Source organism: Heloderma suspectum, chromosome 5, assembly GCF_057233095.1.
Source record: "Heloderma suspectum isolate Gila_16-S chromosome 5, 16-S_ref, whole genome shotgun sequence".
Lineage (NCBI taxonomy): Eukaryota > Metazoa > Chordata > Lepidosauria > Squamata > Helodermatidae > Heloderma > Heloderma suspectum.
The window spans coordinates 35,541,183-35,613,271 of NC_139462.1; the positions used below are offsets into that span (position 1 = coordinate 35,541,183).

Genomic DNA, 72,089 nt, shown 5'->3' on the forward strand with positions numbered 1-72,089 from the left:
GTTCCAAATTTGTTGGCATATTGAGTGCAGCACTTTAACAGCATCATCTTTTAGGATTTTAAATAGCTCATCTGGAATACTGTCATCTCCGCTAGCTTTGTTGTTACTAATGCTTCCTAAGGCCCACTTGACTTCACTCTCGAGGATGTCCAGCTCAAGTTCAGTAACTGCACTATCATGGCTATCAGGGATATTAAGATCTTTCCTGTATAGTTCTTCTGTGTATTCTTTTCACCTCTTCTTAATCTCATCTGCTTCTGTTAGGTCCCTGCCTTCTTTGTCCTTTATCATGCCCATCTTTGCACAAAATGTTCCCTTGAGATCTCTGATTTTCTTAAAAAGATGTCTAGTCTTTCCCATTCTATTGTTTTCCTCAATTTCTTTGCATTGTTCATTTAAGAAGGCCTTCTTGTCTCTCCTTGCTATCCTCTGGAACTCTGCGTTCAGTTGGATATATCTTCCCCTTTCTCCCTTGCTTTTCGCTTCCCTTCTTTCCTCAACTACAGCCTCATCAGACAGTCACTTTGCTTTCTTGCATTTCTTTTTCTTTGGGATGCATTGAGTTGCTGCCTCCTGAACAATGTTACGGATCTCTGTCCATAGTTCCTCAGGCACTCTATCAGGTCTAATCCCTTAAATCTATTCCTCACCTCCAGTGAATATTCATAAGGGATATGATTGAGGTCATACCTGAATGGTTTAGTGGTTTTCCCTACGTTCTTCAATTTAAGCTGAATTTTTGCAACAAGAAGCTCATGATCTGAGCCACAGTCAGCTCCAGGTCTTGTTTTTACTGACTATATAGAGCGTCTCCATCTTTGGCTGCAAAGTACATAATCAATCTGATTTCGATATTGACCATCTGGTGATGTCCATGTGTAGAGTAAGGGGCAATTCATCTTCAGTATTAAATCCTGAGAATGCACCCTAAATTCTAACCCATGATGAGCAGGCCATTTTGACCTGTGATAGTAATTGTGGGTATACACCTAGAGCTATTTCTTTTCAGTTAATTAATCCACTGTACCATCTTCTGGATTTCTCCAAAGTATGGGAAGATGTATCAATTACTGATCCAATTTAGGACCCTGATAATTTCAACATCCCCCTTTTTAATTCCCCCCCCCCAATTTTCTAGTCCTTATGGTTACAAAAATAGGCTTCAAAGTCTGTGGGCAATGCCAAGTGGCCTCCACAAAGTGAGACACATGAGGATTTCTAGTAATCAGGCTTTAGTGCTCTGTACAGTGCTTTGACCCTCATCATAACTAGCAGAAGAATAGATTATGCAAAACAAGCAAATATGTACAAACTAATTTGGTTTGCATAACTTCTACAGATGACAACACCCAGCTGTTTGTGGTACAAAATTAGGGCTCCATTGGTATAGAAATAGTAGAGCACACACAGCCCTCACTGGGCACTTCTCATGAATGCTTCAACCAAAGTGGCACTCTACTGCTTTGTGTTTCCTGACAGGGCTCTCTCTAATTGGCTTTCAATGTCCTGTGGGCTTATATTTCACACCCCCTCAACACCTCAACCTTCAGGGCACATCTGCATTGCAAGTATGAATGTTCTTCTTCTGCTTGGTGCAGTGTTGGCATGCCATATTGAGTTCAATGGTGATACGTCATGAATCTGTATTACCCCTCAATGTGGGATGACATCTTGGTCTTCATTCAGCTGAGTTACTCAGGAACAAATGAATGGTCTCTAGGGGATACTTCACTTCCAGTTTTCACTCGTCCAACCTTGCTTTATTTATGTTTAACTCTCCAATGAGAATTGCACAATTGTTCATTCCTCCTGCTTCTCAGTATTTACCATGGCTTAATTTGTATAACTGCCCAAAACTGGGGGGGTGGTGAGGGAAGGGAGGGAGGGACCCAGCCATGTATTAGGAACTTCAATTCTGCTTACTTCCTTTCTATATTTTTTACTTTCTAGTTACGTTGAATATGCAGGACAAATTTTGGCAGTTCCACAAAATCTAATCAAGGGGAAGGAGGCGGGGGTGGGTGGGACAAACCTCCACTTTTTCAGAAGGAGTAGAAGACCACAATGATAGCCATGATATCTGAGTCCTAGGATTTCCATCCAAACATCTTTTTGAGATGGTGTAAATGGATGTGGGCAATGTTGTTCTTCAACTCAGCACCATCCACAGTGCCAATACATGAATCCCTTACCAATTCCTCTGTTTTGTCCCTGTGAATGATACCATGCAGGTGGAGGGTGGATTCAAGGTTATCCTACAGACCCATCAGTACAGATGAGTGTAACAGATGACTACACTTGGCTGAGACCTGTGGCACACATCCAGCAGAACCTCCTGGAGATCAAGCAGGGCTATATTTGCTAGGGCTGTGCACTGCTTTGGCCCAAAGCCCACATTCTGAGCTGAAGTGGAGTGCTTTGGGGTGCTTCCAAGGCAAGGTGAAGGGGGCGTGAAGTGGCATGAGGCAGGTTGGGTTGCTCTGAAATGCTTCAGTGGCACTTTGGAGTGATCCAGAAGCCTAGCTGCACTGCCACTACTGCCCAGCCTCCCTCCAGCTCCTTACCTGGGTCCTCAGGCCATGTGCCAGCAGCCCTTTTCCTGTTCCAGGGAGTCACCATTTTAACAATGGCGGCTCCCTGGAACAGAAAGAGGAATGCTGGCATGCATTCTATAGTCCCAGGAGCTCACAGCAGTGGAGGCAACATCTCCCTGGAGCAGAAAGATGTCTGCCAGCATACATCCCGAGGGCCCAGATAAGGAGCTGGGGGCTCATGCAGCATGGGTGGGGAGCTGAAGCACGTTGGGTGGCCCCAAAGCAGCCCAAAGCAAAGCAGGCCTGCTTTGGAAGCCCCAAAGTGGCCTCCGAGGTGGATCAGGGGGTCCCTGCACAGTCCTAGTATTTGCCATGCCTAATACAACTCTGTACAAGACACCTGAGAGGCATACATCGAGGGTAGGGCATTATGCTGTCATCAATGTGTCTTAGGGCATTCATGGGTCAAAGGTGAAATAACATTTTTCAGTAAGGGATGGATGAAAGGAGAAGGAAGTATACAAATATCAGTGAGGTCCCCTTAGTTAACATTTCTGAACCTGCTATTCTAAGATGCTTTGGGGTCCTCTAGAGTCAAGGACTTGTTGGAACAAGGGATGGTTCATAGAGAGTTGAATAATCCCTTCTCACTGAAACCAAACCAGGTAGATTAGGAAGGAATAGGGACAGGCATACCTGTCAGTTTTGCCTTCCCCTGCACTCAGATTTTCAACATCTCGAGTTCTTTGTCTTCCATATATGAAGTAATTTGTGAATTTTGGTAAATCCTTATAACAAATGACATTCTCATCCACCTGCACCAGCCAAATTCAATAGATACAGCTATTCCTAGTATGGAGAGGACCATATTATACCTGTCTGCCATCTAGCTATTAAAGATGAGGAGCCTGTCAGAATAAAGAGGTGGCAACCCTAATTCAGGACTAACATAGATGAATATACAGGAATTCAAACCCAGACATTTAAGAACAAAACACTCAAAGCCCCAAGCCTGAGTGGACGAATCTGTCAGTTTTGATTTCTCCCACATTTTAATTTTTTTAATCTCAATTTTTTTTTTTTGTCCTGAATATGGAGAACTTTAGGAATTTTGGTAATTTTTTATATGAACCAAACTGAAACAAACTGTTTGTCCATCCCAGGAAGGTACAGAGCATTGTTAATGCATTAGAGGACATTCTTCTCTCTCCCAAACAGAGCCAGAATCCAGATCTGACCTATTCCTTTCTTTCCGCCCCTTCCAGTGTGGACAATATTCAGTTCCCTTTGGGAGTCCAGCTTAACTCTGCAGGGAAAGAGCATACGAAACTCACACCTGCACCTCCTCTGCATAAAGTAATATCCCACATGGCAGACATACTGCTGTTCTGCTTAACTGGGACAATACTTAGCTTGTGGGAGAGCAAAAAGTGAATCAACAACTGTCAGATCAACATTTTAACAATCATGTGCACAGCAAAGCTGCAATGAATGTTCTACACAATGCCCTGTGGAGCTGTGACATTCTGAAATATGGGACACACATTATGATCTGTAGTGCTGTGATATTATGAAAGGAAGGGCAGTTCTGTGAAATCTGTATGTTTTAGAATCTATGCTGGGAAGCAGAACAAAATTCTGCCTAAATCGTTCCACCTGGCTGTATGAATAAACCAATCCCTATCAGTGCACTGACAGGACAGTGTATTTTCCCTCTGAACATCTGCAACTATACAGAAAGTGTAAAAGAATTCTGTCTATTTTGTTCTAGAAATCAGTATTACAAGGAAGCCACTAGACATGCTGCAGATGTGATTAGAATCCCCTTTGTTTTGCTCCCGTTATATTAATAGCAGCCACTGCGGGGTGGGAGGTGATCAAATTGGGGCCATAACATTGTGGGAGAGAGTTTAACCCCTTTCCTGGCACCATTTTCCCAATTAAAATAATTTCCTGCAGTTGCTATTTTCCTTGCAAGAGAAAGCTTAGAGGTACCTCTAGCAAACCTGTAAAATTTTAGAGCAAATAGTAGGTTCAGAAACAGGTATTTTAATTGGGAAAACAGCATGGGAGGGTTATTAAACTCCCCCTTCGCCCAGTGCTGTTGTTCCAATCTGATTCTGAGCCCCACTGCAACTGTTATTGGGGAGGAGGGTGAACTGCAGGAGTTCCTCATCATGGTCTAATCTCCCACCATACTATCTAATTTGTCCCCCAGAAAACTATATTGCTACTTGTTGCCCCGAGTAAACTACATCAAACTTGTCTCCAAGTAAATTACAGGTCCTGTGTGCTCATGTTTTACCTCTGCTTCCCCATCACCTTCTTTCAGAAAACAGGTTAGAACATAAAAAACCTGCAAAAATCACCTTGCTGGATCAAACCAAACATCTGTCTAGTCCAACACACTGCCTCCAAAAGTGGCCAATCAGCTACCCTAGGAGAAGCAGGGCATGATAGACATGGTCTTCTGTTTCTTTGATAATCAGCTATATACTGCCTTTGAATGTGGAAGGTAACTAATATCCTCTATGAATGTGTATATGAATTTATCTTTTCTAAAGCCATCTAAGCAAGAAGCCTGGAGCATATCACCACACCTTGGGTCACCTAATTTCATTTACTATGAAAGCATGCCATGAAGAGCTGCTAAATATGCAATGCCCCCAATCCAAACAAAGGTAATCATGCTCAAAACCAATGGGGCAGATTAGCTGTGTGAGTGTGATTAACAGAAGCCACATTGATCTGAATGTTACCTAAGTGCAACTAACTTTCTTTGCCTAGAGGCCTAGGGATTTAACTGCTTCTGTTTAACCTATTACTAAATCCTAAAACAAGTAGGCTCTACTCCCTTAATAATACCAGTCTTTCCCAGCCTGGTGCCCTCCAGTTGAGTAAGGCTCTCTAACACATCAGGAGGGCATCAGGCTTGGAATGATGGAAGCTGTAGTCTAACACAGCTGGAGAGGATCAGGTTGGGGAAGGCTGCTTTATAGTAATAGTGAAGACAAATGTTATACAGCTTTAGCAGCAAACCTGATGTGGAAGCATAGTTGTTGCCATTTGACATACATACAGCCTTCTCACCTGGATTATGTTAAGGGGGGATCTCTTCTTCAGGTTTCTGGCAGTAGTTGAATTTGCACAGTACTGATTGGTCAGTCCTTGCATCAATCGCAAAGCCAACTCCCACTCTCTCAAAAAAAAATTTAAGGTGCATAAAAACAGTACGAAACCCCTTTACAAAATTAAAGTGCCTAATAAAACCTTTGATCAGATAAGACAGCCACCTGGAGAAAAATGACAACAACAAATGCAGACAGAACCATCTGAAGCATGTGGAGAGGGATGAACAACAAGAGACAATCAGGAATCAATCTCCAGGCTACATATGTATCAAAGGTGAAGGCAAGAGAGAGCATAGCTAGGGATGGCAGAGAATTCCGCCACGGATTTCAGTGAGGCCGAATGCACTGGCATTTGGCCCCCCAAAATCCGTGGCGGAATGGATTGTGGTGGGACAAGACTTACCTGGGGCGGATGTTCCGGATGGTGGCGGCTCCAGCAGCGGCTTCGGCGGCAGCAGCGGCTGGTCTTTCGACCGGCTGCCACGGCCGCCATTTGCAGTCTGGTCTTTGCCATGATAGGCTACGTAAGTCTTTATGTAGCCTATCACGTCTGGGTAAAAAAAAAAGGCGTACGCAAATGGCGGTGGCTACGGCGGCCACCATTTATGTTCCTTATTTTTTGCCGTAATAGTCTACGTAAATATTTATGTAGACTAAAATGGTGAAAAATAAGGAACGCAAATGGCGGCCACCATAGCCGCTTCCATTTGCATACACGGTTGTTGTTGTTTTTCCCCAGATGTGATAGGCTACGTAAAGACTTACGTAGACTATCACGGCTCCCTGGCTGGACGCAAATGGTGGCCGCTATGGAGGCTGCCATTTGCGTCCGTACCAGCCAGTCCGCGGCTGGAAATCCGGCTGCGGACAGCCCTGGCCTGGCCAGCTGATCCGCAGAGCCGCCGCAGAGCAGAGCCGGCCATTGAGGATTCCAGGGGGGAGGACCGGATCGCCTCCCCCCCCATCGAGGATTCCGGGGGGAGGCACGGAGTGCCTCCCCCCCCACGAACAGAATCCATGAAAAGGTAAGTGACTTTCGTATATCCCTACCCTAAGCATAGCCCATTTTGCAGTCAGAAAACCTTGCACCCACTCCTGTTCACAGGTGCAATTATCTTAAACCTTACTTAAATTACATGTTCCAAGATCTGGCTTAATATGGAACCAGTCAAAATAGAACCAGGTCAGAAACTTGGGGCAATCACTTACACAGAAATTGCATATTTTTGTCCAGTTTCTACCTGACATAGAAGTACTGGGACATCTGTTTATAAAAACTTTATGTGGTGCATTGCTACAGTCGCTTCAGTGGATACCTGCAGAAATGCTCCTGACTCCTGGACAATTCTCACTTTTAGTACTCAGATATGCATCCCTGAGCACAAAATACGTATGTGCCTGCTACATCAAATGTGAAACAGGTGTGTGTGTGTGTGTTTGTCTCTTTAAAGTACACATGAGCAAAAAAGAAATGCATGTATGTGCACTGCACACTGGTTGCAGCATGCATTTATTTTATAATGTCTCATATATAGTACATATACATACACACACACATGTACGTATGTTCATAAAGGCAAATGAACATAGGAAGCTGCCTTTTACTAAGTCATATTATTACTCCATCAAGTATTGTTGACACTGACTGGCAGCGGCTCTCCAGCTGTTTTTCCTACCTTACCTGGACATGCCAGGTATTGAACCTGGGACTTTGTGCATACAAAGCAGGTCCTCTACCACTGAGCTATGGCCCCTCCCTGAATTGGCCTTCAAGCACCAATCTTAGTACACTTTCTCCAAGTCAGATCAAAAGCATGTTAGGAATCAATCACCACTAACATTAGCAGATGAACTCCCCAGGAATAGAGGTGGGGAACCTAGGGCCCACCAGATGTTGTTGGACTCCAACTCCCAACAGCCCAAGTCAACACAGCCGATGGCCACAAATGGTGGGAGTTGTAGTCCATCAACATCTAGAGAGCCACAGATTCCCTACCCCCAGGGGAGGCCCAAAACATGTTGCTGCCTGAGGTGAAGGCCAAGATGATGTCCCCTCCCATTCCATGTTCAAATTTCTTTGAGAAATCATGGAGGACGGGGGAAGTGCCAGATGACTGGAGGAGGGCTAATGTTGTCCCTATCTTCAAAAAGGGTAAAAAGGAGGAACCTGGGAACTACAGACCAGTCAGTCTGACATCAATCCCAGGGAAAATTCTGGAGCAGATGATAAAGCAATCCATCTGGAAGCACCTTGAAAACAATGCCATGATTACTTGAAGCCAACATGGATTTGTCAAAAACAAGTCCTGCCAGACAAATGTGATCTCATTTTTTGATCAAGTAACCTCCCTTGTAGACCATGGGAATGCTGTAGACATCATATACCTCGACTTCAGCAAAGCTTTTGACAAAGTGCCCCATAATATCCTGATGAGCAAACTAGCTCAAAGTGGGCTAGATGAAACAACAATCCGGTGGATCCCCAGTTGGCTACAGAATTGGACTCAAAGACTGCTTATCAATGGGACCTTCTCAAACTGGGGAGAGGTAATGAGTGGGGTACCGCAGGGCTCAGTCCTGGGCCCAGTGTGCTCTAAACATTTTTATTAATGACTTGGAGGTGCAGGGAATGCTGATCAAATTTGCAGATGACACAAAATTGGGCGGGATAGCTAATACTTTGGAAGGCAGAAACAAAATTCAAAGTGATCTGGATAGACTGGAGCGCTGGGCAGAAAACAACAGAATGACATTTAATAGGGATAAATGCCAAGTTCTGCACCTAGGAAAAAGAAACCAAATGCCCAGTTACAAGATGGGGGATACGTGGATCAACAACACTACAAGCGAGAAAGATCTTGGAATTGTTGTCGATCACAAGCTGAATATGAGCCAACAATGTGATGTGGCTGCAAAAAAGGCCAATGCTCTTTTGGGCTGCATTCATAGAAGCATAGCTTCCAAATCCCCGGAAGTACTAGTTCCCCTCTACTCAGCACTGGTTAGGCCTCATCTGGAGTACTGTGTCCAGTTCTGGGCATCACACATTAAGAAGGATGCAGACAAACTGGAGAGGGTTCAGAGGAGGGCAACAAAGATGATCAGAGGACTGGAAACAAATCCCTATGAAGAGAGACTGAAAGAAATGGGCATGTTTAGCCTTGAGAAGAGAAGACTGAGGGGAGATATGATAGCACTCTTCAAGTACTTGAAAGGTTGTCACAGAGAAGAAGGCCAGGATCTCTTCTTGATCATCCCTGAGTGCAGGACACAGAATAATGGGCTCAAGTTACAGGAAGCCAGATTCCGGCTGAGCATCAGGAAAAACTTCCTGACTGTTAGAGCAATACGACAATGGAACCCATTACCTAGGGAGGTGGTGGGCTCTCCCACACCGGAGGCATTCAAGATGAGGCTGGACAGCCATCTGTCAGGGATGCTCTGACTTGGATTCCTGCATTGAGCAGGGGGTTGGACTCGATGGCCTTGTAGGCCCCTTCCAACCCTAGTATTCTATGATTCTATGATTCTAAGTACAAGAGTTGGCTGGACTCTTCAGCACTCATGGTGGGACAGCATTCTCCACTGCACCTGAAGGCAGCAGCTGTAGGTACAGAGCAGGCTGCATGACACACAGGTCTCTCTTCCAACACCTTGCTGCCGCCTTTCAGAATCTGCCACCTGAGGGAACTGATTCAGTCTACCTAATGGTAATGCTGGCCAGCCCTGACTGAGAAATTCAGACAACACCAACACTCATAGCACCAATACTCACCTTCCTCCCACCACCATTACAGGTGGGTTTGAATTATCACAGCTAGAAGATGAGGCATGGGTTTTTTTAGTTGAAGTGACTAAGGGTAAAATCCTATGCATGTTTAGACAGAAAAAAGTCCTACAACTCCAGTGCTGGAAGTTGTAGGACGTTTTACTGTCTAAGCATGCATTGGATTGCACCTCCAGATGGGACTGGGGGCTGGGGCAGAGGTTCAGGCAGCAAAATCCCCTTTCAATTGACCCCTTTCAATTGACTTGTTCAGAGATCACTAAAGCAAAAAACACCTGAATATTTCCCTCTCCATTGTTTATTTATTATTTATTTAATCTATTTTCCACCTTTCTGCCAAAAATGGCATTCAATATGGCTAATAAAATACAGATTAAAAACAAAATATTAATTAAAACAGAGCATAAAATCAAACACATTAAAAACAATAGAAACACAGCAATAAAAAATAAACAGCAGCCAAGCAATTAAAAACCCCTTCAGCAACAGACCAGTTTATATGCCAAAACACTGAATAAAATAAAAATGTTTTTGAGTGCTGGACAACACTCCTATTTCTCAACTTCTATCAACACGGGGCCTAACTAAACATCACATGCAAAGGTGTTTGATGAAAACCCCTTTTTTATTATGTCATCTAATTTTTACAAGCTTGCAAATGGAACGGTATCTATCAAAAGGCTATTGCCTTGTATTCTGCACTTTAGAGGAGTTAGCAAACAATGGCATTTAAGCTGCAATCTTATACACACTTTGTTGTTGTTGTTCAGTCGTTCAGTCATGTCCGACTCTTCGTGACCCCATGGACCATAGCACACCAGGCCTTCCTGTCCTGCGCTCTCTCCCAGACCGTGCTCAAGTGGGAGTAAGTCCCACTGACTCATTGGGGCTTATTTCTGAATAGATATGTAAAGCACAGCTTAGATGTCAAGCAAAAAAAATCTAGCACATCCTCTCAGTCTACCACTTCATTCTGTCCAACAGCTCCACACAGTAGGGAGATTTTGTTGTTGCTGTTGTTGTTATTTCAGGCAGTGCTGTGCTGCCCGTACAAAAAGGGCTGTACCATACGCTCCACCCCATCCCCCATCCTTCTCCCCAAAACAGTATATAAAATTTACTAGTCTGTATAAACCAGACAGTGGGAAGAATGGATATGTGTAGCTATAGCTAAAACAGTCAGGAGTAGTTTAAAGGGAGGAAACAGATATTATGTGGGGATATTGTATCCAAAGGGTTTAATTAAATACAGTACTCTTCTAGAAGTAGGTTCCTAGCTCACTTTTACTTCACCTTCTCCTCCTCCTCCTCCTGCACCCACCATGAGTGGTTTCTCCCCAGCTAGGCTGTAGCCACTAGCCATAAAACTCTCCTGTCTCCCTCAGAAGCTGGCTCTGGAGGCCACCATCTTCATTCGGGCAGGAAAGGGGTGCACGACACACTTGCACAGCTGCAGCTGCCACTGCCCAGTGTGTTGCGGGACGAGCTCAGCTGAGTTGATCAGCAACTGGGCAGGCAGGAGCAAGCAGCCGAGTGGATCAGCAACTGGGCAGGCAGGAGCAAGCAGCCGGCTGGGGAGGGCAACTGAGGGAGCCTCTGGCTAAGCAGGTAGGATGGGCAGGTGGGCGGTGGCTCCAACCTCAGCTTCAGTCAGAGCCGCCTGTGGCCACCTGTGGCAGGAAGAAGCAGCAGGGGGGAGAGCAGCGCAATTCGCTGCTCTTTCCTGCTCCCACACCTGATGTGGGCACCTGACTCACATAATGGTGGGGGCAGCTCTGCCCACCTCTGCACTAGAGGAAGCTGTATGCAGTTGAGAACATCTTCTTGTGTATTTTTCAGATTGGTTGCAGAGAAAGCCATTAGATGCGTTTTAGAAGGGAAGACTGTGAAAATATTTTGTTACTGTTAAGGGCATTTAACAGTACAACTCTGTGATACTCTTCCCCTTCCTTATTTGAGATTTGCCACTAATTTTTTTTAAAGTGAATTTTGTTTGCATTGAAAAGACATGGATCTGCTCTTTGGCAGCTATTTTTCTTCTTCTGTTATGTATCTCCTATGTTTTATTTGACAGAAACCAAATATGGAAACTTACCTAAATTTCAGCTGCATCAATTCCTATGCAGAGAAGAAACCATAGCTTTTACTTCTGCATGAAACAATATTGCAGTAATTTCTGCATAAAAACAATAATGCAGTAATTCCTGCATAAAAGCAATAATGCAATAATTTACTTTTAGGGTCTCAGCCTGAACAGTACTTTGCCCATAAACTAATTTCTGTGATTGTAATGCAATGATTTCAGAAATGAGATACATTCTTCCAGCATGATCCTAAACACAGTGAAACCTTCTTCCAAGAAAATGTACTTAAAATTAGGGTGGAGCTGAAAAAGGAGTGGAAGAGCTAAGTGAACATTTTCAGCAACATTTTCAACAGCAAAAATCCTGTCTCGGATTGGTGATATTTCAGTAATCACTTTGAAAGGAGATAAAATGCTTTACCTATTCAGAACACACTCTCAATGGTTTGTTTGCTCTCACTGATGTGAACACATAACCAAATCCTATTGTCTCTGTGATATCATGATGTCATCCCATTCATTATGCAATCCCTAATTAGCTAGGATCATTTCTATGAGTAATCCAGGAAGCATTGCTCAGACTGTGAAAGGGCCTCATTTGCCTTTGAAACATCAATACAGCCAAATTTGATTGGCTATTCAGTGTCACAATGTTGTCAACTTTTCTATATGATCACTGATTGGCTAGGATCACATAGGAAGTCCTAATGAGGATGAAAGAGCGTTGAAACAGCAGTAGATAAGAGAAATAAATGGCAGTTAAGAGGGTTGGAAAAAAACATATTAAGGGGTTGGAGATATAAATATTTTTTGTGGGGCGGAGGCAAAGCAGGACTTCAACCCAAAAATACAACAGGAGAACATTGGCATAGCTCTGCTTAGGATCACAGCAAAGGTTTCTTAATCTGAAATCAGAGCACTAAAAAACTATTTAAAATTACTATGTCAAATTCCAGCACATGAATTGAACTCATGGAGTTCAATTCAGTGCTATCAGCATGACAAAATTAACCTTTTATTTTATGTTCAAAATGTGCATTGTATAATCCCACAGCTTCATTTTCTTTCACACAAAAACGTAACTTTTAAAATATTCAAGTACATGGGATTAAGTTAAATTGGTAAGAAGCATTAAACCTCTTTGATACAAAATATTTCTGAAGCAAAACAAGGGAATCCTGGGTCCTAAAAAATGTACTGTCTAGGATTGTAACTCAATGCACAAACTGTAAAGCAAAATTCCATGAGGAATTTTTCAAACAGACCTTGGGAGAACTTAGTCAATGTGCCTATGCTTCCAAAGTTGCATAGCCTCATTGCATCACGCACATCAGTCTTCTGCCAGGCTATGCTGCAGATGCAGGGAAAAGCCACACAGTACAGATGTGAAGAATGGTCGTAGCATGCCAAAGCACCATACCATACTATGTTGTTTCTTCTCATGCCCAACTGGAAGCCAGCACAATGGGTTGTAGTATGCAGTGTAAGTCTAACTTAAGTCTCATTCATTTTACTGGTTCTACCGTAAGTGGGACTAACATTGAATACAACCCAATTGTTCCCACTGAGTCCAACAGTATTTGGTTCAGAATTTCTATGGAAATACCAGTGGCATAGTCACAGCTAAATCTCATCAAAATTAGTGGAACTGAAGTGCATAGTTAAAAGTATGTGTCCCATTGGATTCAATGGAATATAGTCACACCTACAGGCTTACAGATGCATGTTCATCACTTGATGACTGTGTGCATGAATGAGCCATCACAGATTAAGTGTCATCGATAATATTTCCTTATCACCTCAAACACAAGGCATTTCCATGGAGGCACTTCACATGGCTATGAGTTATCAACTATTCTGTAACCAAGCAATGATAAATTAAGTAATGGCCATGCATGTATAGGCCATGCCCAAGTGGCTCCAAAACAACATAGGGAAAAGCATAACAGAAAACTGGGCTGTTGGGAAGAGCCAGTGAACGATACTGTGTTACCCAGCAAAGTCCCAGCTGGAGCCTGGAACAAGAGACCTTCCTGGTCAAGAGAAGCAGCCAGGAAAGACTGAGTAATTCCAGGGCCCAGGAACCTCATACTGCCCAAGGAACAGTCTGTTCTGTGGCTTTGGTAGTTCACCGTATAAGACAGCATTGCACAAATATGCAGGTTTGTGGTTCTAGCTCCAGCAGCTCCTGACAAGGGGGCGATTATGAACAGTGAGGTAACAAGCTGCCACTCAATGTCCCAGTTCAGATGTAACATGATGAAACCACATTTCCCACTATGTAAATAAGCCATGGGGAGCCAGAGGCTCCCCAGCTCCCATGTCTCCTCTCTTGGTCTTTCATAGTGATGAAGGAAAGACTGGAAACACCCGCTTCTGCTTTTAAACAAACAACCATCCCCCATTATATCTAAACACCTACGAACATAAGAAGATTCCTGCTGAATGACATGAAAGGCCTATCTACTGCAGCATTCTGTTCACACAGTGGCCAACCAGCTGCCCACAAGTAAGACATGAGTGCAATCGCACCCTCCCAGGAGCTGTGGTTTGTTTAAACTCTAGTTAAAACTCTGAAACCATAGTTTGATTCTGGTTCCTTCTCACTACATAGAGTTTAAACAAACCACAGCTCTCTGAGTTCAGACTATAGTTTGTTAAAAGTGGGTGCAAATGCTCCCAGTCTTCTCCTTATAGATCACTAATAGCAGGAAACCATGGCTTTCCCTTCAGTTTCAACTGTGTCTATGCCTTCCTGCCTTTCTTTATGAGAGTAGTTTCCTGGAACTATTTCCCACGTGAACTCACCTTTTGCGGAGGGATAAAATCAGAACTCAGGTATCACCTCACCCATCTGCTTCTGAGGCAACATAGAGTCCTGTGGCATCTTAAAGATTTAAGACACATTTATTATGGCAAAAGCTTTTCGAAGGTGCCCAGAGCTCACAGAACTTCAACAGATGCATGCTACAGGTTTTCTTTATCTCTTTTAACACAAAGAAAAGAAAAAAGAAAACCAAAGAAGGCTGCACTGGGGGACAGGCAGACAGTACACTGATGTTCTTACTTCCTGTTATGGTCTTCCCCTGTACCAAAGATATGCCAATAATAACATTTTCCCACTAAGAAAAAAATCACCAGAAATTAGAATTACTGTTTTTTAAAGCTCTATGTAGGCTGGATTTATTTTCCTCCATCATCTACTTCCTAACTAAATTTTCTGATATCCTTCCAATATCAATGTTTTTAATTCCAGCTGATTTGATCCCTTGCAACACCGAGCGCAAACACTAATCAAATTTCCAGTGGCAGCTACCACACAGCAGCTCACTCAGAACCTGCTAAATAATGATCATAATAAACAACATCAACATTAACAGCATCTCAAAGCAGCTCATCTTCATGACTGGGGACTGGGTGGGATTTTGTTAATTATTACTCTGTCCATCTGTGAGATCCTGATCAGCTGGCAGTTGTTCCTCCTCCCTAGATAACTTTGAACTCACTGCAAAAAGCCAGGCATGCAGACTTTACAGCCACACCGATCCCTAAACCAGACTGAGAGGTTACAGCGGTCTTCCCCAATCTGGTGCCCTCCAGATGTTTTGGCCTTCAACTCCCATCAGCCCTAGCTAGCACGGCCAATAGTCATGCTGGGAGGTGTAGTCCAACACACCTGGGCACCAGGTTGGCGAAGGCTGGATTACAGAAACACATGATCCTTTAATTGAAGATGTTCAGGCAGGCTTTGCAATTCTGTCTCTTCATTACAGCCAGATCCTGTGAAATGTTTTCTTCTCCAGGGAGAATGCCTGAATATATAATACACAAGTGGTGCAACAAATGTGAATGCACTTGTGCATGTACTGATTTTTATACTGCCTTTCCACCAAACATGGTGTTCAAGGCAGCCAACAACAATGAAACAAGAATTAAAACAAAAACTTAGTTAAAACCATCATCTTAATTTGGCCCCTCTGCACACTGTGCTTTAAGGAGAAATTGGGATAATAATTCACAGTTCACTGCTGCAGTTCACATGCGAGGTTTCACTTGGCATTTTGTACTTGGGTACTCAAACTCAAGTACAGAACATCTCAGAGCAACTGGCCCTGTAAAGGTTAAAAAAAAAAAGGAGCCTCAATTTGCATAGCACACAACACTGCTACTTAGCAGCACAACAGATGTCTTAATCTGACTGGAAAATATATGACCTAGCATTTGCTGGTGATCCTGGTCAAATTTTGCAACAACATTACTAGGTTTTAGCAGCTAGTGATGACTTCTTCAAAAAAGAAGAAGTAAAAGATAGTGGCCTGGCTTGTCTGGAAGCCCAGTGAATGAATGCTATGCATTCAAAGTTATCGTACATGAAAAGTTTAGAGGCAAACCTCTGAGGAGAATTTCCCCACCCAGTTCTAGAAACGAAAGGGCCAAAGTAGACTCTCTCTCTCTCTCTCTCTATATATATATATATATATATATATATATATATATATTTGCAACACAACAGTAACAGCCAAAGTAGACATGGCACTAAACATGTTTTGAGAAAGCACATTAAAAAATTAATAGCATTGAGACTGCAGCACATGGGGGAGTGGAGGTTTAACCTTTCCCTTCCCAGCTGCTATCTCAACAATCCATGTTGCTATTGTCCTTAGAAAAACTCCCACTGGCACCAATGGGAGCTTTTTTCCGTAAGGTTAGCAGCAGTGGGGGGGTGGAGGTGATGGTTTTCATAAGGACCATGTCTAACAAGGGGATAGTTAAACCTCCCCTGCCCACATACTGCAACACCAATGAAAAATGCACACTCTGACACCTGCTATTAAATCTAAAACTACCATCATGTCTAGATTGGCCCAAAGTTGAATCAACATCCTAGCCCATTCCATGCTTAGCACACTTCTGATGCTAATGATCCCAGAAATCTCTGTGATGTGGCCATTTAAGTACTTATGCCTCTGCTTCATGTGTAGTATAGTCATCATTTACCACCTCCATGACCTTGTGTTGTACTGAACAAGTGATAACCGTTCAGGAGAAAAGTTTCTAGTTTTGTCTACCATAATTTCCTTTTCCTTGACCTTGAAAGGAATGGTGTATATACTACTGAAGATCCTGCCCTGTATTTTACATCTGTTTCTTTCAAAGACACTTCCTTTTGGTCTGCTCTTACCTGTATGCTTTCAAAGTGATTTTTGTTTTGTTTTGTTCCCAATTCCCCTTCACGCTCATGACATCATACATGGCTAATACCTTTCCTTTCCTGAGTGGAATGAGGTCTTTAGGTCAGTCTATCCAAAATCCAAGTATCCAAAATAAGCCACTCTTTTTTTTTTAATCACTCCTCTAATGGTTGTAGGGCTTTTCTCTGTCTAAACATGCATAGGATTGCACCCTTAGGGTAGCTTTGAATGTTACACATGCTGACTGGGAATGAAGGGCACTGCAGTCCAACGCATCTGGGGGTACCAGGTGGAGGAAAGCTTCTGTAATATTCCCCATTAAAAAACAATGTGAATGAGTTTCCTTGGTAAGCAGATACAACTACTCAGGGAACTTCTATGATCACACACACCTCCCCTCTCCTTATCACTCACCACTTCTCTTTAACTTAAGCCAAGAGTGATACCTTAGCTTTTTAAGATCTCTCCTAGGCTGAATGCTTTACCTCCTTTTAGCCTGGCCTTTTTTATCTTCTGTATCTCTAGCATGACCTTCTCCTGGTGGTGAATAGCAGTTAATAGTTATAGCATACTTCCTGGTCTCTAAACAAATGATTCCTCTTTTTCCTCTGCTTGTTCTCATTCACTCCTTTGATGCCCAGCAATTATTCTACCTTTCCTGAGACCAAAGGCATGGTTAGCTCAGCAACCTCCTTTGGTGGCTTGCATTTTTCTGTGTTGTTGTTGGGTTTCTCCTTTCCCTGTTGTGTCTCTTTCTTTCCTCACAACTGCAGCTTCTGGCAATGCCATAACATCTGACTAGAGAAATCTATCTATGGCAGAAGTCTATTTCCTGGATAAATCCCACAGGCTCCTTTCTGATTCCACAGTTATCCTCTGCAGCTCAAGCCTCAATTTTGCTCCAAACATCAAGGCCTTTGGCAAGAAACTTGCGCTCCAAGCACTTTGCCCCTGGATTTTGATTATCTCTCCATTTTCCTGCACTCACTCCAGAATTCTTCAAAGAAGCTTCTGCTGAAATCTTTCCCAATGCTACCACTGTTCCCTTCTCTAGTTCATGCCATTTATTACTCATCTTTTAATTTATTGTTAAAAATGTCTGTCCTGCTTTCCTACCAACCACGGTCAAAACCCAACATTATACCAAAAAAAATGCAATAAAACCCTAAAGCACAACGATAAAATATATAGAACTGTATACAACATAAAAAAGGAGGCAACCTCTGAAAACCAATTATCAGCTCTCCACAGCCTACACTTAAAGGCCTGGCAGAAGAGAGTTATCTTCCCTGCCTTTCTCAAAACACCAATCAAGATGATCGGGTGAGTGTCTCTTGGCATGTAATTCTATCCCAAACACCCCACTTTCTAATACAGGCCATTTTGCCTCAGATAGTGGTGACAGTGCCATCAGTTTCCCTCTTTTATTATGTGGATCCAACCATTATGCATAACTATATTTTTCTGAGCAGGAAAGCCATGCCCAAACACACACACAAAGAGAGGAGGCAGCCACGTTGAGGCAGCCCACAGAAAAGATCCAAAATCCACAGTAGGAAATATCTTTATTAGGACCAACCAGAATGTCACAAATTAGTGAGCAAGTTCTCCAGAGCTGGCTGCCCAAAGCAGTTTATCTTCCATTTGTATCTAGTAGGATCTAGTAACTGGCACAAGCTCCTCATCATTTCAGCTTTCATTCTTTTTAAAGCAAATTCCTAGCTTTAAATTTCCTCATTACTGAAAATGTACAGGCAAATTCTGATCTAGGGGTGCATTTCCTATGCCTTCCACTCCAAACAGTCCCTTGAATGTGACCACCTCATTAAGCTCTTTCACCACAGATGCACTATTACCACACATGGTTTGTTCTGGTTCATACATGCATGTTTATCACTTGATGACTTCAGTGTGTTTACTAATGATTCGTATCTGTGGGATGGGCCATTATAGATCTAAAAAATAACATGGATGGAATGTTCACATTACCTCCAACGCAATCATTTTTTCAGCAGCATCAGTTCTAATATTTAGTTGCCAGTCATCAAGTAGAGAGAGATCAAATAAGATACATGCATGTGTGAAACAGAATCTTGCTGAAGATTCCAAATTCTACGAAGATTGAAATACTGAGTTGATAATAAGTCTGGCCAAATGAGCAGGATATGCAAAACAAGCTGCCTGCCCTATATTTAAATGATTTGTGTGATTTATTCTATGGGAAGATTTGGATTTCGTCTTAAGAAGCGAAGTTTTCTTGGCAAGGAATTTTAAAAATTTTGATATCGCGTATCAACCATCTTGTCCATACTATCGCCTAACTTTTGATAGCCTCAGTATCTTCTGAATGCCAACGAGAAGTGCTGATTCTGAGAAACATATATTCGTATATACATTCCATCCAAACCTCTCTTTTGGCTCATTTTCATCACTACTTTTTCTTTGGTTACATTTGAACCTTCTTTCTCCTTAAAATTTGCCAAGGTTACTTTTTGTATCCATTTCATCTGGAATGTGCTTTTGTAACCTACTCTGAATAATTTTCTGTGGTGAAAACCTCTTTATTTTCTTTACTTTAAAAATGGCTTCCTTAACAAAGTGGTTTATTGAAGAACAGAAGATGCTGTTTACAGTTCTGGTCACCACACCTAAACAGGATATTGTAGAGTTGGAAAAGGTACAGAAAAGAGCAACAAAAATGATCAAGGTAAAAGTAATAGCCACCACTTTGGATGGCTTTAAAGGTGGATTACACAAATGCATGGAGAATAAGCTATCAATGGCTTCTAGTCATGATGGCTATACGCTACCTCCTGTATCGGATGCAGTATGCTTCTGTATGCCAGTTGCTGGGGAACATGGACAGGAGGGTGCTATTAAACTCATGTCCTGCTTGTGGGGTTCCCATGGGCAGCTAGTTGGCTGCTGTGTGAACAGAATGCTGGACTAGATGGACCTTTGGTCTGTTCCAGCATGGATCTCATGTTCTCATGCTATATTTAAAAATAATTTTCAAATTGTCACTGAGATGACAAGGAAAGTTTTCTAAAACTTTGGTAAACCACTGCTAAATGTCTGATAAGGATGTTCAATGAGAAGGATAAACTCTGCAATAGTGAAATAAGAATATGCTTGTTCCTTTTACAACTTGGTATGTAGTATGAAACTTACTATATAAATCCTGAAAAAATAGGAAACTTAGAAAATTGGGGGGGAAGGGGAATTCAATATGCTTACCACATACTTGACTATGGATTTTTATAGCCTTAAAATAAATTAATCGGAAGCCCACGGATTCCAAGAAGGAGAAAATATTTCCCATAATGTTTCAGAGCAGAAGTTAACAAGCCTGCTGGGATCTTTTTAGCCCCTGCAGAGCTAAGGCTTCAAGATTATTAAATGGCTGTCGCATCTGAAGTATGGTGCAACATAACTCAATAAACAAGAGAAAACATATGATGCTGAGTGGGGGGAGGCTTTAGATTACCCTGCAGAATAATTCAATTTGAGGACAGGTGTTTGCATGAGAGAGAGAACACGATGCAGCAATATGAAAAAAATATAAAATAAAAGCCACTAAAAGGAAGTCTGGCACAGGAACACAGAGGCAAATAGCTTAAGTATCCAAATCTCATGTTTGCAGGGAATATGTGTATTTCTATTTACACCTAAACAACACACAGAGCAACACACAGAAACAGGGTGAATGCTTTCTCTGGAACAAGGATATTTCAGTAAGCAATGCGCCCAATATCTTGGTAAGGACTTAGACAACACAACTGGCCATGACTATCAGCAAACCATACTCCTCATTGTCGCTTCCTCTCTCTCCTCTGCCTCAGTCTTCTACTTAATGCTGGCTTGTCTGTTCTGATCTCACAGGGTCTTGTGTTACCCTTGCAAGTGAATCAGGTGCTTGGCCCTAGGCTTGCAAGGGCCTCTGTGACATCAAAGGACTTGATGAAAGTCCCTCTCTGTGTCACTGCCCCCCTGGTTTCCATTAGCTCAGCTGCTCTGATGTCACAGAGTGGGGCATGACACCTCAGGCATGGCAGCTGACTGCTGAAAAACAATGGGGATGCCTTAGATGCTGAATTTCAAGGTCCACGCAGTCATGCTTAGGATAAATTAAACATTGCTGGTGCTTATTCATCCTACAGGCTTTCATATGACACTTTCCTGATGCAGATCAGTTCAGTGGCCCCGAATCCTTTTACTGGAAATATTTGTAAGGGGGCATTTGTGACTCTTTAAAGCCATGATCAATAAATGAACAAGAATCTGCATTTTAACAAAAGTCAACAATAATTCTCTACCTAGCTATTCTAAAATATTATTCTCCTGGCATCCTCTCTTCACGGTATTTTCTGAACAATTCCACTTGATTATGTAAGTGGAAGATTAACATTTTTTAAAAATCTGAAGTGCTGAGATACCCAAAGCAATTTATCAATCCCAAGTGATATTTGTAGGACAGGGGGCTCTACACTATTACTTTATTATTTCACTTTATTATTTCTATCATCAATCTTCCCCAACCTAGTGCCCTCCACATCTGTTGCAGCCCAACACATCTGGGGGTCACCAGGTTGGGGATGGTTGTTCTGTAGAACTTGCTGGTGCCCAGGGGACTTGATGATGTATATGCATTCTCACAACAACTGCATCAAATATTTTGGACTGAGAAATAGTGTTGTCCTCAAAGCAGCCCAGTGGGTTAATAGGTTATCAGACCTGTGAGCCCCTCAGCCAAACCGAATACTGTATCCACTACAGCTCAATGTCCTCCTTGTTTGTTCATTCCTGTTATACATCCCTGATACTATATATCGGGGATGTTCCCCACTATAAATGCACCTCTGAAAAGACCCAATCACATAGCCTTGCAAACATACACTGATGTGTTAACACACACACTTCCGTACATGCCAATTCATACTTATACTGGAATAAAGCAGAATAAATGGATAAGATCTAATAATCTTATACTGGAGCAAAAAGAAGCCCCATTGCTAAACTCCATCTGAAAAGCAACCTGACTCAACTTTCCTGGTACAAATGAAAGTGTACTCGTGGGATATCCTAACACATGTTCAAGAATTCCGAGGAGAGAAATAACAAATTAAATCTTCCAAGAGGCTAGATTTCTCAACATTCCTATATAGCCTTGGTAGCATGAGTTCTATTGCACATGCAAAAGCCACATACTCCAGCCCAATGAAAAACGACTGTCAGTGTCCAAACAATGAACAAGAAGAAAGTGACCACAAACGCACTACAATATTAACTGGTGTTACTTTCATGACTTCCCTAAGTATCCTGGATCCTGTAGTAAAGACAGTCAGAATTCTGTAAAAAGCTGTAGCCCATCATAGTATGACAAGCCTTAGATTTCGATGGCAGGGGAGGTGAGACTGTGACATTCAATACTGGTTTAAATTTGTAGTCTAGACATGCTCCAAGAAAAGGGTATTTTCACACCTGACTCTAAATGAACCTTTGAGGAACTCTCAGGTTGTTTATGTGAATCAGAGTCAATGAGATGTAATAGGTAAGCATTGGACTTGGTTCAAATCCCTTGCTTGGCCATGAATCAGACAGTCTCCATTAAAGGTGCAACTAGAAGTGATGGATCTAATCATGGATTCTCCATGATTTTAAAAAAAATAGCTGCAGGAGTGGGGATTAGGAGTGGGAATCAGATCAGAATTGTAGTGCTGGAGAAGAAGTATACTTTCCTCCCACCCAATGCCATTTCCTCAATTAAAATAGTTGTTCAGGAAGCTGCAATTTGCCCTGTGGGCAAATATTTATCCAGTTTCTTACAGCTCAGTAGCACAGCACATGCTCTGCAGGCAGAAGGCCCCAGGTTCAAATTTGCGTCCTTGTTCACATGATAGGCTACGCAAATATGGCTGCATTTAGGCTAATCTACCAGCTTTACGGCTGCAAATGGCGCCCACTATGCCATTTGCATCCGGAGACTTACAGCGATATGGCATGACAATGGCTGCCGGCTGTATCAACATTTGGCAGTGATGCGGAGCAGGCAGCTGGCTCCGCAGGATCAACGCAAAGCGGAGCCGGCCTGGAGATTCCGGGGGGAGGGATGGATCGCCTCCCCTCGCGGGCAAATTCCCATGTGGAACGACAGGTAGGGAATCTGCCCATCCCTATAAGAGAAACATTTTTAGACTTGAAAGTGCATTCTAGTCACACATTTGCATTACTGACATGGAAATCTAAAACAAAGCCCTTTCAGCATTTCATGTTAGGGACCTTCAGTTTCACTGCCTCAGAAAGAACTCACTCCATTGACAACATATAGGCTTATAACAGGGGTCCCTAAACTTTTTGGATCAGTGAGCACATTTGAAATTTTGAAAGAGTGTCATGGGCATTCTCACAAAATGGCTGCCATGGGGGGGAGGCTTTCTCGGTCATAAAATGACTGCCATAGCGGACATGGCTTGTCCCAAAACACTCATTTTTCAGAAGGCAAACTGGTGAGATTAAAAGAAAATAAATTTGCCCAAGAACCTAAGTACAATGCGGAGGTGGGGTCTAAGCTCCAAAACACAAAAACACTCTTTTCAACCCAAATAAATATGGTGCTGGAGGGCAGCACTTTGTTTTGCAGTATGGCAACCTCCTAGTTAAAAAATAAATAATGAAATCTTAAAAAATTAAATTCAAAATCAGGAGGGTCAGGGAGCCTGGTGGGCACTAAGAAAGATGTCTGTGGGCATCACTTTGGAGACCCCAGGCATATAAAGTACAGCTGCTTATCTTGATAAAAGATGATATGCCATATAGGGCAACAGCCATGGCTACTGTTTGTAATGATTAAGATAAATGTGCATCAACCTCTCTGCTATGAGGACTGCACTGTGCAAGAAGTGTGAAAAAGACTCCCACTAAATAAAAAGAAGGTAGTATTGTCCTCCAATCTGATCCTGCCAATATCTTTTTTTAAAAGCTGCAGTGAATGTGACCTCTTTTAAACATGATTGCTACCATAACTGCAAAGGAGAGAATTGTAGGGATGGCGGATAATTCCGCCACGGACTCCAGTGAGGCCGGATTCTTTAGAATCCGGACCCCCAGAGTCCGTGGCGGAACGGACCAACCCCCATCCGCCACCCCATGAAGTTCGCCCAGACGGACCTTACCTGCCGCCGGCCGGGTCTGGGTCCACCCGCTGAGTCCGCAGCCATCCGCTGCCGGTCTGTGGATGCAAATGGTGTCTGGCATAGCGGACGCCATTTGCGTCTCTGCTCTTTTCGTGATAGAGCAGGGACGCAAATGGCATCCACTACACCAGACGCAATTTGCATCCGCAGACCGGCAGTGGGCGGAACTCCAGCTGTGGATGGACCTGGCCAGCGGCTCCACAGACTCACTGCGGAGTGAAGCTGGCCAGGGAGGATTCTGGGGGGAGGGACGGAGTGCCTCCCCCCAACTGCGGATGCCCCGGAATGGAGCCAGGTAAGCATTTCCTACATCCCTAATCCGAGCTACTAAACATCTCCACATACTCACATTCATTCTTGACAGCTGGCTAGATTAGAACCATTCTTCCTGACACCTAGTGTTCTTATGCCAAAGAACAAGGAGTGTTTTTTTTAATGTGGGAAAACAGTTTGAATGGTACCATCCAAGAACACCTTTACCATGTGACAAGCTGCTGAGAGTCTCTTGACAGGAGCATCCTATGCATACTTAGCCAAATTAAGTCCCTTGGTGTTCAATGGGCCTTACTCCCAGGAAAGTACACATAGGATTGCAGCCTGAGTCAATTCCCTGACTAACCCTGGAGTAGAAGCAGGTTTGCACCAAAGGCAGTGGTAGAAAGATCCCATAATCATGGAGGGGGTACTACATATGTCATTTGTCTCTAGCAATTCAGGAAGCACATTTTGCTGATGGGTCAGTGGCAGTGAAGCTAATAGCCAAGCAATGAGGCTCTAGCTGGCTAGAATCTGCCAACACGTCTTCTTTGGTAGATTATGGTAGAAAAGGTATACTAGAGCCGTATTCAGGCATTCTAAAATGTATCCATGGAGGTGCTGCAGGGCCCCACCCCTCCACCCCTGACCTGCACTATCAGTGTTCACAATCACATACTATAACTACACTCAGCTGGATGTGCTTACAGCCCCATTTCAGGTATTCTCATTCGATGCAAGACAGTTAAGGCTGGAGGGGGTGGATCTGGCACACATGGACCCAAAGCCCCTCCATGCATACAGTTTGGAATGCCTGAGCAGGGCTTAGGCCCAACAGAATGTCTACCCTACAAATTCAGACCAAAATCAAACCTGTTGAGTACAGCCAAAGGTAGGGATGAGAAAATCTGTCAAGCTCTATTTTACACAGGTTCTAATTTTCCCTGTGCTAAATTTATTCTGTCCTCATTCTGCATTGGATCTTGTTTTTAAAAAGCCCCTATGAAAATGTGTCTGTATTTTCATGCACATTTTTTAAAAGACACATTTTTCATATGTTACATTTTTTGTGATAACTTTTTTTTTCAAATATATGCATATTCCAAGCATTTTTTCAATGAATGAAATGTTTTCTGCATTTTTAAAAAAGAATACATACACACTTTTGTGCTCATTTTTTGAAATATATGCATTTTTTGAAATGCACCCTTTTTGTGCACATTATTTTTGTGAACTGCATTACAAACTTGAGAAATGTACACATTTTGCTGCCAAGCTGCATCCCAGTCCATGTTTAGATTTGGGAAGTGTACTTTTGGTATGTTTGCCTTGAAATGCAAACCGAACAAATTTCTCACCCATCCCTACTCAAGGAGCCTTTGGAATCTAAGATCTCCTTTATATGTACCTGGATCAGTGGGGATGCTGTTAGCTCTAGCAAACCAACCTAGTGACTTCTACGTTGGTTCAGGTATATACAAAAACTTCTGATTACATGATTCATCCCGATGATGCATGGCATCACATGGATGTATAAACAAATAATTAGGGCAAATCACCTGGGTGAAACTTTTTCCACATATCTGGACTAATGTCCAGAGTGCAAGTAAGTGTAAAGAGGGCCCCCTTGATTCTATATAAGGACTAGTGATCTTTAAGAAATAATTCCCTTACTATAATTCCCAGGGTACGCCATGACCCTTTAATATCAGTTTCAAATTCATTTCGATTTGGAGAGGTTTTTGGCCCCTCTCTGTCCATTTGCCCTATTCAGCTCCACAGTAAAAGGTAATTTGATGTGCTGGGTCCTCCAAACCCCGCAACCCCAACAGCTTGTGAATCAGCCATGCATCAGAACGGAAAACCTCTTATGGCTGCTCTTGTAATGTTTCGATCTAAGCAGAAAACATAAAGCAAGATGATAACCAGGTGAGACAAATTTAAAAATAAATATAACCAACTACTGCTCCTTTCCATTCACCCAGTAGCTTTGTGTAATTGTTTATTATCAAATGGGCCATGATATCTTATGGCCAATCTGGAAATGAGATTGATTGTGTGAGTGCAATTAATGTGCACATTTTTTGTTATGCAAATAGCAGCCAGGAGGAAGCCTGAGCAGTCTCAGGACCATGAGTGGTAGGAAAAGGAGGTTTAACACTCTCCCCTGTTCCAACAAAAATTGCCTCTCCAAAGCAAGCTATTCTACGGCTGCTATTCACATAAGAAAAAATGTGCATCTTAACTGCATCCATGAAATTAACTTCACATCTAGCTTGGCCTTCAACCCCAAGGCCAACTTTATGACAGATGTAAAATACCTGTACATTGCACTCCTATGCACACTTATCCAGAAGCAAGTCCCCTTGAATCCATTGGGCCTTATTTCTGAAGAAACATGGGTTGATTCAGGGTGCACAACTTTGAAGTAGCCCTATTAAAAGCCAAATCTATTAACAGCACAATCCTATGCATGTTTAGACAGAGAAAAAGCCTACAACTCCCAGCATTCCCCAGCCGGCATTGCTGGGGGAAAATGCTGGGAGTTGTAGGCCTTTTCTCTGTCAAACATGCATAGGATTGTGCCCTAAACAGACTAGGAAAGGCTTAGCAACTCATTATTTGTTGCTTATTTAAGCAAAACTGCATTAATCTTGAATACTACTAAATAAATAAACCATATTCCATTCCTATGTAAGTCTTGGTAAAACGAATAGGAGGTTGAGCTGGCTCAGTGCTTGTACCCCCTAAACTGCCATCCTCTTCCCAGCCCAGTATGTGTAAATCCCATAAATATCAGTGGGAGTTGTGTATATAAAACTGTGTCCAGCCTAAGTGTATCAGTGAATAAAAGCAGAATTGAGGAACTTCAGGTGTACTCAAATGAATCTAGAAAAGAGTACTTTAAAATAACAGAAGACTCTTAAGAATTAGTCATGTAACTTTTATCGAAATTAAGAAAGCAGAATTGTCTCAAAAAAGTAAACTAAGGGTGCAATCCCATCGGGATAGGTGGCCGCCTCCAAACTCGGAGGTGACCACCTATCCAATGCAGGGCAGGAGCAGAGTAGAAGGGATCATCACCTCCATGCTTCAGCTGCCCTGCATTCACAGCTAGATAGCTGATTTCAGCTGTCTAGCTGCAGGAAGTCAGAGAAGGGAGGCGGACACCGGATGATGCATAGGATGCATCAGAACAGCACTTCTGCCCTCCCTGCTCTGGCCCGCCCCCAGAAACGCCCCGTTTTCGCCATTCCGCACTCCTCTTATGAGTACGGAGCGCGGGGCTGATCCACACTGCCTACAAGGCAGTGCGAGAGGGGGTGGAGGTTGGTTCTCAGGGAACCAAGCTCAGAATGCAGGATCCGAGGTCGGTTCCCAGGAACTGATCTAACCTATGGCCATCTAGCTGCTGACTAGTGGCCATAGGATTGCATCCTAATTGGCTTAAACCACTCATGGGAGCATAGCAAACAGGTTTAAACCCAACATGTACACATTGGTTTATCTTGCCAAAATACTGCATATGGATGATCTTGGCTTGGATCCAAAGAACCATGAGCGGATGGAAAAGCTCTATTAGTGCTGCTCCATGCATTTTTGTGCAAGCTAGTTGGAGACTTCTCAAAATGCAACACCACAATGTATTGGGGGTTGTGTTACAGTATGAGCACCATAGTGTATAAGAAAGGTGCAGGCTGTAGCAAATAAACTCTGGTGGCTGATTTTTAAAAGTCTTGAGAAGAGTTTGTGCAAATGGAAGAATCTGTCCGGATTTGGGGGTCATGTTCTCATGCAACACTCTTTCGTCAGGCTGGAAACAGCACTTCTGTGAATGGAAGATACTTTCTGTTAGTGGAAGAAGCACTAGAGGAAAGAACCATTCCTGCTAGAGGAAGAGCATCTTTGGATCCAAGCCATTATGTCTATTTCTTACATATTTAGAGGGAGAGGCTGTTCACCAACATCAACCCAGTCACTGCATCAAAGTAGAAAAACTTGATGTCAGTGGGTTACACTCATTTGAACCTAAGGTGATTCAGCGCTGAATTAACCTATGCTATATTTGTCAGTATCTTCTAATTATTGAGCCATGTGCAAGTCCTGAAATCTGGGCACAGTCTAAAATGAATGAGATTAAAAAGCAGAACTGAAATTAATATTCCAAACACACTGGAAAATCTCAATTTCTGCATCTCTGAAAAGTGAATAGGCATAAGAATGTTAATCTGCAGTAAGAACAATCCTGTTAATTCATACTTATTATGTTTGGGATGTCCTCAAGGAATTTGGATAAAGGAAGTTGCACTATATTCACAGCAAACTCTGAGTATGACCATTGCCATGGACATGCAGTGACATACATTCCAATTAGTAAGGGAAATAAATACAGTACTCTCATATTAGATGGACATTTCTTCCAAACTAAGGCGGAAATCCTATGCATACTTACTTGGGGGCAAAACCCATTCAGCTCAGTGGAACACAGAAACATAGGAAGCCACCTCATACCAAGTTAGACCATTGGCCCATCTAGGCCAGTATTGTCAGCACTGACTGGCAGCAGCTCTTCAGGGTTTCAGGCAGGAGTTTTTCCAGCCCTACCTGGAGATGCTGGGGATAGAACCCCGGACCCTCTGCATGCAGAATATGTGTACTACCCTGAGATATGGCCCCTCCCCAAAGTAAACTTATATAAGAGCATGCCACACACAATATGTTAGATCCAGATTTTAGGCACATGCAACTTGGCTGACAGAAGTGGACTTCCCCATGCCATTCTTTCCACAGCAGCTACACAGAGGGTCAGGGGACACTGCTGAATGGGGGGAGCTGGGGTGTGATGAAGGAGGGGAAGATCCCTGAACATTAGGCAAAGACAGCTTCCATGAGTGGAGCTCTTCTGTCCATGAAAGGGAAAGGCAGATCCTGGATCCAACCCAAGCAATAGAAGTACAGCATGATTCAGAGAGTTACAGATGCTTAAATTCAATTCGGTTTAGGCACACATATTTTTTCTGGGATTGTGCCCGTAGTCCCTGTCACCTCTGGCAAACATTGTTGCCAATTTGCATTGGAATTCAGAAGCTCTCTCTAATATGTGTGGCACTGGCACAGAAAATTGAACCTCGGGTTTAAAATGTTCAATGCATTTCAGATCTGGTGCAAAAGATACTATTCAGAGCTGGTTTTACTATAAGCTAGAATCAAATATTAAATTTGTGTGAAAGTTGAAACAGAAAACATCACCATGTTGAATGAAACTGATGTACAAACTTACTATAAAACCAGCCAGATTTGTTTGAAACTAGTGTTATATTGGTGGCTCCTTAATCTAAACAGCTTAAAATTGTGGAGTGTGACAGGGACAAGAGACACATAACAGTGTATCACAAAGAAATTGTAAGAACAGATTGTGTTTAATACATTTTATGTTACAATATTTATCTGTTTAACTCATTAAACTGTACTTTTTAAGCATCCAATTTTGTTGCTATTTTATACTATATTTTGTCCAGTATGACAGGTCATGTGTATTGATGCACCCAATGTGGCTCCAGGTTTTGAGGGCCCTTGGGATAGAACCCTCCTTTGGCCCCCTCCCTCGGTGAGTCTGAGTTCAGATGATCACAGGGGTAAAGAAAGGCCATCATGGCTTCTCCCTCTGCTCCTGCAGATGCCATGTGTACACCTGTCATTTGCATAATTACCCACCCTGCAGCACAGTTTGGCGTATCATCTGAACCCTGTGCATGGCACAGCAGGGGTGGCTTCGTACCCACCCCACAACTTGTAGTGGGGGCTGTAATGTGGGTTTGAAGCCCACCCCCACCATGCCAGAACGCCAACCTGCTGGTAATTATGGAAATTACAGGCACATGTGCGGTGCTGATGGGGGCAGGGGGAGAAGCCACAATGGCTTCTTCTACCTCCGTGATCATCCCAACACCCCCACAGTCCACCTTCTCACCACCATTGTCATCAGCTGCTGTTGCTCTCTTCCTCCTCCTTATTATTACTACCATTTGCTGAATGACAGTCAGAGAGCCAGTGAGCATGTAGGCAATGGCACCTACTGCTCCTCCTTCTCAGCACCATTATTGTCTAGGCCAACAAGAGGCAAGTTTTAAAAAGATGTTGCAAGTGTGAAGAGGGGGAGCAAGTCCAGAGGGCTCTTGTCAGTGGATCCTCAGCAAGTGCCCCACCATGCCTACCCTTGATGCCAGCCCTGGATGAACCTCCCTCCTGGGGGTCCTACATTCTATTGTCTGATGCCGTATTGTTTCAATGTGCTCCCAAGACTTTCAAATATCCCCAACTCTCTACTTTTGCTTTCTCCTCTTCTGCCGCTGTCCTCGTTGCTTTCCTCTTTGACTATTGACTGACCTGCTCTGATGTCACTCTGGACCTGTGTTAGCAGGACTATCATGGCCTCTCTGGTAGCCATTGGCTTAACTGCTCCAGTAACACAGGACAACTGACCAGTCTTGATGCAGGCAGCTGACTGTTTAAGTGCTCATTTATCATCTTGGAATCTAAATTCCAAGATCCATGAGTGTCATATGTGAAATCAAACCATTTCATCTAAGGCAGAATATCATACATTTTCAAATTAATCATGAGGTGCAGATCAACTATATCTTGTACTGGAAAGGGACAAATGACACTTGCAGTTTATAATGGTAGGATACTGAACAGAAGATCCATTTAATTTCAGAATGTATTCAGTTCAAAACTTGAGTCAGCTCATGAACTGGGAGAGAGAGAGCTGGTTCTCTTCTTCTTTCAGAGCGCTGATGTACTACAAATGACTAACAATGATGTGTCAGCAGACAAGCTACTAAAACCTGTTATGGGCTAGTAACTTATCTGCACTTATTGAATTGATTAAATTATTTTGTTCTTTTCTTACAAAAGAAAGATGCCTACATGTTGGATTTAATAGCAGTTTGCACATTCCTCCCTTAAAACAGGGGTGGGGAGAAAGAGTCTGGCATTTTTGTGGGCACAATCCCCATGAAACGCCACCAACGTTAATTAAAATTGAACAATAGATCAAAACTGTGCCCTTATAGAATTCGTTTGGGCTTATTTGGGATACATTCCTGGTAGATTGTGCCCTTTGCATACATCCACATCTACTCACGAACACTAATATCTATGCAGCACATGCATCTGTATTGTACATGCAGTGTACTTTTTTTCTTCTTCTTTTTTGCTTTTGTTGGTTTGAAAGTTGCATGTATAGACTAGACTGCTATAATGCACTCTAGCCGGAGTTGCATTTGAAGATGGTTCAGAAACCAGTTGGTGCAAAATGGTGCCACCCAGATATGGTTGAGGGGCAGTAATTCAGAGCATGTGACACCAACATTGTACCAGTTGCACTGGGTTCCACTACATTTCTGGGTCCTATTCAAAGCTCCAGTGTTAAAGCCCTAAATAGTTTGAGCCTGATTACCTGAAGGAACAACTTTGCTCATATGAACCTCAGAGGCCCCACATGTAGGCCTGCCAGGGAGATCTATCAGGATGGCAGGCACAAGAGATAGGGCCTTTTTGGTGATAGCTCTTTGTGAAACTCCCTTCCAACAGACTTACATAAGCCCCTAAGTATAGGCCTTGTCGGTTGCATTTTCTTAATGTTTTGTTTGTTTGATTTTTAGTGCTGCTGGTTTTGAAACAATTTGAATTAACTGAAATTGTTTAAGCTGAATTTTATGGAGTGGTTTTGGTCTAAGTAAGAGGAGTTTTAAGCTGCTGTTTACATCATAGTTTTGACAGTGGTTGCACTGTGTTAAAATGTTAGTGTATTTTATATGTTTTGATTGTCTGTAAGCCACACTGCGTGAGCTGCATTTTTATACCACCTTAAATGTGGTGCAAAAACATTTATATAAATAAATAATAAATCAACATACATATTGGTGAGAATAAAGAAAACTGAATGGAAGGGATTAAATTTTAGCTGTCATTAAGAGCATATCAGGTCCTCTAAGGATTATAAAGATCAAGGGGCCATTATAACAACTGATCAGCAAAGAGAGTATAGATCTGTTTCTGTTGTTTAATCCATTCGTCTGACATTGCCAGGTACACCTCTCGACTCTCCCACACTCAAAAACATCCAAGCTCATTGAGGAAAATCTAGTGGTTCCATGAAAATCATTTAAATGATGAACCAGATAAAGCCAGGTCACAGTCAAAGTTTAGCATGAATCCAGCTCCGATTAAAATCAGAAAGAAGAAAAAAAAGATCATGTTAATTGCCACAGGCATTGCTTCATTATTTCAGAAAATAAGCCCTGAGGTAGGAGGATACGCTTAGCTTTAGTGAGATCTCAAATGGCTACAATCTGCTTATTAATTCAGAATTCACACATTATTGTAACATATAGTACAGATGGATGAAGAGTACAAAAATTAAACGTATATGGTTTTAAAAAAAAAACTTGCCTTTTCTCACAGTGAAATTTGTGACTACTAGTGCTTATTTAACAGGTAAAAAAAATGCCCTACAGAAAACCAACTTTTGCTCTGCAACTGACAAAAAAACAACTAACTTTACAAGAGCTGTAAGTGAGCATACTTTAGATTTTTTTTCTCTCCCCATGTCCCCATGATGCATAAATTACTTCCCAACAGGTTAGAACCCATCAATAATGCAACCACATCTTGACATTATGAAACTTTCCCCAATAGCAATTGGCTGAAAAAGTTGGAATATCAGCCTAATCGTGAGATTATTGTGACTATAGGTCAGCAACTAGAGTACTGCATGGTTCCAACTGGTTTAATTCAGGACCAAACACCCGATCAATATGGGTGTATTGGTTGGATATTTTTCTCCCAGTGTGACAAAGTGAAGGAGCTAGAAAGCAGACCATCTTTTCTGCTGACTTTCCAGTTAGTTACCCTAATCATGTTAGCTGCCTGTTCCATTTTAGTCTCCCATAATCTCCCTACACAGCTGACTGCCATCACAGAATGCAATTTCCAGCTATTGAAGAAACAAGTGTGAGGGAGGGGGAATATATCCTCTGAGGCTCTTCCTAGTTGATCCCTATCCACAGAGCTCAGCAGTGTTACATTAACAACATTCCCCAGAAAAACAAAGAGCAAACAGTGTACCACCAGCAAGAGGACCTCTTTGTCCCTAGCGACCATGCCATATGATGCTACATCTTAAGTCTCAGAGCCTGCTGCTGCTTCCGTTTCAGTCAGTAGGCCAGATTTTGGTTCTCGATCAGTTTGTTTTCAAGTACCTAGCCAGCTTAAATAAAAGCAGTTTTGCACCCTGATTCTAAAAAAAATAAGATGCTGTCTCATTGAGACATACAATTGGTCCATTTAGTCCAGTATTGTCAACACTGACTGGCAGCAGCTCTCCTGGGGTTTCAGGCAGGATTCTTTCCAGTCCTACCCGGAGATGCCAGGGATTGAACTTGGGACCTTCTGAATGCGAAGCATGTGCTCTGCCACTAAGCTATGGTCTCTTCTTTGTTGAAGTCATGTTATGATCATTCCCAAGTGGGCTCATTCTCTGACTTGTCCCATTGATTTCTATGGAACACATCTGGAACTGACCATGGTGCTTACTTCTGGGTGTGATTAGTACTGAACCCTTAAATAGCCCTAATAGCTGAAATACATGTTTGTCATTCTGAAAAGTTTAATCACCACGGTTATGTCCAATGTGGGGGTAGGAGTGGGGGAGGGAAGAAAAATTGTATTTAACATGGCGGCTGAACACAATCAATATGTGAAGCATTTTGTTTAAGAAATCAGTTTGAAAGATTATGACCCAAGTCCAGATTTTCCTGACTCTGCTCTATAAACTCTGGTTTTGGAAGCAAAGAAGCATAAATGTGGGTGTCTTGTTGCTGAAATCAGAGACATGGGACAAAATGTTAAAAAAAATGGCAAGCAAAATGAACCAGATCCTTTGATTATTCAATGCATAAGAGAGGCAATGCTAGCTGTGCCCCTTGGTCTATAATTTACAGTAGGAATTATATTAATGTACACTAATGGGAGGCAAATAAGTAGTCTCTCTGGATAAATAATGATTATGCCTTTTTAAATATACCATAAATCTGAATGAACACTGTGGATGGGTGTGAATACACAGGGCTCTATGTGACATCCATCTTATTTTATGTATTTGCTACAATTAATTGCATGTGTTGGATTTTTGTATTATATGTTATATTTTTTTTAAAAAAATCAATCACTAAAGTGCTCTTTCGGTGAGATTCATATAAAAAAATAAAACCTGTTTGAGTTTTTTAAAAAAAAAATGTTAGGAGGCAACCCTGCACTCAAAAGTATAAGGGCCAGGCATAAAAGCTAGGTTCATAGACAGCTACTTATATATTTGCTTGTGGCTAATAAGAATCGCCTCTGTGCGACCAAAAATATTAGGGTTTTTTGGAACAGGAAGAGAGTTGGCTTGGCTCTTAGATCCTAGACTGTCCTTGGACCTTCTCATGGTAGTGGTGGTGAGGAGTGCATTTGCACAACTACATCTCCTGCACAAGCTGCAGAGCCGTTCCTGAATCTGTCTGATCCGGCAACAGTTATCCATATCTTGGTTATATCATGGTTAGGCTATTGCAATATGTTACCCTAGAAGACTGTCCAGAAGCTTAAATTGGTGCAAAAGGCACAGCTAAGAGGCTAACTGGAGCAGGCTACTGAGATCATATCACCACAATACTGGAAGATCTGCACTGGTTGTCAATTATTTTTCAGGCTCAATTCAATTCAAGATGTTGGCTTTAAACTTTAATGCTTTAAACAGCTTAGGGCCTAGCTAACTGAGGGAGCACCAGCCTTGGTATGAACAAGCTCAGTTACTAAGATCAGCAGGAGAGGTCCTTTTGACACTCTCACTTACAGAGGCCCACTCGTCATGCAAGCAGGAAAGGACTTTCTCCTGTGTTGCTCCCAGACTCTGCAGCACACTCCGGCTGGAGTTGCAACTGGTCACCACTCTCTCTGCATTCAGGAAGAGGGTCAAGGCACATCTTTTTAATTTGACTTTTGAAATTGTTATGGTTTTTAAGGTTGTTTTTAAGGGTCTACTATGTCTTTATCTGTTTGTGATTTTTATTTTATTTTTGAAAACCGTCTTGGTTGGTTCTTCCAGAATAGTGGTACATAAATGTTTTAAATGAATAAATTTTAAATAAATAAATGAGGTACACTGGTATGTGTAAACAGGAAGGTTAGCCAAAAACAAAAATAAATGTGGCTATAAACATTTGTAAATTTATTTGCAAAGCTAAAAGGTGGTGAGAAAACTTTGAGCCCAGGCCCAAGACTTGCTGCTCCTGCACATAAACGCTTAGCTGGGGGTGTACCATAGTGCAAAGTCACAAAACATGACATTATCTTGCCACTGTTCCAATTTCCCTAGCAAACACGCCAATGCAAATGTGAAGCAGCCTTAAACTCGACTACTCCAATCCTACATTCAGCGAGGCTCCACGGGTGCCAAGGGCTACCTCAGCAAAGAGTCTTGTGGTACCTTAGCATCTAACACATTTATTCTGGAATAAGCTTTTGTGGCGATGGTCCACTTCATCAGATGCAGCGTCCATAAAAGCTTATGCCAAAATGAATTTCTCAGACTTTAAAGCACCACAAGACTACTTTGTTGTTGTTTTCTGCAACAGACTAGCATGGCTGCCCCTCTGGGAAGGGCTACCTTGCTTACTTCGGAGCTTTACATATGCAAAAGAATTCCATGAGCAAAATATCCACTGCTCACTGAAGTGAATAGGAAGTCCCACCTGCCATGGAGCTCTGTTTTTACACCAGAGCCCTGCTGGCATATCACAGCCTCTGACTTGGGAGGTAATCAACAAGTACTACTCGAGGGTGGGGCGCACACTGCCTCTGGCTTCCATTTCTAGGCAATGTATGATGTATTTCACACCGAACTGGGAAGTAGCGTTCACAATTTCTCAGAACACACAACGGAACTGGAAAGCCCTATTCCTGCTGCATCTTTTCTATCAGGAGCCCATCTAGACCGCCAATGAATCACCGGTGGCCCCAATGTTGACTGACAGAGACCACAAGCCAATCTCAGCCTGAGATGCCAGTTCAGCGGGGAGACTCTTCTCACCCACCTGCTACCACAGCGGAGGCTTCAGTTCAGTCATGTAGGCCCTGTCAGTCTCTGACATGCTTCCAGCTGGTTGCCTTACAACCAGACCCATGTTGCTGCACGTGTGCTTCAGGCAGTCATGCTGTCACTCTTTATTATTCAATTAAAACAAAAAAGGAAAGAGGGGGGAAATGAAGAAATAAAAAGGGTGGGAACCTAATTAATAGAAAATGATTCAATTTGAAGCTCTTTCTAACGGGCAAGTAATGTGCCTGTAAGGGTATTAGCTACGTGCTATGGTATACTTTGTGACTGCTTACAATCAGCAGAGAAGTGAAAGAGAATCTACTTCTTTCTAATCCTGGTATAGCAGTACAGTGTGTGTGTGTGTGCGCATGTGTGTGCGTGTGTGAGTGAGTGAGTGTGACTGCAGGGAGGAAGCAAGCACCTAAAAAGTGAAGGAAGGTGTTTCTGAAAGTACTACGAAAACCATGCATTTTGCTAGCTACAGGTATTAAGCAATTTTAATAGACAGTGATCTCATATGACATGCTTGAGCAATTTTTAAAGGTACAGGACCTCTCTGCCAGACAAATGTGCCTAGAGACGCTTGCCAACTCTTCCATTCATAAATGAGCTTTTCTCTCCCTTATCCCCCACCAGTTACCTCACTGACTGGACAAGCTCTATGTTCATTCCCAGAAGCTACTTTACAATCACACTATACAACTAAAAGTTTAAACCTAGTTGCTAGGAAGTAAATCTAATTTAATCCAGTGGAACTTACTTCTGACTATTTACTTAGGATGGAGCTATAAACTTTAGGAAGGGTCTACAAAACAAATTACTTTACGAAAGATTACAGACCTCATGGAAGTAGACCTCAGCCTCAATCGAGCAAATGTAAGCTGTGACTGTGACTAAGGATGGAGTTGCTGTTATAAGGGACACATGGGGACCTCAGCCCTGTGTTTCCTTTGTAACTCTCACGTAAGGACAGAGGGGCACTTACAGAGGAAAAGGGAAGGCAGGAAGGAGTCCTTAACCCTTTCCCCCAACTGCCAGATCTCCTTGCTAATGCATCCCAGGTTGTTTTCCCTCAACGTGGAGCAGGGGAGGAGAGGCATTTGCAGGTGACAATCTATTGGTGCTGGAAGGGTTAAACAGTAAACACTCCTTCTCCCACCACCAGCATTCCCAGTACCTCAGCAAAAGTGGGTTTAGAAACATGCACTTTCCAATCCAACGTTTCATTCAGCCTTCCCCAACCTGGTGCCCTCCAAATGGGTTGGACAACAACTGCCATCATCTACCAGCCAGCATGCTGGATGGGGGATTATGGAAGTTGTTATCCAACACAACTAGAGGGCACCAGGTTGGGCTGCAATGCTCAGCAAATTTTCTTGGGAGTAAGCGCCACTAAACACGGTAGGATATACTTCTGCATAAACATGCATAAGGTTAGGTTGCATGTCCCTAAGTTGGTAATTACTAAGTTGTTTCATTGGTTTGAATGGGACATTCATCCTGATCCTATCCATGTTTACTCTGAAGTAAGTCCCACTATTTTCAATGGGATGTACTTCCAAGTAAATGTGTTTAGGATTGCAGCCTTACCTGAGGCATACCTAACTAGCTGGATTAGGGCCATAGTGTCTAAGGAGGAGTATCACAAATTGCACAACAGATTACACTTGATGCCACCAGGAAGAGAAAAAAAATCCTTTTTAGTTATGGTTTAGTGTTCAAATCCAGCATTTACTGTTTATTGTAAAAATCACAATATACATTCTTTGAAATGTTCTATGAAATAGACAGGAGTGCATTCGCAACCAAAAATAACAGGCAAATCTATATACAACTGATTTCTACCATCTGAAATATAATCCATAGAGGTTGTTGCATTGGTGTGATATTAAGTTATCATATACGCACAATAAGCAGCTATAGGAAATATAGAAAGAATGAGTTATTAAACTTTCCAAAAGGATAGTTCAATCTTCCAAGGGCAAAAGAAAATTAATATCACCCAAGTATTTTTTTTAATGAAAACCTTAAACTTAGTGGTAACATTAATACCAATAAAATGCATCCATTTATAAGATAAAACTCCTATTAGTCACAATTGCAATTCTCACTGTGTGGCTAGTTTGGTGACTTTACATCTCTCAGCCAGTAATGTACTTTTCTGAGCCAAATAAGTTCTCCCCCACCAAACACAGTCTCATCTGATATGTTCATCTAACCAGCAACACTATAATTTTAATAATGACAGGGGTTTAAATATGATTACAAGTTTTTCCTCTTGTTTTCTTCCATCTAAAAATAATACTATTAGTCATTTTACACATTTTTTTCTTTTTTGCTGTCTGCTAGACTAAATACATGAACTGAAATTTCCACAACATCCCCTCTTGTCTGTCGTTTGTATGTCTACCAATCTTGAAAACCTGTCTTTACAGCTCTGTGATACTCAATACATTGTCAATTCTGAGGACAGATTTTAAAAAATAAATGTATATACATTTCAATCACACGTAATAACTTCAGTCATAGGTGTACTTTATCCGATTGTAAAATATACTGCAAAGGGTTATTTTTGGTAAGGATGCATTGCCAAAAGTATATTATTCTTGGCAAACTTCACCATCTCCTTTACCTCTACCACAAATTGTTTTCTCGCATCAAATTACCACCAAGTCACCCCTAAAAAGTCACCCTAAAAATTAGCTAGCTAATAATTTCTTTTAAACTTATAACGTTTATAAAATTGGGGGTCAACTAAACAAAAAACAAAAAACCTTCCCTGACCTAACCTCCAAACAAAGCGAACTCCACACAGCAGACAAAAAAGGGGGAATGTCCCTCATAACTGCCACAATTAAGTTAGAAATGAAAATAAATGCTTCATGTGCATTTTTAAAAATTTTCAGGTTTTCAAAAGATTCACCCTTCACCATTGGTTTCACATAAGTAAAAATAGTTTACATGTCACCAAACAGAACTCTTAGTAACAGATAAAATATACAGAATTTGTTCAGATCAATTTATAGTGTAATAAACTCTACTTGTGTAGAAGTTGCTTTTCAAATCTTCATAGAATGGGTTTTTAAAAAAATCCTCCTCTCTGATGTTAAAAGATTTTGTCAGACTTTGCATTTCCAAATTCCAAGCTAAAGAACTCCCCCCCAATAGAAAACACAACCCCCACCCCCAAAACCACCCTAAAGTGGGGAAACTCCCAAGTCCCCCTGCCATGTTTTCTTTATTATTATAATTATTATTCCAGGGGACCTACCAGACCTCTTCCCCTTCAAAACTGGGTTCATGGCAAGTCCAAACAACCAATGTTTCTGCGTCTGTGTGTGCGTGCGTGCGCGCGTGTGTGTGGCTATGTTGTGTGTGCAGTAATGTGGAGAAGCAAAACCAAACCGAAGGGGGGGGGGCGGGGGGGCCTCCTCGCCCCCCTCACAACCTGAAGGAGGCTTCAGAAAAGGGATGCTGCATCTTGAAACTAGACAAGAAGCACTGGAGAGGCGGGGGAAGGGGGTTCACGAGGGACGGCGGGAGGCTGGGAAGAAAGAAATCATCTCCTCTGACCTCTAGCGAAGTGCCAGGTTTTTTCTTTAGCTCTTCACATTTCCTAAATTTGCAGATCTGGTGTCCCGTTTTGCGGTTCCTGCAGCTGCTGCAGACGCCACAGTTGATGAGCCTCTTGCAGGGCACGCAGACCCCGCACCTCTTCCTCTTCTTCTTGGCGGGGTTGCCGGCCCCTCCTCCTCCTCCTCCTCCCGCGCCGCCGCCGCCGCCCCCTCCCCCGCCGCCCCCTCCTCCTCCTCCTCCGGCGGCTCCCAGGGAAGCGGAGGACGAGGAGGAGGAGGAGTGGCTCTGCGGGCAGTCTGCCAGATTGGCAATTTGGAACGCACTGTCTGTGACGGCCGCTGAGGCAGCTGCGGGGGAGTGCAGGGCTGTCATGACGATGACCCCGGGAGGTAATGAGATGCCCCCTAAAGCCGGGATGGCGGAAAACGTCCCCACGCGCTCGGGGAGATTCATTATCTCTGCTTCGGCAGCGCCGCACTTGAGCTTGTTCATGCATTCCCCGGCCAAAGGTCTGCAGTGCTCGGGGGCCAAGGTGGAGAGGAAATTATTATTCGCCATTTGCAACGAGGGCTGCTCGGCTGGCGCGCAGCCAGGCTTGCCCAGCCGCTGGGACTCGTTCCGATGGTGCAGGCTGCCGCCGCCGCCGCCGCCGCCGCTCCTGCTGGCGGCGTGCAGGGCAGAGGCGGGCGAGGAGGACGACGCGGCGGCGGCGGCGGCGGCGGCGGCGGCCGCCGCGGAGGAGGACGCCGCTGCCTTGCGGGCCACGCCGCCGGCCGCGGCCGCCACGGGGTTGGGCCCGCCGACGCCCGCGCCCCCGCCGCCCGCGCCGCTGCCCCACAGCATGGCGGTGGCGGCGGCGGCCGTGGCCGTGTCGCAGTTCCAGGGGGACATGCCGATGCGCGCGGCGGCGGCGGCGGCGGCGCTGGGGAAGATGGGGGTGGTGATGCGCGCGATCTTGGCCGCCTGCGGGAAGGCGCCGCCGTTGGTCTTGTAGAAGGTGGCGAAGGAGCGGTACCTCTCCATCTCCGAGTTGTAATCCACAAGGCTGTTGAGGGCGCCGTCGGGCAGGTGGTTCTCCTTGGGCAGCCCGGGCGCCTCGGGGTTGGGCCCCGTCTCCACGCACACGTTGGTGTTCATGGTGCCCAGGGGGTGGGAGTGGGCCTGGGGCAACAGGGTGGGGGGGAAGGAGGAGGGAGAGGAGGAGAGGAAGGGGGGGCCGGGGAGGGCCAGGGGAGGGAAGGGCAGGGCGGGGAGGAGGGCCACTGGAGCCGTCGGGGGGGCCGGCACGGGTGCGGGGGGGCCGGAGGGGGAGGGGGGAGGGGGAGGGGAGGGGGGGAAGCGATGCCCTCTAATCCTCTTTGGGGTACATCTCTCCAGACGGCGAAGTCTCACGCAGCCTCCTCGCTCGCATTCTCCGCCGCCCCAGGAACTGTCACAACTGAAATAAAGAAAGTCATTTCGGGAGAAAGGTCTATATATACGCAGGAGAGGGAAACACCCCCCTCCCCCCCCAAAGGACACGCTGCTTGTATGGTTTGGTTTTGGTTTTTAAAAAAAGACACTACACAACACACGCAGAGCGGAGATGTACATCAGTCATTCCAGCCCGTTTGCATAACAATCAATAAAGACATGATCCGGCCACCGCAGCCGACGCCGCCTCCTCCGCCCCCGCGGGCTACCTTCCCTTAACCTCCCCCCTCCCCCGCAGTAAATGCTTTAATGGCTGGGAATAGCGAGGGAGGGGAGAGGCCTGACAAATGCCAAGGGAGAAGGGGGCAATTGGAGTGCTAAATGCATGCAAATGATGGGTGGGAAAAGGGCTCTAAATCCTCTAACCAGAGGGCATCAGAACATTAGGAAATGTGTGAACAAGCCGGGTTGCCAGGGCAAGCCGGTGCTGAAAAGCAGAACGCAGCAGCCTTGAAGGAGAAAACGAGCAGGAAATTAGCAAATGGAGTGCTGAGAAAGGGGGGGGGGGTCTTGTCAGGCGTTAAAAAGTATGAACTGTAAACCAGCATCAAGCTGCCAAGAGCCTGGCCTGCTCAGTTGGAATATCTACAAAAGGTATATGTAGATCTTGACTTATTTTATTCTTTGGAGAATTACCAGCTGCCACAGTGTCCTTCCCTGACTGAGGGTCATTAGTACAGCTGGTGCTGTTACAGGGTCCCAAGGCCAGGTTTCTTTTGGCAAAGAGGTATCCAACGTGGTGCTGCTCCCAAAAATTAAGTAAATGAGGAAAAAGTTGCCTGGACAGGAATATGGAGCAAGGCAATTGCACAGGGTTTGATCTCAGATCCTACAGCTACATGGGGACTGAATGTAATTTCTAAACATGCTGTTTTATCTTCAAGGCAGGGAGGCTGCAAACAACGTGAATATATCTGTAAGTGTATGTATTACACACAAATGTATACACCACCTCCAAGGTGGATTATATCAGGGCCCTTTAAAAAAAATAGATTTGCAAGGTACATGGTTACCTGCTCAACCAACTATTAATATAATGGAATGGTCTATAAGTTTATCCTTTTAATGGTTAGGGATTTGTCAGAGGCCATTCCCGCAAAACTATAGGAGGGGGCATTTTAGTTTGTATCAGAGAGAGGGAATACACTCTTTCAATCTATAGGAAGCAAAACAAAACTGGACAAAAGATACGGTTCCAGCTCTTTGTAATCCAGAACGTGGTTCTCATCCTAAATGTTTTACCTACATTTTCCACCCTCAACCTGTTTTTACTTGTAAAAACAAAGTATTAGGGACACTGGTGACACTAAAAAGGGCCCAGGTACAGTTTTACACGCCATTCCTATGGTTGAAAAATAGTTATCAATTATACTAATTACAGTCATAATTAGAGTAATGAACCGTTTGTAGCCCAACCTACCAGCTGCAAAAAAACAAAAACAAAACTTCATCATCTAACTGATGGGATATAGTAAAAAGGAGGGTTTAGGTAAACTAATCCAGATGATGGGAGAGGAAATGTAGAAAGACACCTCAGCTTGGCCTGAAGCAGGAGCCAAATATGCATCCTTCAATCATTGGAAGACCCTAATCAGACAAGAGCCACCTCTGCATTTTCACAACAGGAAAAAAATTGAAACCATTGCTCCCGTAGGGATTGGATGGCAATGAGAAAGTCTTCTCCCTGCTCTTACACACACGCACACACACTCACACACAGAGCTACTTGTTTCACGTATAAAATAAGGCTACTTTTTTTTTTTTTAATGAAACTAGTTTCATGTCCATTAACAGTAACTACTTAATACAGGTAGTTTCCCCCGATTCTCTGTAGGTAATCCACTCACATGGGAAAGGGCAGTGGTAATGTTTGAGCCTTTTAAAATAACAATACAGGTTCTAAATAGAACATGCATCCATGCCCCATTTTTCGTAGCATTAAAGTGGATTTTCTCCACAAAAGCTCTCTTTGCTACCATTCCAGGTCCCCCCGCCCGCTGCCCCCAAATCCCCTTGTAAGGTTTATTGGTACCAGAAACGAGAAAATTATGGTGCCCACCAACCGGGTCATTATTATCTAATCGATGCATCACCGGAGCGCGAAAGAGGTCTCTAAGACGCAGCTATTGATTTGTTAGAAATAAAATAAAATTATCACCATATATATATATATATATATATATAATTAAAAGCAGGTAGGAATCCACGATTTGCTCTCTGCTTAAGCCAGTGTGACTGTACATGTTCAATATTACATTTCTGCTCTGCTAGAGACAGAGAGATCAAAGGTCATATTTAACATTCAGGAGGAGGGGCTGGTGCAGATTAATTAATAAATTAATACACCAGCGCCTTTTATTGCCCAAGCCTAGCATTCATCTACTTTAACAACCCCAGCGGTCCAAGAGGCGGAAAAGCGATAGAGAGAGAGGGAACGAACGAACGGGGGGTGGGAGAGAAGAAGAAAGAAAAGAGAAAGAAAGAAAAAAGATCCAAAAACAATCACTTACCAGTCTCTGTATTTTGGGGGGAGGGGGCTTGGGTTTGTAGACGCTTAACCCGCCTGTCTGTCTTTAATTAGTTGCACATCACTCCCTAACACAAAGAAGAAAGGGTAAAAAAACAAAAAACAAAAAGAATATCCCGATGTGTCTTTGGCAGCTCCTCAATTACAACTTTGATACTTGTAAACAAACTGTACAGGGCGGTGATGAAAGGGGGGGGTTGGTGGGGAAGAAATAAAGACGCCGATCCACTAAGCAAATACCTGTAAGTGGCTTTTTTTTTTTCTTGCAGAGAAAGGAGAAGGGGGGGGGAGGGGGGAAGGGAGGAAAGAGCGGGCACTGAATGTGTGTGCGCGCGCGCGCGCGTGTGTGTGTGTGCGCGCGTGAATGTGTGAGAGCGCTTGGCTGTGGTGCTCGGTGGTCTCTCCCTGCGCGTCGCGCTCGGTCCGTCTCTCCAGTCGCTGTGTGCGAGGGAGGGAGGGAGGCAGCCGGGGGAGTCTCTGTGTGTGTGTGTTTGTGTGTGTGTGCCTGCGTGTGTGTGGCTGGTGGGGGAGGGGAGGGGAGGGGAGGAGGCGGGGGGGAGTGCGTGAGAGAGAGCGCGCGGGGTGGGGGGTGGCGGAGAGAGAAGGCTGAGCCGCGCCGAGGAGGTGAGGAGGATGCAGGGATGTGGACACCTACTGATGATTGGCTGCAAATTACACCGGGAACAAGAGGCGCGCACGGGCCACTGCTCCTCTTTGCCTCACAAATCCCCTCCCCCTCTCCTCCGGCGCGCTCAACGCAGCGAGCGGCCACATTTGGCCGCCCCTCCTCCTTCAGCAGAGGGGCGGAGCGGGAGGGGGAGGAAAAGCTGCCTGGAGGCTCATTTGTAAGGAGCAGGCACTTGCCGCGGACTCCGGCCTCTTTATTCCCCATTAGCTTGCCTCTGTGCGTGCGTGCGGAGAGCGCAAGGGAGGCCGGGGCAAGGGGGAGGGGGAGGAGCGCGGGGGAAGAGGGGAGGCGGCGGCGGGTCGGAGGGCGTGCTCGAAGTGACGGCTTGTGTGGCGGCGCGGCGGCGGCTGAGGGAAGGCGAAAGAGACCCCCAGCCGTCGCCGCACGAAGTGGGAAGGTCCTCCTCCCGGCTTGTTAGGGAAGGATGCTTTTCATGAGCACCCCTCGCCTTTCTCTCCCAGGCCCTCCTCTCTCCGCGCGCACACGCCCCCCCCCCCTTAACCATTTGCAGCCCGCCGCCAGGAAGGAAGGAAGGAAGAAGCGTTGGCTCTGCAGAGGCTGTTTGAGAGGAGGAGGAGAGACAAGGCGCTGCTGCACTGGGAGGTCTTCCCCCGACCTGCACTGAAAGGCTCTTAGCAACCCTGAATCCCAGAAGTTGAAAAAGAGCAAAGACCGAGCGGCTTTCATTCCTCCCCCCAAACTGACCCTCCGTGAGAACCGAGCAGACTTTCGACTAGGTTGCATCTCATAGGGGGAATGCAGATGCAAACCGCTCCCTAAATGCCAAGTTGTTGTATTATTATTATTATTATTAATTTAATATTATTATTACTACTATTACTACTAATGATAATTTCACGCTAATTGGGGAGCTTCCTGCTGCTTAGCTTCCTATTCAAATATGAAATCGTCTGGTGATATGCAAGGATATTCATGTAAGAACCACTCCACAAAGTGCGTAGCCACAAGTTTCTTGTTTGGCTCTTCTGGAGCCAAAGACCTAGAGTTTATGATACTTTTTGTGCCAAAAAAAACCAACAACCAGGCTACTAGGTAACTGACACACAGCTACAGACTTGAACATTGGTGGTATAGATGAGTATATTTGCTTCTCTCCAAATATCTTGGATGTTTCAATGCAGTACTTTACCTGTGTGCTTATGGTAACCAAAGGTTTAAAAACAGAAGATTAGAAAGAACAGGAGGAAGAGCGTAATGTGCAAGGATGAATATCTTGCACTAGTTATACTTCATAGAAAAAAGGAAACACAGGTTCAAAATTATTGTAATGCAACTATGGATATTATCAAAATATTTCAATGATATTTTGTGGAGTGTGGAATTAAAAATGTAGGCAAGTAAAGAATAATATAGATCAAAGAATCAAATTGTGCTATCTACAATATATTTCATTTGAACAATGCCTACTAATAATAGCCAATAAAATGGCTATCGGAGACTTCTACCTAAAGCCACCCAAATCAACAGATTGTAGGAGAACTGCCTCTCATTCCCCACCCCCATTTATGTCTGTCACCTTTCTCTCACACCTGATCTTAACCGAAAACCCCATTCTTTCCCCCTCTCTCCCACAGATCCCAGTTCCCTCTAAGTTCCCAAATCCCAAGCCCAGTCTTTCCCAGTAACCCCTACAGATACCATTTCCCCAAGATCCTAACCAGGCTTAACCCTTCCTACTCAGATCCTGTTTCCTCTCAAGACCCGAAACCCCAGTTTCATTCTTGCTTTACCCCTTCTCCCAGTCCAAACCCCCCAACGCCACTGTTTCCCTTCCCCACCAATAACAGACCTTCCCTTTTCTTATCCCAGATCCAATTTTCTCCCATGATTCTGATGGGATTCTCCCCTTTTATTTCCACTCCCTCTTTCCCTAGATCCCACTTTCCCCTAGTTTCCTCCTAACCTCAGCCCCACTCTTTCTCCAACCTTCTAAACCCCATCTGTACAATCTCCTATAAATTTACTGTCTCTGTCCTGCTCACCACTCCCCCCCCCCATCCTCTGTCTCATTATCTCTTGTCTTTCCCTGGACACACATGCTTTGTCTCACAAGGCTTCACTGCCAAAAGTATTAGCTACTTTTAAAGTCTAGCATAGTTCTTCCATCATTTAGTGTTTAATCTAGGGTGATGGCCAACTGGCAACCTATGGGTTGCACCCCAAACAGTGGTACAGCTAGGTAATTGTTGACCCTGAACATAAGGGTTTTATGTGCCCCTTTTAGACAGGCATGTGTATTACTTCAGTTATGAAGCACATAACTAATATTTCTGTCTTCTCCCCCACCCCACCACAGCTATTCCATGCTTTACAACTGCTTCTACATTCCTGACACATTAGAGCAAACAACAACAACAACAAGGCAGAACAAAACACTGAGCAAAACCATACCCGTATTCACTCCCCCTCACATATCTGCCTTGTCCTCTCCATAGCATTATTGCTGGCCCATTCTATCAACCCTCCACATAGGTAGGTGTGTGTATTGGGGGGGGGGAGTTCTGTAGCAGGGAGTGTGCTATGCTCATGTTGGCTCCTTGCACTATTTTGAATCCGGTGTGATCAGCAGAATCCCACATGCAAGAAGTGCATCTCTGCTCTAGTGCTGTGCTGAACATTTCCACATTTTTTTCGACATTCTCATTCAATTTGATAGAAAAGCAATTGGTTTCCAAAAGAAATTCAGAGGAGAAGAAATTTCAGAGAAATTCTCCTGGATTGGGTTCAGGGTTCTTGTGCTTGCTTACCTTATTTATGAGGTGGCCAAGGAGTGTGCATGAGACTGGGAGTGTCCTGTCTTTCAGTAATCTCTGTGGCAGCCTATGGCCTCCTCAGCTTCCTGCACTTCAATTAAAGCCCAGGGGAAGACATCCAGAGGTGATTCTACCCTTGGGGCTTTTTCAGTTCAGGAAGGGCAGGTGCCCTGGGAGTGCAGAGCAATAGAGATGTGTAATAGAAAATGCACACACAGTACGCTTAGCCACCTCACAGTGATTAGGTAAGCTCAAAAATACCACTAACAGAGATGCAAAATGAATTGAAAAAACACCCTGAGAATGAGGCAGAAAAGTGGATGCCTCAACATAGCTGACTTACAGTGCAACAAACCAAAAAAACCCTGGGAAAAAAGAAAGAAGCTGTGCTACAGCCCTCGCCAATGGTAAGCTCCATCTGTGAGAAACTGTTGGAGAATTTCTCCTTGCCTTGGAGAAATTCTGTGAAATTGTCACCCCAATGACTCTGCCTGCAAAGAGGCTGGAGAATTTTGAGAGGCCATTGGCATGCAGCTCTACTCTCCCCTCTCATGCAATGAGGAAACCGTAAAGGGGAGGGGAACCAGTGAAAAGGGTCTATATTAGGGATGTCAGAGAATTCCGCCATGGATCTCGGGGAGGCCGAATGCCAGCGCATTCGGCCCCCCGAAATCGGTGGCGGAACGGCCTGCCCCCCCGCCCCCCCCAGGATGAGACTTAACCTGGGGTGGATCTTCCGGGTGGCGGCGGCTCCGGAGGCAGTGCAGCAGCGGTGGTGCAGTGGCGGCCGGTCTTCCGACCGGCTGCCACCGCCACCATTTCCAGTTTAAAAAAAAAAAAAAAGACGTGATAGGCTGCGTAAATGTTTACGTAGCCTATCACGTCTGACTTTTAAAAAAAACAACCGCGCATACGCAAATGGTGGCAGCCACGGCCGCCGCCATTTGCGTTCCTTATTTTGGCACGTCTTAGTCTACGTCAACATTTACGTAGACTAAGACGGCGAAAATAAGGGGAACGCAAATAGCGTAGCGGACGCTACGGTATTTGCGTTCCCCTTATTTTCACCGTTTTTTTTTTTTTTAAGTCAGACGTGATAGGCTACGTAAACATTTACGTAGCCTATCACGGCTGACTGCAAGGACGCAAACGGCGGCGGCTACAGCTGCCGCCATTTGCGTCCCTGCTAGCCAGCAGCCGGATGTCCGGCTGCTGGCGGAGCCGGCCGGCGGCTCCACAGAATCCCTGCAGAGCAGAGCCGGCCGGCCAGGATTCCAGGGGGAGGGACGGAACGCCTCCCCCCAACCATCAACATAATCCACGAATAGGTAAGTGACTTTCGTACATCCCTAGTCTATATTCTTAGTTGATACTGGTGATAGGCTAGAAGAGGAGGACTAGGAGAAGTAGGGGCCAAACTATTCCTTCAACAATATTAAAATAATATTAAAGAATATTAAAACTGGATCCACAGATGCACACAAAATTCTTCACCCTATTCATGGGCAAGGAAAGGGGGGGATTTTGCTGAACATTCTCTGGGTGGGGAGGACCGAAATTGTCCAACAGGGGGAACCTCAAAACCAAAATTCTCAGAAACTATGAGAAAATTCTTTTCTGAGAATTTTTGGCTCTACTAATAATGCCAGTCCAAATCTACATGCACGTAGCCCACATAGATACCAAATGCAATATCCAGTGCTTCCCATGCACTAGTGGAACCCACTGCTAGCACAATGGGAAGCTTGCTGATCCTGAAGCAAACAGAAACAAGCGAAAATGCTCATTTCCAGAATGGGGCAAGTCAGCAGAGCTTGCAGACAGGAGCTCTGCTGACTTGTCCCATTCCGGAAACTAATATTTCTGCTTATTTCCAGGGCTGCCTTAAGAAAAGCTGTCTTCCTGCTGTACTAGCACTGGGTCCCACTGGTGCAGCAGAAACCGCAGAAGTGCAGTGGCAGTATTGGATGCTGCCCGTTGAATACTGCCCATCAGCTGTGTGCAGGAAGAGGAAAAGAAGGGAGAGTAAATCAACCTCCCCACTCCCCATCCCATACAGCTAATTGTGGGTTTAGGGCTGCAATCCTGCACACACTTCCTTGGGAGTAAGCCCCTTTGAAAATGGCGAGACTTCTGAGTTAACATGCATATATGATTGTGCTGTTAGAACATCTAAATGGGACGAACTACACTGTTCTGGTTGCTTGACTGGGCAACAAAATCACATTGGCAGCAGAAGTTCGTGTATGCAATTCACTATCCAGATAAAGATATGGAAATATGGACCCCTAGCTGGAATGGGTAAATCTGTTTAGGATCAAGTTAGTATGAGACATTGTTTCTCTGAAAGCAAAGTAGCTTTTGGGCAAATGCCTGTTTCTCATAATTCTCTGAACAGAGCCTTATGAAGTCAGAAATGAAGTGCTAATAGTACACCAAATATATAAGAGAGATGGTGTGGTGTAATGATTAGAGAGCAGGCTAGGACTAGGGAGAATCTGGTTCAAATCCCCACTTAGCCATGAAGCTCACTGAATGATCTTTGGCCAGTCCTTATCTCTCAGCCTAACCTACCTCACAGGGTTGTTGTGAGGATAAAGAGTGAAGGGAGAGACTCATGTATGCTGCCCTGATCTGTCTGGAGGAAAGGTGGAATGAAAACGTAATGAATAAAAGACCCGTCTTGTAGGTTTCATAGACTGAGCCAAAAATCACTGACTGGCTTTTGCAGGACGCCACCCTTTCATCTTTATCCTAAACACATTTTGTGAAAATCAATCCTATTCATTTCCTGTGGAACTTATTTTGGCATAAGTGTGCTTAAGGAGTGCCTCCGAAGGACTTCTCCTTGACAGCTAGTCCTAGAGCTCCAGGCTATGGATTCAGTGTAAGGAAATAGAATAGCATGGAAAGGAAACACTCAATATATGGATCAGTTTTAGATATGCATTGAGTTGAATTCATATTCCTTTTGTGGGCATCTCCAAGTTTCTTTTGTGATTAATAGCACTAATGGCTAACAGAAGTACTTAAGCAAATGTACTATCTCCATTGCTGGAGGTTTTCATACAAGCTCTGCTGTTGAGGGATTGCTGTTGAAAACATCAGCAGGTGGATTCATTTCTATTAAAAAGCAGGATGGGGGGGATAAATACCTTGGCAATACAGATGAATGAGTATGCCTGTTTTACTTTCTATAAAGTTTGCCTTTTGTAAGTGCAAGTTCATTCTATCCTATTTCTGTATCAATTTGTGAATATTTTTTCTAAAAGTCTGTGCACGAGTATTTGTATGCATTTTCATGCACATGAAAATTCATCCACATCTTACTACAAAATTTCCCGTAATGTATGCATTTTTCAAGCACCTTTTCCTAATATGTGCATTTCTGTATGCAATTTTCACTAATGTATGCATTTTATAGATCAGAGAACAGCAGCGCAAAATTGGGTCAACTACGAAAACCGAAAGATAATTGTGTTCCAGTTCGCGTATTAGTTCAGGAAGTGCAAATTAGGTCGGTTCATATTAAAATGTGAACAAAATGAATTTCTCTTCCATCCCTACTTGAAAGTCTCCTTCCTATGCATGTTTAGACAGGAAAAAGTCCTACAATACCCAGTATTCCCCAGACAACAGGGCAGGCTGGGGAATGCTGGGAATTTTAGAACTTATTTCTGTCTAAATATTAGTGTTGTTCCAAAAATGTATCTCAGTTTTTGTTTTGTTTTTTCGACCATTCTCATTCAATTTAACAGAAATTTCTGAGAAATTCTCATGGGTTGGGTTTCTTGGGCTTACCTTACTTAGGAGGTGGCTGAGGACAAGTGTCCTGTTTTTCGTTTTACAATCATCTCTGGCAGCCTGTAGCCTCCTCAGCTTCCTATGCTTCAATTAAAGCCCAGTGGAAGGCATATATGAGGTAACTCCTCCCATAGGGCTTTTTCAGATCAGGAAGTGCAGGCAGCCTGGGATGCTAGCAGTGATTATGTAAGCTCAAAAAAAAATACAAAAATAAATTATAAAACACCCTGAGAATGAGGCAGAACAATGGAAGGCCCTTTCATGGGGGGAAGAAAACTTTCAGGAAACTGAAGGACAGATTTTGGCAGAGTACTAACTCCACCTCATCCCTAGAGCTTGACACAACAGTGCCCACTCCCTCACATCTGTATTGTGATGGATGCAAAATGGAGGACAGCCTGCCAACATAGTTGGCAAACCCCCAAAACCCTTGCCAAAAGAGAAAGAAGCTGTGATACAAGCCCAGTCAATGGGGAGCCCTGACTGTGAGAAACCTTTGAGAATTTCTCCTCCCCCTGGAGAAAGTAGGTGAAATTGCCTCCCAAATGTCTCTGCCCACAAATAAGGTGGAGAATTTCAAGAGGCCATTTGTGCACAGCTCTACTAAATATGCATAGGATTGTACCTTTAACAGCTTAAGAAAACCAAACACATGCTCATTTAATCAAATGTTGATATCCGACTGATAGACTTGAGTCCTAACTTGTTCTCTGAACAGAACGGAATTCAGATTCATGGAACAGAGCTTTCCAGCCTCCCTCTGCTCATTGCAAACCCCTGCACCACTCAGAAATCTCAAGGTCAGGGGATCCTTGGGAATTGTGTAGGATATAGTGAAGAGGGCTGAAGATAGATAGAGGACCTGCTGGAAACTGCCTCCCCCCGCCTGCCACACACACACACACCACCACCACCACTGTTATGTGAATGGAGGAGCAACTTAGGATCTAAACCATAATGTTTTGACATTTTGGACTGCAATGAATAGAAATCTGATCACTTTCCACAAATACATTTGTTGAAAGTTAACCATTTTTGTCCATCTCAACATTTCAGCCATCTTAGTTTGAGGATCATATATACAAGCAAAAGATGGATGTCTCACTAGATATACTCTTCTACCTGTGGAGTGCTGTCTAAAAATCCATTTTGTGCTGGCACATTTTCAGTTTCTATTGACAGTTATTCTCCTTTAATTATCTTCACTCAAAGCACTTTTTTTTACCATTTAAACAATTTAAATGTACGTTAAAATGGGGGGGGGGGACGTGCTGCAGCTTTTTCAGCAGGTGTGTTCATGGAGATTTGTTTGATATCCAAAATGTATATTAATTGATTTGAATAATTCATTTGTTAAGAAAAAATACCCTTTTGGTTATCATTTTTTCCAAATATCACAAAGGCTGAGTATAATCCACTTTTTGTTCCTGAAAAGGCGGCATTGTTCTGCATACATTTGCCTGACACATGAGTAGGAACATTGCATCATTCACATTACAGTTTTCATCACTAGAGTAAAATGTGAGATCACTCCTTTCTTTGAACAAGAAATCATAAGAAGAGAAGCCGACCCAGGCTCAGCTCAGACCAGTAAGGGCTAGTGGTTCTGATTTCGGCGGGGCTGTGAATCCACTGTGGGTTTCAGTCAGAACCAGCCACAACTCTAAAGGAGCTATCCAAGGTATGGAACCTATTTTGGGGCTAGGGTTCAGAACCTTGGATAGCTCCTTTAGAGTTCTGGCTGGTTCTGACTGAAACCCAGCATGAATTGACATCCCCCTGAAATCAGAGCCACCAGCCTCAACTGGTCCGGACAATGCTCCAAACTAGAGCTGTGCACTGCTTCAGCCCGAGGCCCGAACCTCGAATCGAAGCAGGCTGCTTTGGGTCACTTTGAGCCCCTTCCAAGGTGAAGCAGAAGGGGCATGAAGCGACCTGGAGTGGGTTGGGGGCTCCCTGAAGCACTTGGTGTACTTCGGAGCTTCGGCACCCCTGGCCCAGCTGTGCCAGGTCCTTACCTTGCTGCAACCTCTGTTGCTGCTGCCACCGCCACTGCCATCATCCTCGCTCCCACCTCTGCTGCCGCCTCCATCACTGCCACCACCGCCATCACTATCACCGCTGTCACTATTGCCACCATCCTCACTGCTGTGGCTGCTGCTGCCATCCTCACCACCGCCACCTCCTCCACTGCCTGGATGCGTGCGCTGCTGACTCTTGTTGCAGGGAAGTTCCTGGAAGTTGCCATTTAAAAAATGGTGACGCCCTGCAGTAAGAGTCGGTGCATGCATCCAAGCCTGAGGAGTTGGTGGCGGTGAGGACAGTGGCAGAGAAGGTGGCGAGAACAGTGGAGGTGGCGAGGATGGCAGCAAAGGCAGTGGTGATGGTGATGGTGATGGTGGTGGCAGCGGCAGCGATGGTGAGGATGGCGGTGAAGGTGGTAGTGGAGGTGGCGGTGAGGTAAGGGGGTTTGTGCAGGGGCATCGGGGGGACCGAAAGTAGGGGTTGACATCCAAATCCCACTTCAGGTTTGGGGCTGAGTCGGGCAGGGGGCCCATTGAATCTGCCCAAGCCAAATCGGGCCCACCTCCAAAGCCATGGAGCAACTTCTGAGTCGGATTAGGGGTCCCTGCACAGCCCTACTACTCCAGACCATGATTTAGACTAGTGTGGAAGTGTCAGAGGCTCCAGGTTTTCCTCTAAACCATGACTGAGACAAATGGAGAAGTTACAGACTCCAAGTTATAAGTAATATATTGCAGGTTTACTCCAGTGCTCTTTGCTAGTTCTCTCTCCCAGGATCAGGAAAATTAAGAGAAGTTTGGTGGTGCGTGTGGGACCTGGGAGGGAGTAACATCAGATGCTTGCTTGGAAAATGCAGGATGTTCAAGTAGTTCTGCCTCTGCCACTGTTAGGGGCATACAGACTGTGTAAAATCTGCTCCGTCTGTGTTTCGCGGATTATTGGGCACCTTTCGTTCCATCGTCCATGCACAGATGGATGCGATTTTTTTTGTCATGCGGAAAAATATACAAATAATTACGTAAGAGGTTTCAAAACAATTTACATAATTTACCTCAGTACTTAACATTTAGCATATTGTCCCCCATTCCATTCAACTTTTCCTTCGCAGAAACTTGCATATTTTCCTATGAATAAATACTCATACATATCAGTAAAAAGGTTTTTTTTAAAAAAAAAAAATATCCGAAAGTCCATGAGGGGGTCACTCTGCAGCAGATTCCTCAGGTCAGATTCTTAGAAATCTATTCTACGCTCATTTTTGTCCATCTCCCATTTCTCCTGCATCCCTAGCCACTGTATGCTCCACATCCTTCAGAGTTTTATTGAACTTCCTGTGACTTTGGTGCCAACCGAGCGAAAAACAAACCAAAAACATCTTAAATTGTCTTTGATTCATCATAACTAGGGATAGTGGAGAATTCTGCCACGGATTTCAGTGAGGCCAAACACACTGGCATTCGGCCCCCCGAAACCCGTGGCGGAACGGCCTCCCACCCCCCGCCACCCCACGGAATGCCCCCCGGGATGAACCTTACCTGGGGCGGATGTTCCAGTGGTGGCAGCTCCAGCAGCAGCTCTGGCGGCAGCAGCTGGTCTCTTGGCTGGCTGCTGCGGACACAAATGGTGGCTGCCATAGCGGCCGCCATTTGCATCCAGCCAGGCTGCTGTGATAGGCTATGTAAGTATTTACGTAGCCTATCACGGCAGAGAGAAGGGGTGCAAACAATAGCCGCTATGCCGTTTGCGCCGCTGCTCTTTCCGTGATAGGCTACATAAGTATTTACGTAGCCTATCACGGTAAAGGCAGCCATGCAAACCATTTGCGTTGCATGGCTGCTTTTACCGTGATAGGCTACATAAATACTTATGTAGCCTATCACGGAAAGAGCAGCGGCGCAAATGGCGTAGCGGCCGCCGTTTGCGCCCCTGCTCTTTGCCGTGATAGGCTATGTAAATACTTATGTAGCCTATCATGGCAGCCTGGCAGGACGCAAATGGCGGCCACTACAGCGGCCACCATTTGCGTCCACAGCAGCCAGCCATGACCAGAACTCCGGCTGCGGACGGCCCTGGCCAGCGGCTCCATGGAGCCGCTGTGGAGCAGAGCTGGCCAGGGAGGATTCTGGGGGGAGGGACAGAGCGCCTCCCCCTCACTGTGAATCAAAGCTGCAAAAAGGTAAGTGACTTTCGTACATCCCTAATCATAACTCTCTAGCCCCTGCAACTCTCCTTCTGAAATTTTTGCATGTTTCTTGCCTAGGAACAGCTCTATGGCATATGCCATTTCCAGGCAAATTGCCAAAATAATGGGAGAGGAGTAACAGGAAGTGAATCACTAATTCCCGTTCCCCTGAAATTTGAATGCTCCCCTTCCACTAAAAAAACACTGTACCTATCCTTCTGAAATTTTTAATTTTTTTTCAGCTACAGCCACCACTCTACTGTATCTCATTTTAATTGTTCTCAAAGAACATAGCAGGATAAACACATCCTTCTTTGCCCCCCCCCCACTTTAAAGACTGCCTTTGCACAAAATTCTCTGTGCCTGTTCATATGAAACTAGGGATGTCCAGATTTTGTGAAATCCATTCCGGGTGTGTTTCATGGATTGTGCAGTGCCGTTTGTTCTAGTGTCTACACAGACGAACTTGATTTTTTCCCCCAGTATGCAGAAAAATACACAAATAATGCCATAAGGGGGTTTGCATCAATTTACATAATTCATGTTAGGTCGTAACATTTAGCACATTGTCCCCCATTCCTTTCCATTTCTCCCAGCATATATTTTCCAGTATGGCACTTGTGACAGTAGGACCTTGCGTATTTTTCTACAAATAAGTTTGCGTAAATTTTGGGAAAGTTTAAAAAAACACAACCATCTGAAAGTCCATCGACAACATGCAGCCTGACTGCCTGAGGAGGCCGGTCTGCAGCAGATTCTGCAAGGTGGATCCTTGCAGAATCTGAACTCATTTTGGTCCATCTCAGATTTCTCCAACATCGCTATCTGAAACTGGGCAGTCTTGGTCTGGCCAATACACAGGTTGTCAATTGGCAACATCAGAATGGAACATAAAAATGCACAGAGTCTTCTTAGGTATGCTGGGACCAAACCTCAAAAGCATGGAGGATTGTATAGGTTAAAGATCCATACTATTATGCAGGTTTAATTGTGTAGAATATCTATGCCAATCATTTCATAAGGCTGCAATCCCATGCACCCTCACCTGGCAGTAAACCTCAATGAATATAGTGGGTCTTACTTCTAAGTAACCCCTTCATGGATCACTGCCTTGTTGTGGCGAAGGGGCTTCCATAACTCAGTGAAGCCATAAGCTATGCTGTGCACAGCCACCCAAGACGGACAGGTCATGGTGGAGACTTCTGACAAAATGTGGTTCACTGGAGAAGGAAATGGCAACCCACTCCAGTATTCTTTCTTGCCAAGAAAACCCCATGGAACATATCACAAGGCTAAAAGATATGACGCCGGAAGATGATCCCCTCAGGTCGGAAGGTGTCCAATATACTACTGGGGAAGAGCAGAGGGAATTTCCAAGTAGCACCAGAAAGACTGAAGCGGCTGGGCCAAAGCTGAAAGGACACTCAGCTGTGAATGTGTCTGGTGGTGAAAAGAAAGTCTGATGCTGTAAAGAACAATATTGTTTAGGAACCTGGAATGTAAGTTCAATGAATCAAGGTAAGCTGGAGGTGGTCAAACATGAGATGGCAAGATTGAACATCAACATCTTGGGAATCAGCGAACTAAAATGGACAAGCATGGGCGAATTTAATTCAGGTGACCATCATATCTACTACTGTGGGCATGAATCCCTTAGAAGAAATGGAGTAGCACTCATAGTCAATAAAACGGTGGAAAAAGCAGTACTGGGGTACAATCTCAAAAATGATAGAATGATCTCAGTACGAATCCAAGGCAAACCATTCAACATCACAGTAATTCAAGTCTATGCCCCAACCACTGAGGCTGAAGAAGCTGAGGTTGATCAGTTCTATGAAGACCTACAACACCTTCTAGAACTAACATAAAAAAAAAATGTCCTCTTCATCATAGGGGATTGGAATGCTAAAGTAGGAAGTCAAGAAATCACCGGGATAAAAGGCAAGCATGGCCTTGGTGAACAAAATGAAGCAGGACAAAGGCTAATAGACTTTTGCCAAGAGAACACGCTGATCATCGCAAAAACTCTTTTCCAACAGCACAAGAGGCGACTCTACACATGGATATCACCAGATGGTCAATATCGAAATCAGATTGATTATGTCCTTTGCAGCCAAAGATGGAGAAGCTCTATACAGTCAGTAAAAACAAGACCTGGAGCTGACTGTGGCTCAGATCATGAGCTTCTTATCACAACATTTCGGCTGAAATTGAAGAACATAGGGAAAACCACTAAACCATTCAGGTATAACCTAAATCATATCCCTTATGAATATACAGTGGAGGTGAGGAATAGATTTAAGGGATTAGACCTGATAGACCGAGTGCCTGAGGAACTATGGACGGAGGTCCATAACATTGTTCAGGAGGCAGCAACTCAATCCATCCCAAAGAAAAAGAAATGCAAGAAAGCAAAGTGGCTGTCTGAGGAGGCTTTACAAGTAGCTGAGGAAAGAAAGGAAGCGAAAAACAAGGGAGAAAGGGGAAGATATACCCAACTGAATGCAGATTTCCAGAGAATAGCAAGGAGAGACAAGAAGGCCTTCTTAAATGAACAATGCAAAGAAATTGAAGAAAACAATAGAATGGGAAAGACTAGAGATCTTTTCAAGAAAATCGGAGATCTCAAGGAAACGTTTTGTGCAAAGATGGGCATGATAAAGGACAAAGAAGGCAGGGACCTAACAGAAGCAGATGAGATTAAGAAGAGGTGGAAAGAATACACAGAAGAACTATATAGGAAAGATCTGAATGTCTCTGATAGCCATGAGAGTGCGGTCACTGAACCTGAGCCAGACATCCTAGAGAGTGAAGTCAAGTGGGCCTTAGGAAGCATTACTAACAACAAAGCTAGCAGAGATGACAGTATTCCAGCTGAGCTATTTAAGATCCTAAAAGATGATGCTGTTAAAGTGCTGCACTCAATATGCCAACAAATTTGGAACATTCAACAATGGCCACAAGTCTGGAAAAGGTCAGTTTACAATTCCAATTCCAAAGAAGGGCAATGCCAAAGAGTGTTCAAACTACTGTACAATTGCGCTCATTTCACATGCCAGCAAGGTTGTGCTCAAAATCCTACAAGCTAGGCTTCAGCAGTATGTGAACCGAGAACTACCGGAAGTACAAGCTGGGTTTCGAAGAGGCAGAGCAACTAGAGATCAAATTGCCAACATTTGCTGGATCATGGAGAAAGCAAGAAAATTCCAGAAAAACGTCTATTTCTGCTTTATTGACTATGCTAAAGCCTTTGATTGTGTGGAACACAACAAACTGTGGCAAATTCCTAAAGAGATGGGAGTACCGGACCACCTTACCTGTCTCCTGAGAAACCTGTACAAGGGTCAAGAAGCAACAGTAAGAACCGGACATGGAACAACCGATTGGTTCAAAATTGGGAAAGGAGTACGACAAGGCTGTATATTGTTGCCCTGCTTATTTAACTTATATGCAGAGTACATCATGAGAAACGCTGGGTTGGATGAACCACAGCTCAGAATTAAGATTGCTGGGGGAATTATCAACAACCTTAGATATGCAGACGATACCACCCTAATGGCAGAAAACGAAGAGGATCTAAAGAGCCTCTTGTTGAGGGTGAAAGTGGAAAGTGCAAAAGCTGGTTTGAAACTCAACATTAACAAAACGAAGATCATGGCATCTGGCCCCATCACTTCCTGGCATATAGAAGGGGAAGAAATGGAAGCAGTCACAGATTTTACTTTCTTGGGCTCCAAGATCACCGCAGATGGTGACTGTAGCCATGAAATTAAAAGACGCTTGATCCTTGGGAGGAAAGCTATGGCAAACCTAGACAGCATAGTAAGAAGCAGAGACATCACCTTGCCGACAAAGGTTCGTATAATCAAAGCTATGGTTTTCCCAGTAGCAACGTATGGCTGTGAGAGCTGGACTATAAGGAAGGCTGAGCGCCGAAGAATTGATGCTTTCAACTGTGGTGCTGGAGAAGACTCTTACGAGTCCCCTGGACAGCAAGGAGGTCAAATCAGTCCATCCTAAAGGAAATCAACCCTGAGTGCTCATTGGAAGGACAGATACTGAAGCGGAAGCTCAAATATTTTGGCTACCTAATGCGAATAGAAATCTCCCTGGAAAAGACCCTGATGCTGGGAAAGATGGAAGGCAAAAGGAGAAGGGGACGGCAGAGGATGAGATGGCTAGATAGCATCACCGATGCAATGAATATGGACTTGAGCACACTGCGGGAGAGAGCAGAGGACAGGAAGGCCTGGCGTGCTGTGGTCCATGGGGTCACGAAGAGTCGGACACGACCGAACAACTGAACAACAATTTCTAAGTAAACGTGCATTGAATTGTACTGTTGATATTTATTTATATTAAGTTGCATCCAGACCTAGTCATATTTAGAGGAGACCCATTGAAATAAATGGGACTTAAGTAAGATGATTAATTTAAGTGCCATTGCTTTCAATAGTCTGACTACGTCTGGCTCCAACCCTATTTATTTTATTTTTAAATTTTCTAGACCATCCTAACAGATTCCAGAGTTGTGTACAATAATAAAAAAGCAGAACAATATATCCTTCATAAAACTAGGAGGCGACATCACCTTAAAAAGCATATAGAGGCAATAAAACCAATTCAAAATGCCTGAAAGATTGTAATGCCAGCAGCAAGTGAACTTCCTTAAGGAGGATGTTCCAAAGTTGGGATGCCACAACCGTAAATGCTCTTTCCTTTGTACAGGCACAATGTACTTTACCAATTGGCGATACTCAGCACAGGGCCTCATCTGAAGATCTTAATACAAAGGCAGAGCAGTGTGACAGGAGGAGCTTCTTCAGGTTTTGGGGTCCCAAGCCACTTAGGGCTTTAAAGATAAGTATCAGCACTTCGAATTGGGCTCAGAAATGAATAAGCAGCCAGTGTAATTATTTAAGTATAGGTATGGCTCCACACAGCTATACCAGGTAGCTGAACCACCTGATTCTGATCTGATAATGACAAAGAGAAATAGAGCTGGGTGTTGTCAGAATGCTAGTGGCCAAATTCTGAACCAGTTGAAGCTTCTGAATCATTTTAAAGGACAGCCCCAGCATTATAGCAGAGGTGAGCAACTTCGGCTGGTCTGGCAGCTGTTCCCCCTGGAATCGACCAGGGGATGCACCCCTCCCTGTTGCCACCAAAATTGCCTCTGAAAATAACTCAAGGGGCGGCAGCATAAAACCAAGGCACACAGGGAGCGTGTGCTTTCTTGTTGAGCAAAGCTGTGCTCCCAGGAGGCTTCCATGAGCACAATTTTGCTTGAAAACAAGGCATGGGCTCCCTCCATACCTAGTACTAAAGTAAAATAGCCCATTTCCACCAAATTTCAGCAGCAAACCTCTTATTTTTTTGCCACCACTGCATCACTGAATCTCGGTGGTGGTGGTAGGGGGTACTGGGGGCTGGGAAAAAAAAGGGCTAAGGGGCTACATGAGGGCTGCAAGCTGCATGTGCCTCCCCCCCCCCCGTACATTATAGTAATCCAACTGGGAGGTGACCAGAGCATCGATCCCTGAAGCCAAGCTACCCTCATATCTATGGATTATGTTCTACTGGCTACATCAGTAGAGCCTTTCATTCATTCGTCCCCATACAATTAAGACCATATGGAAAAAGTGGAATGGTGCCCTCTGGCCCACCTCCACCATTGTTTCCCATGCTGTCCATGCAGTTGGGGCATTTCTGCAACAGGGAAGCCTGCTGAACATGCACAGACTCTCCCTGCCAGCTGGAACCCTGCATGAGCATATTCAAAGTGGAGGTTGGTGGCTTCGATTTTGGTGGGGCTATACATCCATTCTGCGTTTCAGTCAGAACCAGCCAGAACTCTAAAGGAGCTATCCACAGTATTGAATGTATTGGGGGGGGGGATAGGGTTCAGCACCCTGGATAGTTCCTTTAGTGTTCTGTCTGGTTCTGACTGAAACCCAGAATGGATTTGCAGTCTCACAGAAATCAGAGCCACCAACTTCCTCTGCATATTCAGCAGGCTTCCCCATTACTGACAAGCCCCAAAACACATGGAAAGAGTGGTGCTCAGGCCAGCAGGTGATGTAGGGGTAAAGCCAGTGGGCACAGCCCCACTCTTTCTCCCCACACAATCTTAGTCATGAGGAGACTCAGACTGAAGGCTTGTGTCTGATTCTGTTTTGTAATAAGTAAGTAAGTAAGTAAGTAAACAGAAGCATTGCGTATCGCCACATAACAGCGTGAGAGAGACATGGCTGCATTTACATATCTTACAGACTCTGAATGCTTCTGTTTTCATTGCCACTTTGATTTTCTCTAGCTTCCGCATGAAAATTAACATTCAAACAGGGGCAGACTAAGATCAACTGATTTTGACTTCTGTGAAAATGCACACTGGAAGTGACCAGAGATATGTGGCTTTATCATTAGGGTTGCAACATTTCACTGATTCATTGGATAGATGAATCATTATTTTTTTTCTGAAATGCTTTTAACGGACAAAAAAGCTGCCCACAATTAATCGGGGAGATTTTTTTAACCTATTATTTTTAATTCAGCAACATACAAAAACTGTAGATGGTGAGCACCATCTTAGAGGAAGAATCTCCCCTTTTCTCACCCACAGAAGGGAACGCCTTGTCTAAGAGGATGCCTAGTGTGTCATATATGCATTGTCTAAAAACAAAGAAAATACACTTTTTGCTTCAGAGCTATGGTTTTGTTTCTATGTGAAATTATCAGTTAATCAATTAATGATTAAAACTCATATAGTTAATCCAACAAGATTTGTTTAATGTTTAGTCAGTCGATAGCCCTGTTTAGAATATGTGGATTACAATCTGCATTCCTCTCACCTGTCCTTAATTTTCACCTCTGAGCCAACCCATCCCAGTTCCTTCCACTTTGCCCAGCATTCTCTGCAATCCTTTAAAGTCTTTATTGCTTTCCTCCAAATCAACTTTTCCCAACCTGGCGCCCTCATAGATGTGTTGGACTGCAAGTCCCATTATTCCCTTGCTGGGGATGATGGGAGTTGCAATCCACATCTGGAGGGCGCTTGGTTATGGCTGCTCTAGATCATCTACTGTTTGCACATGGAAAGTAAAACTTGATGAGGTTGTCCCTTTAAGAGCTAGCCAATGCTGAGTCTCATGAATCTTCTGTGTCCTGTTTTAGATGCTTCATTTCATGGGGTCCACATGGCAGCCCTTTTTTTTTCATTAACAGCACAGTGAGATATTACTTAGGAGCACATTATTAATAAATGTCTTTCCCGATTCATAGTAGAAGTTCTATCTTTCTGCAGTTTGGATTCAGAGCAGTGCAGCAGTACTGAACATGCACAACAGGCCACTCCAGTGAAGAAGACACTAACTTTACTTCTCAAGGTGAGTTCTTTTATCAGGAGCACAGGAGGTCACTGTGCACATGTGTGCGCACACAGTAGAAAGGTGTGGGATTTCTGCAAGAGGTAGGCAGGGATTGGTGAAAACTGAATGCATAAGCACTTCCCACTAGCCCAGGCCCCAGAGCAGCCACTGTATGCAACCTATGTAGTGACATGCTAAGACTGTAATGTCTGTGAAGGGCTATTGAACCTCTTTCATCCCAAGGGCCAAATCCCACTTTTTGGAGAAAATCTTGGGGACTGCTTTCCAGTGATGGGCAGGGCCAAAGGCAGAAGGGGCAGGGCCAAAGCAAAGGAGGTGGGGGCCAAAAATATCAGCACATTTTAGCGAAAACCTCTTACTGCCAGTAACTAAGCCTTAGGAGATGCATTTTAATCTTTTAGAATGGTGGGAGAGGACTGTATAAAAGTTGGGAAACCAAAAAACAATTGGTGGTTGGGGGAAGGGGCAAGGAGGAGGGGACAGGGCCAACTGGAGAACCCAGGAGGGCTGGATTGGGACTGCAGGAGGGCCAAATTTGTCCCCCAGGCCTGAAATTCTGTACCCCTGGCATAGGTTAAAGTTGCAAACTTAAATGTATTTACTCAGATTTCAGCTTCACTTAGACGGGTGTGATTTAAAAGTGCTTAGGACTGGGCTGGGGGCATTTAAGTCATTTATTTGTCTATTTATTTATTCTAACATTTATCTGCCATCAACTCTCCAACAACAGCTCCCATGCTGGTTAAAGCATGAAATATTAAAATGTTTGAAACATTAAACACAATTGAAATGAGTTTTTAGAAGACCTCACAGTGTTAAGGGGAGGGGCTGTGGCTCAGTAGAGCACTGGCTTTGCATGTAGAAGGTCCCAAGTTCAATCCCTGGTGTCTCCAGGTAGAGCTGGGGGGAAAAATCCTACCTAAACCTAATGATGGGTGAACTTACTGTGGTCCAGGTCACACGCCACTCACTGGCCACCTGCCCCAGCTTACTGCATGCAGCGAGTCACTGAGCAGCCTGCAAGCACCCGGCGAGCAGCTGTCCAATCCCTTGCCGAGCTGCAATTTTGCATAAAAATGGCGGCTTGGCCTTTTTCGTAAAGACCGATTTTACACAAATGGTGGCTGTACAGTGGCGATTTACATAAGATTACAGGCATAAATGGCCATTTACACCTGTTGTTGTTGTTGTTGTTGTTGTTGTTCAGTCGTTCAGTCGTGTCCGACTCTTCGTGACCCCATGGACCATAGCACGCCAGGCCTTCCTGTCCTGCGCTCTCTCCTGGAGCATGCTCAAGTCCATATTCATTGCATCAGTGATGCTATCTAGCCATCTCATCTTCTGCCGTCCCCTTCTCCTTTTGCCTTCAATCTTTCCCAGCATCAGGGGCTTTTCCAGTGAGTTTTCTCTTCGCATTAGGTGGCCAAAATATTTGAGCTTCAGCTTCAGTATCTGTCCTTCCAGTGAGCAGTCAGGGTTGATTTCCTTTAGGATGGACTGATTTGACCTCCTTGCAGTCCAGGGGACTCGTAAGAGTCTTCTCCAGCACCACAGTTCGAAAGCATCAATTCTTCGGCGCTCAGCCTTCCTTATAGTCCAGCTCTCACAGCCATACATTACTACTGGGAAAACCATAGCTTTGATTAGACGGACCTTTGTCGGCAAGGTGATGTCTCTGCTTCTTATTATGCTGTCTAGGTTTGCCATAGCTTTCCTCCCAAGGAGCAAGCGTCTTTTAATTGCATAAATGGTCGCTTCACAGCTGCCATTTGCGTAAAATCAGCCTTTACGAAGAAGGCCACGCCGCCATTTTGCAGCTCAGCGAGGGACTGGGAATCCTCATGTTTCCCCAACTTGGTGTGTGCCAAGTAGGGCGAGCACGGGAATCTGCAGACTGGCATCCATGGGGCTGAGCAGGCTACTTCTCACCAGGCCTCAAGCCCTGGCCAGATACTCATGACATCCCTACTTAAGCCCCGGAAAGCCGCTGCTGCTAGCCAGTGCTGAAATTCTGGGCTAGATGGACCAATGGTCTGACTTTGCATAAAGCAGCTTCTCTTACATTCTTATGCAAGGCAAACCACAGTACCCATGAAATACCTGGAGCTGCCAGTCTGATTAAATCATTCTGAAACAAGCATTTTTACTCATTTTCTAAGAACACCTAGCAAGGTGGACAGATGATCCTCCTTCCTTAAGGAATTCCATATGGAGGCACCCCCTACAAAAAGAGCTCTGTTCTGCATTGCCACCCCCCACCCCCTTGTCTCTGATGGCCGCAGCAGCCAGAGCGGAATGTAAGTATCAGACCTGGAGGCACAGCTTCTCGGACACAGACAGTACGGGGCTTTAAAGGTCAAAAACAGCACTTTGAAGTAGGGATGGACGCATTTGTCCATTTGGGTTTCTCTCAGTTTCTTGGTTTTTTTCCCCATTTTTAAGTTCTGCTTAAGTTTTTTTAAGTTCCCATTTTTAAGTTTTTAAGTCCTGTTAGGCACTGGCTGGGAATGATGGGGGCTGTAGTCCAACAGCTCTGGAGGCAGAAGGGTGGGAAAGGGTGGGATATGGGATTTAGAAATAAATCCCCCATTTAATCCCTACCCCTAAGGCAAGTATCTTCTCACTTTACTTCTTCTCACTTCTCACTTGACTTTGATTCCTGCACTGAGCAGGGGGTTGGACTCGATGGTCTTGTAGGCCCCTTCCAACCCTACTATTCTATGATTCTATGATATTCTACACTAACTATCATATGTGAACAAAAGTTAGGATGCAATCCTATGCATGTGTAAACAAAAAAAGTCCTACCACCTCCAGCATTCCCCAGCCAGCCATGCTGGCTGGGGAATGCTGGGAGCTGTAGGATTTTTTCTGTATAGACATGCATAGGATTGTACGGTTAGTGACTTCCAAATGAAAATAAACAATTTTTCACCTGACAACTAACAACAAGTGTTCAAGCCTGCTGTGACCCTGCCCTTCTGTTCCCTGCAAATGCTTATTAATGACAATTCTGGGCTTTTTTCCCTTCTTTTTATGGCATCCATTACTGCACCGCTGAGAGGCGCCCTAAGGCAGTGATTTCCAAACCCAACTTTTCGGTGGTCTCAGTTTGCAGCCATCAACACTTCTTAACACTTCTTAACTGTGCTGTTTGTTCTAACAATCGACCAGAAGTTTAAAGCAGGCACTTTACAAGGTTTCTCTGGCAACAATTAAAGCCTGGGTAATTTGGTGTCTGGATGCCTGTTTTGTAGGTATGTGTGTACATATAATTGTTCTGTTTCCATAAAGTGGACCTTGGTAACCAGCTGCACATGGGAGCTGACTAAGGTAAAGGTTGGTTTAGGGAAAAAGAGTTGGATGTGATAATCCAAGAGGCTTTGAAGGCCCCAGATAACTATGAGACCGGATGCACTGATCCTGGACTGTGCTCTCACACATGTGTACACCATACGTACCTTGCCACATGGGCTGACTCAAGGCAATCCCTGTTTCAACTTCAACTTTTTGATTAGTGATACTTTACCCACCTGCTGCAAAGGTACACAAGCCTTACACCACAGCTTCAGACTAGCAAAAGAAATCACACTACAACCACGCTTTTCAAACATACCCATGCTGAGAACATGAGAGAATATGAAATACTGCTAAGGAATAGTGAAATAGTGCTGAGATGAAATAGTGAAATAGTACTAAGTTGAAATAGTGAAATAGTGCTAACTATGGAATAGTGCTTAGAATATGAAATAGTGCTAAGAACATGAAATAACACTAACATGGGAAACAGCATGAAATGAGAACATGAAATAGTGCTAAGAAGCCTTCTTGTTACTCAGGGCCAGGCTACAGGCCAAGCCACAGTTGACATAGCACTACAGGTATCCCATTGTTGGCTGCAGTAAACACATAAAGTGTGAAGCAGAGATGGACACACATCTCCAAACATCCAGGAACACATGGGCCAGACATAACACTCAACCAGCCTTCCCCAACTTGATGAATTCCAAATGTTTTGGACTATAGCCCCTATCATCTCTGCCCACTGGTCACACTAGCTATGTATGATAGAAGTTGTAGTTAGGATTGTACAGAGTTTGTTATATCCGTTCTGTCCGTGTTTCAAGGATTTGTCAAGTGTCTTTTGTTCCGTCATCCGCTAATTGATGGAATCAGATTTTTTGTACTAGTATATCATTCATTTTCAAATGCACAAGTGTGCAAGTGTGCATTAGCACTAATGCGCATTTGCAAATGAATAAAATTGCAGAAATCCCCCCCCCCAAGACTAAGAAAAGAAATGGTCCAAAGGTCCATGGTATCCATATGGCTTAGAAAAAGTCAGTTCACTGAGGAGTCTGCAGGTTGAATTCATAGAAATTCAAACTCATTTGAATACCCTGCGGAATTATCCGACATCCCTAGTTGTAATCTAAAACATCTGTAGGGCACCAAGGTGGGGAAGGCTACACTAATCACTCCACCATCTAAGAATGGCCATGCACTCCCACTCACAGAATCAAGAAGGAGCTGTGTATAAAGGGCAGGGACTTACTCAATGCAAACTTATGACCCACACTTACTGGGAATTCCTCATTCATGGCGAATAATTGCAATCCCTTATCCCCAATATGAATGGGGTTCAACAGGTTCCCTGCACCTGCTGGCATAGGGTAGAGGGTAGAGTGGCATTCAGCCACCCAGGACCGAGCAATAACAGGTTTGTGATGCCCTCAGATGTCCAGGCTGCACACACGCTACACTAACTGGCTCAGTGTGTGTCTACCCTATGCCGACAAACATGGGTAAACCCATTTGTGATAGGGATCAGGTATTGCAATTATTCCCCATGAACAAGGAATTCCCCATAAGTGCTGATCATATATTCACATTGATTAAGCCCCTTCACTTTGTACACAGCTCTTTCTCTATTCTGAAGGCTGCACTAAAACATAGATTAGCATTATTAGAATGAGCCTGCTCAAGCCTCAGACACGCTCCCTCCCCCTTCTTCTCCTTTTGTGCAGCTCTGAGGAAGCAGTAAGCCTCTGCTTCCTGGTTCAAGTAAGCAAAGTTTGTCATTATGTCTGAACCAGGAACTGTGGTTAGTTTGAACTATGGTTTATTGAAACAAGCCAAGATCAAACCGTCATTCCTAATCTTGGCCTGTTTCAGTAAACCATTGCTTATATGCTAACCACAGTTCCAGGTTCAGACTTATTTAACCTACAGATTGGTGGAGGTGAGTGGGAGTGAGTGAGCATGCTGCCTCCAGTGCGCTCCTCACTTACCCTTTCAATTAACAACCTACACTTGCCCTGTTTCTAGGTTGTTAGCATGACATCCAAACCCAGACACTCTGGGTTGTTTAGAGGATAAACAATCCAGAGTTAACCCATCAACAAGCCATAGGTTAATTCTGGGTTTAATAACCCACAAATTGGCATTATGTGTAAACCTGTGCATTGTAGAGTTGGAAAAGGACCAACTCCCCTATGAAGAAAGGTCACAGTGTCTGGAGCCATATAGCTTAGAAAAAAAGGTAAGTAAGAGCTTGACTAAGGTGTATAACATTATGCATGGTGCAAAGGAAGTGGATTGGGAGAAGTTTTTCTCCCTTTCTTGTAATGCTAGAACCTGGGTCCATCCCATGAAACTGAATGGTGGGAGATTCAGGATGGATAAAAGGAAGTACAGTGCATAGTTAAACTATGGAATTTGCCACTACTACAAGATGTAATCATGGCCACCAATTTGGATGGCTTTAAAAGGGGATTAAACAAATTCATGGAGAATAAGCTATCAATGGTTACTAGCCTTGATGGCTATGTGCTACTTCCAGTATTGGATGCAGTATGTGGCTGTATGCCAGTCGCTGGAGAACAAGAACAGGAAGGTGCTATTGCACTCACGTCCTACTTGTGGGCTTCTCACGGGCATCTCATGGGCCTCTGTGTGAACAGAATGCTGGTTTAGGCAGATGAATTCACCTCACCAACCTTAAGCTTCTATTTTCTAGAGGGCAAGGGCTTACAAGACATTATGGGTCCTATACCTGTGTTCTTCTTTATCCATTAAGGCTGCAATCCTGTACACGCTTTCCTCAGAATAAGTCCCATTGAATAGTTCCAAGCAACAATGCATAGGATTGCACTTTAAATAACAGTTCTTATTTTGCAGCAAAACAAAGATGGAGTTCATGGGGGTACACAAAAGCATCAAGACAAGTTATTTATTTATGGGTTTCTTTGGTTTGTTTCTTAGAAATGAATTTTAGAACCTGCAGTTTCTGTGTTGTGACTGAGGATTGCTGGGGATGGAGGCAGCTCAGAATTTGCTGTGCATTTTAAAAGAGTAGAAATGTCCCCTCCCTCCAAGAAATTTGCTAGCATCTGTCTCAATCAAAATGCAAAAGCCATAATAAGGCAAGTCTCTTGGAAATAGAAGACTATGTTGCTCCCTGAATGTATATTTTTAATGACTGCTGCAGATCATAGCCATTTCATAGTTATTTATGAGGAAAGCATCATTTTTATTATCTCAACTAATTGAAGATAGTGTCTGCCACCTACAATTTTAGTGGTTGTGAAAAATAAATGATACATCTTGACATTTTCATGCTATTTATCCTGGGTAAACATTTCTTTTTCAGAGGCACTGGAAAAGAAGCCTCACGATTTATCTATATTAGTGATTGTTCAATTGTGTTCCAGACAGAAATTTAGTTTAAGTTAGTATCAAGTCTTAGAAATTAAGGCATTTGTTTCTAAAATATTATTTTAGTGCAAATTACAAAAATGGGATCGTATTACTATTTAGCATCTGTTTTGCTACAAAATGTGTGTGTGTGTTTTTTAAGTTCATAAATGGGGGGGAAAGTAGAATTAACTGTAAATGATATGTGTTAATGGGAGATAACTTTTAGAATGAATATCATTGCAAGGAGGTAAAGACAGGACCAAAGTGTTTATTTCAAACTGAAAATGCTTCTGAAATTCTGTGCTAACATGTCTCAATTTTGCAATTTAAATGTAAATCAGGATAATTTTAGATACTTCGACTTTATTTTGGTGGCACATTTTTCTTTGGTGACAATTTGATGATGGAGGGGGCGGTATTCCTGCAAAATCTCCCCCCTCACACACGCTATCAAATGTCAAGATTTAAAGATGATGGGTTAAGAACAGGACCATCCATATGAGGAAAGGTTCTCAGTTCCCACATTTGGAACTTTTAAGTTTAGAAATCAGGTGATTAAAGGGGAACATGATAGAGGTTTATAAAATATGGTGTGGAGAACAAGGATAGGGAGACATTTTTCCCCTTCCCTCATAATACTAGAACCCAGGGTCATCCAATATAGATGAATGGTGGGAGATTCAGGACACTGAAAATAAACTACATCTTCACAAAAATAAACTGCATCTTCACAAAGGTGTAGGGCTCCTCCACATGGGGCTTTTATCCTGCATTCGAGATTGGTTACTCATGTAAGTTTGTGGGTCCTTTATATGATATTGTCAAACTCCAAGACCTCTCCCATGCTTTCTGATCTTTATCCTCTTTCTTTAAGATCACAGATAATTAGCTATTTAAATATCACAAGTTGATATTCTACCTGAAAAGAAGAAGTTGTGCCATAAAACACAGCGTCATCTAGCAGCTGCATAATGAAACATATAGAGCATGAAGATAAAGGAACTCCCTGGAGGGGGGGAGTGGAAGTGCATGAAAAGGGGTGAACTTAATCTTGCAAAGAATATGGAAGCAGAGGCCCCAGTAAAGTAGCAGGATGCTGTCGTGGGGACAGAAATCAACAGTGGGGTGTCCAGCAACTCTGTTTGTATGATTAAACTTGATCATTTTAAGCATGTGACTCCTAATGATGTGGACAAGCTGCTTGGTTTGGTAAAAAAGACAACTTGCCCTCTCGATCCCTGCCCAACCTGGCTTGTAGTCCAGGGAGGGGAGATGGTAAAGCAATTTTTGCTGAATATTATTAACGCCTCCTTAAGGGAAGGATAGGTTAACTGCTGGGTTGCAGTTAAACCTCAAAAAAACCAAGATTATGGCAGCCAGCTTGATTGATAACTGGCAAATAGAGAGAGAAAACGTGGAGGCAATGACAGACTTTGTCTTTCTAGGCGCAAAGATTACTGCAGACACTGACTGCAGCCAGGAAATCAGAAGACGTTTACTTCTTGGGAGGGGAGCAATGACAAATCTGGATAAAATAGTTAAGAGCAGAGACATCACACTGACAACAAAGGTCCGCATAGTTAAACCAATGGTATTCCCTGTAGTAACCTATAGCTGCGAGAGCTGGACCATAAGGAAGGCTGAGTGAAGGAAGATAGATGCTTTTGAACTGTGGTGCTGGAGGAAAATACTGAGAGTGCCTTGGACTGCAAGAAGATCAAACCAGTCCGTACTCCAGGAAATAAAGCCAGACTGCTCACTTGAGGGAATGATATTAAAGGCAAAACTGAAGTACTTTGGCCACATAATGAGAAGACAGGACACCCTGGAGAAGATGCTGATGCTAGGGAAAGTGGAAGGCAAAAGGAAGAGGGGCCGACCAAGGGCAAGATGGATAGATGATATTCTAGAGGTGATGGACTCGACCTTGGGGGAGCTTGGGGTGGCAACGGCCGACAGGAAGCTCTGGCGTGGGCTGGTCCATGAAGTCACGAAGAGTCGGAAGCGACTGACCGAATAAACAACAAGGGAAGGTAATTATCCCTCATGTCTGAAAGAAGCAATTGTTAGACCACTTCTGACAAAGCCTTCCCTTGACCCCCTAGACTTCAATAATTATAGGCCAGTAAGTAATTTACCATTTGGGGGCAAGATAATCAAGAAGGCGGTGTCCATTTAGCTCCAAGCAGTCTTGGATGAAACTGATTACCTGGACTCATTTCAAACCGGCTTCAGAGCGGGATACGGAGCTGAGACTGCCATGGTTGCCTTGGTGAACGATCTTCTCCTGGGAATCGATAGGGAGAGTGCATCCCTGTTGATTCTTTTGGATCTCTCAGTGGCATTCAATACCATCAACCATGGTATCCTTCTGGATCGCCTGAGGGAGTTGGGGTTTGGGGGCACTGCTCTGCAGTGGTTCTGCTCCTTTCTCCCAGGATGGTTCCAGATGGTTCTTACCTTTAAAGCCTTACATGGTCTAGGTCCAAGGTACCTTAAGGGAGCACCTTCTCCCCTACATCCCAGTCTGCCACCTAAGGTCCTCTGAGGATTCTCTGCAGCAGCTACCTAATGTGAGATTGGCAGCCACACACAAGAGGACCTTTTCTATTGCCACCCCTCAGTTGTGGAAT

At 44.0% G+C, this 72,089-nt stretch overlaps 1 protein-coding gene across 1 annotated transcript; it reads right to left on the bottom strand.

Moving 5' to 3' along the window:
- Positions 1-38,031: 38,031 nt before the first annotated feature.
- Positions 38,032-41,325, bottom strand: CXXC4 (CXXC finger protein 4). Its single transcript, XM_084860243.1, has one exon. It carries the CDS (start codon positions 41,031-41,033, stop codon positions 39,762-39,764), a length of 1,272 nt encoding a protein of 423 aa, XP_084716369.1. The 5' UTR covers positions 41,034-41,325; the 3' UTR covers positions 38,032-39,761.
- Between the last annotated feature and the right edge of the window lie 30,764 nt (positions 41,326-72,089).

What these genes read in the sequence shown, in the direction of transcription:
- CXXC4 (XM_084860243.1), bottom strand. Translation starts at nt 41,033, where the DNA reads ATGAACACCAACGTGTGCGTGGAGACGGGGCCCAACCCCGAGGCGCCC.